Source organism: Lemur catta, unplaced genomic scaffold, assembly GCF_020740605.2.
Source record: "Lemur catta isolate mLemCat1 unplaced genomic scaffold, mLemCat1.pri scaffold_63_ctg1, whole genome shotgun sequence".
Taxonomy (NCBI): Eukaryota; Metazoa; Chordata; class Mammalia; order Primates; family Lemuridae; genus Lemur; species Lemur catta.
The window spans coordinates 1,324,050-1,386,239 of NW_025423863.1; the positions used below are offsets into that span (position 1 = coordinate 1,324,050).

General features: G+C 41.1%; 1 protein-coding gene across 1 annotated transcript; it reads right to left on the bottom strand.

Moving 5' to 3' along the window:
- Nucleotides 1-6,745: 6,745 nt before the first annotated feature.
- On the bottom strand, nt 6,746-49,388 carry LOC123629923 (coiled-coil domain-containing protein 144A-like). The gene is made up of 8 exons (XM_045539286.1): nt 49,355-49,388; nt 45,930-46,023; nt 45,112-45,278; nt 42,238-43,194; nt 32,710-33,000; nt 21,978-22,192; nt 16,234-16,377; nt 6,746-7,020 (listed from the first exon to the last, which is right to left on the bottom strand). Exons 3-8 carry the CDS (start codon nt 45,166-45,168, stop codon nt 6,987-6,989), a joined length of 1,698 nt encoding a protein of 565 aa, XP_045395242.1. The 5' UTR covers nt 45,169-45,278; nt 45,930-46,023; nt 49,355-49,388; the 3' UTR covers nt 6,746-6,986.
- Between the last annotated feature and the right edge of the window lie 12,802 nt (nt 49,389-62,190).

Here is a 62,190-nt window from a genome sequence, read left to right on the forward strand (position 1 = left end):
TGGCCAGCTATACCTTTATTTCTGGGAAATTACTTAAAATTAATCAAATCAGTATAAAGGGACCCAGGACATTCATGCATTTTTCAAATATATAGAAGAAAACTCTATTTTTTTTTGTATTCAATATTCTTTTTAATTAATTTGTAGAAATTTTTAAAATATTCTCTAGCAAGTTCTTTTGTGGTTATATGTTGTAAATATATTCTCCCACTGTATAGCTTGCAGAAGAGAACTGTATTAATGGGAATAGCATCTGGCCCCTTCACACTCTCTCTCCCTCTCTCTCTCATACACACACACACACACACACACACACACACACACACACACGTGTGTATAAGTGTATGTGTATGTGTATATGTGTATATGTGTGGGGGGGATATGTGTATATCTTATGTACATAGGATATCTCTTTTTGTTAAAGTAGCATGTAATATAAGATCTCAAATATATAAATTATTTCTATTATTTATTCCTCTGTTGTTGAATCATGAGATTACTTCTTGCTTATCTCTCAGAATAGTCAAAGTCTTAAATCAAATCTCCAAATGTTTCCCAATGCAGAAACAGATGTTGAGTGCTTTGGTTTGTCAGCTCCTAATTCTTTGGGGAATGCAAAATGTCAAGAACAAAGAGGGCGCAAATTGTTTTTTCTTTATAGTAATTTCTAGAATTCAAACCTACGGCCCATACATAACCAATGCCCAATACCTGGTATTCAGGTGCACACATATTCCTTTTGTGACACATCCTGAAATATGAAAGCCAACAAATGTCAGTGGCAGCCCTGTCTTTTGGAAAACCATTGTTCCCCTGACCCTGCAGGCTTTATCTAGAGGAACAAGGACCATATTTCTGCAAATGACTCCTGCAACTCAGTGGGAGCTTCGAGGTAACTTAGAAAGACATGTATTATTTTTCTCCATCATTAAAAGAGAGCCTCAAAATTGGGAGTGGAGAGTACATTATTTGACTTAAATGAAAAAGTGGCCTGGTGATTCTCTCTGTTGCTTTTTTGAATATTATACGGTCCTTACATAATCCAAATGACTTTAGTGATCAGTCTTTGCAACACCCAAATCTGCAAATAATAAGAACCAACTTCATCTATGTAGAGCTTCACTGACATTCACTAGGTTGCAAACAAAATACTAAGCATTAAGGAGTGGCATGCGTTTCCGAGGGTGTTTGAAAACGTATAAGACTTGTGTCTTGGTTTGGATGTTAAGATACACAGAAGCTCTGAAGACACCACTTGCAAATACCAGTGTGTTATTCTATGCCATTGCTAATAGCATGATAGAAACGGCTTCATACTCAGCAGACTATTGCCAACTCCACGGCGTTCTGAGAGATTTATAATGTGTGGCGTGAGGGAAAGTAGGAAACACAAAAAGTGATGCTTTACCCGAAGAGTCAATCTTAAACGGCACCAACAGCAATTCAGATTAGTCATATTTGCTGGAATATGAATGATGCATTAACCTTTCTTGGGAAAGTTATTCTCCTAAGCCACCCCTTCCAGAAATTTGGCTCAGTTTTGGAGCCTGAAGTCTCCTCTTGATGAATAGAAATACCAAAAGTTAGACCCGTGGGCCACAGGATATCCATAATCCAAGACTGGACACCTTGAGAAAGTTGTCAGAGCTGTAAGACATTAAAGACGGGAAATGTGAGACATTTACTACAGGAATAAATACCCTCCCCCCTTGGAAAGTGGACAAAATAAACAAGTTCGTACTACAGTTGGTGCATCCCTAAGTTGACTATCTAAAATCTGAAATTCTCCGAAATCCTTAAGTCTTTGAGCATGGACACAACACCATAAGTAGAAAATTTCACACTTGACCTCATGTGATGGGTTGCAGTCAAAGCACAGTTGCACAAGGCACAGTTTGTTCACCATCCCCAAGGGATAAAAGACCCCTTCAGCTGCAATTTATCTTTTCCAAGCATGCTAAATTCCCCACTTAAGCATGCTCACAAAGGGGTAATGAAATGGTACGTGTTCAGACCAAACTCACCAACATGGCTTCCCCATGGATACCCAACTCAGAGCCAAGACCTATGCATTACTCACTCTGGTTTTGTTTTACCTATTCTCTGCTTTGTGGTGTAAAGATACTCTTGAAAATGTGAAAAAGAAAGGAAAAGAAAAAAAAAAGAACAAAAAGTAAATAGCAAGAAATAAAACAAGGAGGAGATATAAATAATCAGAATAAAAGAGACTCAAGATATATAAATGAACCAAGCACAAGGTACAGTTTTTATTTAGATCCTGATCCAAACAAACCAATCATGAAAAATATTTGACACAAATATAGGAATCTAAACATGGACTGGATATTTGTTAATATTAAGGGAACACTGTTAATTTTCTGGAATATGACAATGAAATTGCAGTCACTGTTGCTGTTGTCTGACAGCAGATACAGGTGTTCTGGTGATGCCACTGTGCTGTTCTGATAACCTGAACACCTTGTTTCTTCACTGTATTCATGGTATGCCTTTTTTTTTTTTTGCCGTTAAGTACTTATTTGTGAATAAGTGTAAGAAAATGATCGCTTACTGGCCGCAGATAAATTCAGAGTCAGGAATGACGATGATTCCAAACCACCACAGATTTTCCACAGAGGTGGCTGAGAGAGTGATATCTTTGCTTTCCAACAGTTTGATGTACACAGACTTAGTTTCATGTGCACAATTATTAAAAATGTTGTATAAAATCACCCTCAGGCTATGTGTATAAAGTGTATATGAAACGCAAATAAATTTCACGTTTAAAGCTGAGTCCATTCCCAAGATATCTCATTATGTGTATGCAAATATTCCAAATCTTAAAAAGTCCAAAATCCAAAACACTTCTGTTTCCCAGCCTTTCACATCCATCATCTACATGTTTATCAATCTCATATGTCCATTGTATCTACAGGCACACACACGCACATCTGAGTAGTACTGGGTGTTCAGAGATTGAGAATTTCCAGAGGAGAAGAAAGGAAGAAGCGTGCGAGCCTAGGTCCTTTTGTCTAGCAGTCTGTTTCGCCATATGTCCATGCACATCTCATAACAGAATGGCTTGGCAAAGCTCTACGAGACAGAGACGTTTGAGTGTTCGCGGCACAGTTAGTTCCTTTTGTTGGCAGAGAGGTAAAGGAAGAAGAGGATATGATGTGTACTTTGAACAGACATGCCACAGGGGCTGCCAAAGGTACTAATTTAGGTTACATCATTTTATCTGCACAGCCCCATTCAATGGAGCTATTCCCCAGCATTTATATTATTTTTTGTTGTCTTGTTCACTGTGCCATTTTCAAATGGGAATGATGCTTATAGAAGCAAATCCCTGTGATTTTCCTGAAAGTTTATGATATTCCTTTACCACTGAATTTATGTCTTTTTCAGCATAAGTCTCAGTTATATATTACAGGATAATTTTCAGTAATTTTACTCGTTTTCTGAAAGAAGCACGAGGAAATCTACCACATCCTTTGGTTACCCATCAATTATTTCAGGGTATAAAGATTTGTTTTTCTCTAAAGATAAAGTCAGTAATTCTGACACATGATGGATAAAAACTCAGATGAAACCTATTTTCATCAGCACAAAAGAACCAAAGCACGTAGCCTAAATAATTCATTTTCCTAAAGTAGTTTGATATTTCTGATCCATAAAAAAATTATGACCACCTCTTGATACTAGAATTGATGAAACCTGAATATACTCACTGTCAATTGTATAATGTATTGTTTAAAAAATCCCATACTTACAGAATTGTGCCTCAGTCATATTTCTTTCTAGTTTTTTAATCAATACTGAACACCTGTTTCACATACTTCCTGGCCGCTTCAGCGACTGCCTGTGTAAGAATCACTTTGCTCTCTGGCTTAATGGAGTTGACCATTTTCAACATCTGTCTGCTTCAAATCTCAAATCCAACATTTGTTTTATTTAATGTGTATTAAGAATCACAGAAACAAATACTTTTTAAAAGATTAAAAGATTTTCCTCTGCTTCTATTTTATTTTTGGAATTATTTATGCAATAGAAGAATTATGAATGAAATATCCTAAAAAATAAAAATAAGTAAACAAAATACGGTGGACTCATGGACACATTGGATTAGGTGATTGCTGATTGATTTATCTTTAGGAACAGCTCTGGTAAACTTGGAATCTACTGGGAATATCAATCACTTTCTAAATGCTCACTTGTTGTTTTTGAAAGAGCGTACCGGAAGTGGATGACACTTCAGAGATTTGGGTCCTGGTGTCCTGAACTCCTCTGGTTTCCTGACTCAAGCATGGGAAGTTAGGAATTGTAAACAGGCTTATGTAATAATCAGTCGTAGTTGAGCCCTGACCATCTGCAGTCTTGATAGTGATGGTTACTCAGGATTTGTGATTCCAACAGTGTTGATGGAAGAGGAGAATTGAAGATCAGCAAGTGGTTTTCAGTAAAAGTTTTGTTGGTGTCGGCTGTTGTTATTATAATGGAGTTAAAAAAAATATTACAATGTACTGATGTTAGTTAGGTAGGGATTAAATCTACAGGTGGCAGGTGTAGGTCAGGAGGGTGGTTCCTCGGGGCAGAGAAGCTGGGAACCAATCAGGGGAAGGCACAGCAGAGACACCTATTCATCATTTGGTAACATCCCATCCCTGCTTCACCCAGAACACAGCTGGAAAGTCCAGTGGACCACGGAGGTGGATGGTGGGGCCCTGCCAAAGGGAGCCTTTACCTATGTGCTAAACTCACGAGCATGATAAAGCTACTGAGAACCAGAACTCCGTGTCCACTGGTCATGGGCCTGCCTCTTCTGGGTTTCCTGAGTACAAATAATACCCATCTTTTTATTTAATTAACATCAGTAAACTTGTTTTGTTTTTTGTTTGCCATCTTGTTTTTGACTGGTGAAGACACTACTTTACTTTTTTTTTTTTTGAGACAGTCTGAGAATTAGTCAATTAGATCCTCCCAGAAGGAGCTGCTGGCTTTACATCTGGTGAAAGAGGGGCAGGCATTTTGCAAGTGTGCATGGGACACACGGGAGAGCCTCTGCTTCCCTCTCATGGCACACATGCCAGCTGCTTGTTCCCCATCCCTTCCTGCCTGAGGAGGTCCAACCGGGCAGCTGAGCTAGAGCAGGGGGAGGGGGAGGGAGGAATGGAGAGGTCCAGACTCCGTGTCATGCCTCCCACGGAGGCCTGGCCCCGAGTGGCTTGGGCTCTAGGGCATCTCCCCATTATCTTCTTAGGGAAGATTAGAGCAAGACAGAGGGACCTTGCCCTCTATGCAAGGTGACAAGAAGTAAGAACCCAGGAGGATCAGCCACTCACAGGAAGGAGGAGGAGGGTTGGAAGGGGCAGGACAATTGTTTGGTCTTGCTGGACTTCGGGGGGCCTTTGCTGTCCTCTGCTACCCCTCGCCCTGGACCTGCACTGTGCACCTCAGCCATACTAATCCTCCCCAGTCTGAACCTCACAGTCCACCTTGGGGATGGGGACGGGGATGTGAGAAGTGGCAGCACTACCGGAGAGCCTGTATCAGAGCCGAGAGGCTCAGGCCAGCTGTACCGCTCAGAGCTGGGAGGCCGTAAGCCAGGCACTGTCCTCCACAGCCCAGTTCTCATCAGAACCACGAAGGGACTGGGCAATGGTCGTTAAGGTCCTCTACTACTAACCCAATGAGGTTCCAAGAAAGTCACTTCCCAGTGTAAAAGTCCTTCAACTGGAGCAGTTTAGTGAGTACATTCTCCATGAAACTGGGGGCCACAGACTGGCATCAGAGGAAACAGGATCCTAAGACCTTCCCACCTCTGAGATCCTGAATCTGTGAACCTCATCTGTGCTGGGTTTTCCAGGTGTGTGTCTTTTTGTGTATTAATTCTGACCTAATTAAAAATTAATAGACTTTACTTTAGAGCAGTTTAAGGTTCACAGCAAACTTGAGTGGATGATACAGAGATTGCCCATACGCCCCCTGCCCCCACATGTGCACAACCTCCCCCTTGTCAACATCCCACATCAGAGTGGCCGGCACGTTTGTTAGAGTGGATGAAGCAACATGGATGCATCGTTATCTCCCAAAGTCCATAGTGTACACTGGGGTTCACTCTTGGTGTTGTGTGGTCGATGGGTTTGGACAAATGCACGATGACGTATCCACCATCCCAGTATCACACAGAGTAGTTTCATTGCCCTAAACAACTATCCATCCCTGCCTCCCCCAACCCCTGCCAACCGCTGATCTTTTTTCCGTCTCCCTAGAATATCATATCCTTGGGATCATACCTATGTGGCCTTTTCAGACTAGCCTCCCTCACTTAGCAACATGTATTTAAGGTCCCTTCATGTTATTTTGTGGCTAAATAGCTCATATCTTTTTGATTCCTGAGTAATATTTCATTGTCTGGACGTGCTACAGTTTGTTTATTCACTCACCTGTTGAAGGACACCTTGATTGTTTCCAATTTTAGGCAATTATAAATAAAGCTGCCATAAACATTCATGTGCAAGTTTTTATGTGGGTATAAGTTTTTGACTCCTTTGGGTAAACACCAAGGAGCAGGGCAGCTGCGGCATCATGCTGCTCTTTTATACACAGCCCATGCCCTCTCCCAACCCCCGCTGAGAACCATGGAAAGGCACAGAATGTGTCTTGCCCGCCTCTGTCTCCAAGACTTACACCTGAGGTCCTCAATAAATATCTATTGAAATGAAAAATTCAACTAGACAGTCACATCTCAAATTTTCCAGAACACTTTAAATTTCATTTTATTTTATTCTTTGCAACAAAGGTGATTTAATGTAAACACAACCAGATGAAGACTGCAAATGCTGTGTAAGGCTTTCCGTAGTTAAACATTTCACAAACTGGTTTGTTAAAGAAGCCCTTTGAGAGATGTTGATTCCTGCTTTGGGATTCCCAGGATGCAGTCGCTGGAGGGACGGTGAAAGGCACCTAGAGCTGGCAGCAGGCCTCGGTCAAGTCCTTTCCCACACGGGCCCTTGGTGTCCCCTGTGAAACAAACACAGGAGTTGGACTGGCTGACCTCCAAGTTCCTTTACATGAGGCTGTTCCAGGAAGGCCCCTTAGATGAGCCCCCGTCTACCGCGCTGGGAGAAGACAAGGGCTAAGAAGGCAGCTGTGTGGGGAGAAGGTCTCCACCAGGGACGGTGCCACTCGCAGGGTGGGGCCCCAGGCCCTGGCAACAGGACGGAAGAGGCTAGGAGCACCCTCGCCCCTTCCACTGCAGATGACCCCTTGTACCTTTTATTTTTGCAATCTGTTCATTTGAACATATTGACCGTAAGAATATTCACGGAGCACTTACCAGGAGCCCTAGGCTCAGTGCTCTTAACGGACTGATTTAATTCTTATACAGCACAGTGATGGAGGGATTATCATCGTCCACACTTCTAGATCCAGTGCACCCCACACATATTTAGTGAGTGCATACCATACGCCAAGGCTCTGGCTTAGGGCTTCAGTAGCGAATAAAAGGGGCAGAGTCCCTGGCCTCGCACAGTAAGCCATCGAGATAAGTGAGCAGAAGGTGAAAGTGTTACTGAAGAAACAGAAGGGGAGCAGGGAGGGCGTGGAGAGTGGTGGGGCAGAGTGGGGCTGACTTCCATGTGAGACACGGTAGCCAGGGTGGCCCTTGCTGAGAAGGTGAGGGCTCAGCAAAGGCTGGGAGGAGGAGGGAGAGAAAGTTAGCTGAGTGGGTTTCTGGGGAAAGAGTCTTCCAGGCAAAAGGATCAGCCACAGTGAAGGCCCAGAGGGGGCTGTGTCTGGCACAGAGGAGTGGCGGAATGGGGACCGATGATGGAGGGCCTGGTGGGCCGCTTAAGAACTTGGGCTTTTCTTAGCCACAAATGGGGGGCCAGGCAGGGTTTGAGCAGAGTGACACCATCGCCCTGACTTCTCTGTCCAGAGGGGACTATGCAGAGGGATGGAAGAGCAGACACGCAGAGGCCCTTTGCATGCAGGCTGCCAGAGTCAGCCAGCAGAGACGGGACCAGGATGGTGGCTGGGACCTGCCGGTAGCAGTGGAGGGGTGACAAGGGGTGGGATTCGGGGTCTGCTTGAATGGTAGAGCCACCATGATTCCCCAAGGAAACTGGCACTGACTGTAAAGGCCTAGGACAGAAGCCCTTCCCTAAGCCCTGTCCTTGGGCAGCTCTGTGGGTGGCCCTTGGGAAATGGGGGTTCCAGGTCAGCTGCGTTTCCAGGTAGGCTGGTGATGCTGGGCTGTCCAGAGGTGGAAAGCACCCCACTCAGCTCCCCGTCTCTGGACTGCATGGTCCTGAATCCCAGTTCCACTTAGCCTTACCATCAAAGGCACCAGGGTGGTAACTTCCTACTGCACTCCCGGGAAGGTGACTTCCCAGTCACCTGGCCCAGCATTCCAGTTAAAGAGGAAGCAGGCAGAACCGGAAGTGCATTCGTGCCCAAGCACCCCCATACCCAGCCAGGAACTGGGGCCTGTGTCGGGGTACAGGCACAGAGCAGAGAAGGGGGCTCCTCTTAGCGCCGCTGAAGTAACGTCAGCCTACCCACCGAGCTAGCTGGTGTCGGCCATGCAGTCGCAAGGCCAGCCTTTCCTGGACACAGCACTGGCGCTGCACTCCGAGATCTGGGTAACGGAGTCCTGCTCCGCAGTCCTGAGCTACCTGAGGATGAGCACATCAGGAACCCGGCCAGGCCTCTGCTGCATCATTTTTAAAATGGAGACAAAGGGGTCTATCCAAGAGAGCTGAAAGGGAGCACACATGTGAAAACCACTTTATAAACTAGAAAATGCCGCACAGAGGTCAGGCGAATGCTCACAGCCTACGCCCTGGGGTGAGGGCATCAGACACAGTAAGGATGCCATGCTGGCCAGGTGGGGAAGTGACTCATTCTAGCCAAGGGGGACAGATAGAGGCCTCAAAGACAAAAAGGGGTCTTGAAGAATGGGAGAGATTAGCTCAAATAGAGAAGAAAGGTATTCCAGGTAGAGGGAGTGTCATGGGTAAAGGCACAGTCTACAGCTGCAGGGAGGCCACCAGGAGCTATGGAAGAGTTTTGAGCAGGGGAGTGGCAGAATCTGATTTGTTTAGAGGTCACCCTGGCTACTGAGGAGAGTCAGAGTGGAACTGCTAGGGCCCAGCTGAGCAACACTGAGGCTTGGGCCAGCTGCACTCTCAGGGGAGAGGGGAGCCTGCCCAGGTCCCTGCAGTCAGGCTCTGTGTGGGGAAAGGCAGGGGGAAGTGAGAAGCTGGGGAGGGGGCAGCCCAGGCCAGGCTGCTGCTTGTCATGCGGCCTGGATTTCCAGCTATTGACACAGACTCTGACAAGGAAAGCAAAGGCCAAGAGAGGCAGAGACAAAGGGGCTGATTAAATCCTTCTTCCAGGGGGGTTGTTCAGCCCTGCCCTGGGAAGGCTGGCTGGAAAACCTGGACCACAGCCCTTTCCTCCAGAGGTGTAGGCCCAGTTAGAGGTGGGGCTTTGAAAATGGCTGAGGAGTTTCTGCACCCGCACCCCACCCCAGCTGACCCAGCTCCCACACCCATAATGTTTTACTCCTCCCTTTACAACCAGCGTCACTTATAGGACCACAATTTGAGACTCAGTTTTTCATTTTCTAGAAGGAGGGCAATGATAGTACCCACTTCATCAGGTTTGTTATAGGTCAGGTTCCCTAAAGAACACACTCTGAGAAGGAGCTGAGTCGCCAGATAAATATAGGACATCCAGTTAAATTTCGTGGGGGCTTGGTTCTTCCCGTGTGTCCTGCCTCATTCCCGAGTTAGAAGTTCCAAGCCTGCAGCTGATGAGGCTGGAGAGAGCCTTCTCATCACTGGCTGCAGGAGGACCCTCGCATGCCAGCTGTGCAGGGCAGCCTGGTCCGGGCTCCCAGCCTCTCTGCGTTTGGCCTCCACAGGGACAGAGGCTGCAGGCAGGTGGCCAACGGCCGCCCCCATGTTTGGCCCTTGCTGGCTCTGGATGAGCAAGACCCTCACCCTCTCACTGCTCTACACACACATCTGTGTCCCACTGAAATCTCACCCACCCTGCATGCTCCTTTTTCAAGGACTCCAAGGGCCCTCTGATTAACACTGACTTTTCTGGTAGCTGGGCCACAGAGCACAAACCATTTTCTGTGTTCTCTGGAATGTGCTGGCTGGGCACCTTTGTTCCTATCTGAAATTCTCTCTTCCTCTGGACTTAGCTATACCCAGGGCCACCCTCTACAGGCAGGTTCCCTGTCACCTCCACCCTTCTAGCCACTACTACTGCCTACACGACTCTATTTAGCTCTTAAGGCCCATGTACAGCTTGAAATTGGAGGGAGGGAGTCTGGCCTTTGCATGTCCCAAATGCAAGGGCTTCTCTTAGATTTCCGTACCTCCACAGGCATCCTGCATAGAGTATCCTTTCTGTAAACGCTCTCCAGGTATGCAGTCAGGTGCCATTTTATTCTCATTGTACCGATGTGGAAAGTGAAACCCCAAGATCCTGCAGATCCTCAGGCCTCCTGATGCCAGGCTACGCTGCCATGTAGCACCGATGAGTGGTCTCCTCTCTCCTCACCATAGTGGCATCCTTCGTAGGAGTCTGAAATGGGAGTGGGGTGAGGGCAGGGGTCTTAGAGAAGCAAGCTCCTAGCTTTCCTCCTCAGGGAGCAAAAGCACCTTGTCAGGTGGCAAAACAAAGAAATGACCCAAGGAAGACCTTGGTTCAGGCCGTGGAAGGAGGAATGGGTTTTGTTACAAGTATTTTGTCATCTTGGCCCACTGGAACTTCTGTCCACCCTTTGGACTGAGCTCAAGCTCTGCCCTTTCAGGAAGTCCTTCAAGGACAGCCCTCCTGACAGTTGTCTTCTCCTCTACTTCATGCTTATACACACTGACTTCTTGTGGCTTGTAGTCTCAGAAATGCTATGGACTCTGCTGTGGTTGCAGACAGGTCTCTCTCTGCCTCTACCCCCCCCTAGGGTTTAGCTTTGAATTGCCCCTTCCCAGTCCTTCCTTCCCCCAACACTTACCCCAGGGGTCCTTGGGCAGTAGGTATGTCCAAAGTTATCTGAGGATGAGATAAAGAATGGGAACTCCAGAGGGTGAAGGGACCACCCAATGACCTCAGGAGGACCTTCCTGAAAGCTCAGAGGACAGGAGTGGGGTGTCCCCACCTGGGCTTAGCCACAAATATATAGAATACAGTTTGGACTACTTCCTGATTTACTTCCCCTTAGGGCTGGGACATGAGACCTTTCTAGCCTTTACAGGTACTCAGAAAATGTTTGAGGAGTTGAATCACCCAGATGGTTCTACATTATCATCATGGCCACCATAGCTAACAGTTATTGGTCACTTACTATATACTCGGGATGAAGACAGCCAGGTTACTGTCAGGAGAGATACAAATACAGTTGACCCTTGAACAACACGGTTTGGACTGTATGGGTTCACTTTTATGCAGGTACTTCCCGATAAATATAATGCAATATTTTTGGAGGTTCACTATAACTGGAAAAATCTTGCAGATGAACCACATAGCATAGAGATAATCAACAAAATTAAAAAAAAGGTATGTCATGAATGCACAAAATATATGTATTATAGGTATTAGTCTATTTTATCATTTACTATCATAAAATATACACAATCTATTATAAAAAGTATACATTTCTCCAAATTGGGGCACACAGGCTACATGGTGCCATTTGCAGTGGACAGAAATGCAAAGAAATGTAAAGATGCAATATTAAATCATAACTGCATAAAACTAACTACCACATATATTCTACTACTGTAATAATTTTGAAGCCACCTCCTGTTGCTATTGCAGGAAGCTGAAATGTTTCAAATATCCACTTAAAATGCCACGTGACACTAATCATCTCCAGCTGAGCACTCTGTCTTTCCAGAAAAAGTCATCTCTCATGGTTCTCACGCATTTTTCACCATTGTTATTGCAATACCACAAACTTTGACTAACACCATGGGACCTATATGAAATTCCATTATGATGCTGTAAGTGCTCCCAAGAAGCAGAAAAAAAGTCATGACACTACAAGAAAGAGTTGAGTTGCTTGATAAGTATCACAGATTGTGGTGTGGAGCTGTGGCTGTCCCCCATTTCAGACAGACATTCACCTTGTAAACAGAAGATGTACACTGATATCAACAAATACAGTACATTAGTATATGTATATTTCCTCTTCCTTATGATTTTTGTAATATTTTCTCTCTCACTTACTTTAGTATAAAAATATAGTCTATGGTATGCAGAACATACAAAACATATGTTAATTGACTGTTTATGTTATCGGTAAGACTTCTAGTCATTACATCTTTGGGGAGTCCAAAGTTATATGCAGAGTTTCAACTGCACAGGGGTTCAGTGTCCCTAGCCCCCACGTTGTTCAAGGCTGAACTGTACTGAAAGGGAAAAGTAGAATGAACGCTTCAGAACTGGAATTGGAAATGTCAGTAAGAACTCAGAGTTTTCAATACATTTTGATACAGAAATACAGACTAATGTAAGCATGCACGTGTATTTGTGCATACACATGTGCTCCCTGCTTTGCTCACGGAGGAAGCTTGTGAGCAAGGATGACCCCAATAGCCCAAAGCACACCGGCCACAACACGTGTCCAGATCATGGTTTCCAAATATCATTCTCCCTTAAAAGGAATCAGGGCTTCTAAAAACATGGCTGATTCCAGGGATAGGGCAGAGAAAATACAACATAAGCTTGGAACATTGTTTTCTGCCAGAAGGTACGGAAGTACTCGAAGAGTAATGGGGAGAGACCAAAAAGACATGAAGTCAGCTTGAAATGGCTACACTGACCAAATCTGGGGGCATTTGCCTACCAAAATTGTAAGATTTCCCTTCACCCCTCTTTGTCGATTTTATTTATTAATGCATAATATGAGGAATGAAAGAATGAGAAAATAATCATTTGGCAACAATCACCATAATAATTTACTCAGGCAGGAATCAGCAATGAATGAAATGTTCAATCTAGGGCATGAAATTCTGAGCAGCAGCCAGATATTTACAGAGCCTCCAAGTACCTTCACGCAAGAGCTTTCTGAAATGCAAAGGGCAAATAGCAACTTTGCCACAGACAACCCCAGCACATCCTTCTTCACTAAATAATCAGAGTCAACATTGGCCAGTCATGACACCAAGTGACAAAATCTTCTTCCAGATATGCTGCATTGAGAGGAACTCGGCATCACTTCTGTGACATTCCTGCCTGAATGCAGCATAACCTGAATCAAATCATGAGGAACCTTCATAGGAACCCAAACTGAGAGAAAACCTACACAATAACTGACCTGTGCTCTGCAAAAATGTAAATGCCATGAAAATCAAAGACAGACCCAGGTACTGTCCCAGATTAAAAAACTCAAAAGACCTGACAAATGGACGCAACACATCATGGATTGTGACAATCCCTAATCTTGAATTTTCTTTGGCTATAAAGGATATTGAGATAATTGGAAAAATCTGAATAAGGTCTTATTAACTAAAAAAATATACAATGAGGTTTATATACTTAGAAAAAGGAGAGCTTTATATCTCATGAAGTATTTTCAACCTGCAGCGGTCATTCTGACAGGCTGGGAAACACGGCTGTCGCCTCAAGCCAAGAACACATGTTTCAAGGGATGGACAAAAGAAACACGATTTGTACTGAGCTGGATGGCTAAATATACATATTTAACAAGCTATTAGAAGAGTCATGAATAGTAATGAGAAGACCTGTGCATGTAATTGTGCTTTACACCTGCCATCCCATGATGGCTGGGGACTCAGTTTTAAGGTTTTTCTGGAGTCCCCTTGGCGAGAGGCATCTGTTCAGTTAGCAGGAGCCTTAGGATTTTATTTTTAGTTCCCAGTCTGTAGATGAGATGTTAATATTGAACCAATTTTAATTTCTAGATTTCAACAATTATGATAAAGCTCTATAAGATCATATAAGAAGATAATTCCTTATTACAGGAGATACACAGTGACATAGTCACAAAAAAAGACAAATCAGGTCTGCAACTTACAAAGAGTTCAGAAAAAAGTGTATATTATATATTTCTATAGGTAGAAAGAAAAGAGAAGGCAGAGAAAGGATAAAGCCAATGTAGTCAAACGTTAACATTTGAGGGACGGTATCCAACCAAGAATTCTTTGTACTATTGCTATAATTTTTCTGTATGTCTGAATTTTACAAAACAGAATACTTATACAATGAAAAATACATTTTAAATATCAACAAATTGTAAGCCATGGAATAAAATCAACCATGAATCCATTTTGAAAAAAGTAAATGAATCAATTGAAGGTTTCATGAGGAACAGAGATATTTACATATCTCAAATTACCAAGCCCACAAAATCCTAATTAATTACAAGGTGAAAAAGTAACTTTACAGATGAGAGACTGGCAGATACCACTGTTACTGATCAATGCTAACACCGCCAGTAATAGGACAAGCCAGATTGTAGGTCACATGACAGGATGCAACGAGAACCTCACAGGATCACTTCTGTGATACTCTTGTCCAAAATGATATGGTCTAAACCTAATCATAATGAAAGCTCAGAAAACCCAATGGAGGGACACTCTACATTACTGGACTTTACTCTTCAAAAGATTAGAGGTAGTGAAGGTCAAGAAAAGACTGAGGAGCTGCTCCAGACTGAAAGAATCTAAGAGACAGGACAACTAAATGCAATCCATGGATCTGAATGGGATTCTATGGTTACCAAGGACATTATAGACAATTAATAAAACTTGGAAAGAATCAGACCATTTAATAATTGCATGTATTCATGTTAACTTTCTGATTACCAAGACTGTATTGCAGCTACGTGGAAGGTCCTCACTTGTAGGAATACCCACTAAAGTAATCAGGGGTGATGGCACAATGCCACCAATTAATGCTCAAATAGTTCAAAAACAAAAAGCTCTCTGTACTAAAACTTGGAACTTTTCTATAATTTTAAGAATATTTGAAGAAGTTAATAAAAAATAAACAAATAAACAGATAAAGTAAGAAACCTTAGGCAAATTTTATTTTTCCATGAGGAATAAGTCATATAAATCAGTGCTTAAAATTAAAATTCTGCCAGTTCAGTGGTACTGTAACAACTGTTATAAATGCAAACATCGACAGTGACCACAGTCCCAGTATGTCGATATGATGTCTGTCTAAGCATACAGTGATGTCTGTCACTATATATAGTGATAAAAACTGGAAAACAGAAATTAGCCATCAATGTATGCCACTAATGTATTCTTGAAAACTTGCTTGTTTGGCTGATTAAGCAGCAGACACTTGGGCAGCCTGCATATGCTCAATGATACTGGTTTTCATTTGTGAGGTCTCCTCGAAAGTCTCCCAGTACAATATAATTTCTCCTTAACATCAGTACACATCTTCAGGATGCTTTTCAAATTAGATCTTCATGCAGATCTGACTCATCAGAAGATCCTAGAGCAGCAGCTCTATAGGATCTAGATTCCAATTCAGCAGCATGTGGAAAGAAAAAGAAAGAATTACATTCTTTCCCTAAAGATTTAATACTAAGTGTAAGTCACTAAAAATAAGTTGAGAACTTTATCAGGGTTAATAAGAATGAAAAATATGTATGTATGACTACAAGACAAAATGACTATTAAATATTATTTGCCCACAGTAGCACACTGAATTAACTGTGATTGTGGTTAAGTGTCAGAGCTCTGGTTTTCCCATTCTTCATTCACTTATTCCACAACCATGCTGAGAAACAGGCAGTTTCCACACAGAGTCACAGATACCACGACACGTATAAAACTGGACACTATTGGAACACACACAAGGGCCATCTGTCCAAGTTTTGTGTCAATACTGTAGACTTTATGTGGAGATGAATGTAGGTTGAAACCTGAAGGACAAGGACAAAGTGTGCCAGACAGAAGGAAGTGGCAAACGCAACCAGCTGGAGCTGAGGAAGGACTTACTTCTAAGTCCTTCTTAGGACTTCTAAGTCCTTGTGCACTTACTTCTAAGTAGTCTAGTTTGGTGAGATGCTAGAGCAAAGGGGGAGAGGAGGGCAAGTGGCAAGAGAAAAGGCTGAATACCTTGACAGGGAGCAAACTGATTGGGGAGTTTTTATCCCGTGCCAAGGAATATGCAACTTTTTCTGAGGGCAAAAGTAAACCAATAACATAGGAAATGACTGATTTAAAATGTCACCTGTCAAGTGATTGCTTATGAACTGAAACGGCTGTCCCATTTTGGCCATAAACCTGAGAAGTTGAGGAGGGTTTGGTTATTCTGTGAACAGTTTCAGCCTGCCTCTGGACACTTCCACAGGGATGCAGGAATGAAGTGTGGAGTCTGAAAAAAAGCCATACAGAGATGTCATGAGATGTTCTTAAGGCTATGGAACATGACGAATTCATGAGGCATAAGTATGCTCTTCAGTACAAATGTTTATGTTTTCACATCTTTTACTAGATGTGTCTAAGAAAAAATACTAAATGTAGTATCTATTAATCAAACAATGGAAAGGGATATCATTTGCTATATAGAGTTATATTTTCTTCTAACTCCTGCTGCATCTGAAATAAGTCTAATATTATTTAGAATGTTTAAGTAAACAAGAGACATTATCATGGGAATCATATCTCACTTACAAACTTTGGCTTTTAATACATGTCCAGACTAGACTTAACTTGAGGCTTGCTTCAACACAAAAATAATCCCATAAATGAAATACAATTCCTACTTATTTTACATTTACGTAATAGAAAATATATACGTATAATGCTATTTAATCTCATAAACATGCAATTATTATGGCTCTATTCTTGGATATCCATCATTCCAAAAGGGTGATGTTTTCTCTTAATTGTACAAACGTTGGACGATTCAAGTCATATTCTAAAATGAATATCTAATTCTTAGCAAAACCCTGCCTTTTATAAAAGGTTAAACCATTTTTCAGTGTAATGGATTTTTCCTTAAAATCGACTTTCCATTTTCCACTATTATAAATTTAAAATTTTAAGAAATGTTCTACGCTATTAACTTTTCACCGCAGAATCTTAAATACATCCATGAAGAAGGTGCTACTGTCACATTATGTGAAAATTCCATCGGCCAAGAGGAAGTAAAATTATTAAGCTATCTGTATTAGGACTAACATTTCTTTATTCATATGGCCACAAAGACTGCAGAAAATTTGCTTGAAAAATAGATAAGTATAGGTTAGAGCCAGTTTTCAAACTTAGTTTCTTTGATTCATGGCTCTCTAGAATTAGAAACAGGGAAAATAATATACAGCTCTTCCAACCGTAGCTGCGATTTCTTTCCAGAATTGGTACCAACTAATTGAAACATCTAATTATAGCTGTATTTATCTACTTAATTATGAAATGGGTGGGAATATCTCAAACTATATTGCAAGCATCCCCCTCTAGAGGGAGGGTTCTTACTGAAATCTTTTGTAGGAAAGGTATTTTCTCCCTGAATGCCCAGAACCGGGTCTGAAATAGTATACTGAATATAATAAATACTTTCTGATGATAATGATAATATGATATCCAGTGCCTGTTCAAATTTTTGAAAACAGGTTTCCCAATATTTTGAGAGACCGTTTTCCATAACATTTCTGTGACAATAACATTACAGACAGCACTTATAAACTGAATAATGTGACCAGACTATTACTAGCCAGGTCTTGTAAAATAACTCAAAACCAGATAAAAGGAGAGGGACTTAACGAAAGAATCTTACATAAGCATTAATAAACACAATGTCAACTGCAGGTTTTTACATGAATGACTTTAATTAAGGAAATACTACTGTAACTATCTCTTCTGGGGTTAGAGACGGAAGCTCAGAGAACAAACGGACAGATCCCAAATGCTGGCAGGAGCCACTCTGGAGGGGCCCCCAGAGGCTGAAAAAGAGGGTCTGGAGTGTTGATGGCTCCACTTTTCTCCTGGCTGGTGGCAGGCCGGGGGAGGGGGGAGTGTTATCTACATACACAAGTGAACATTGGCCAACATTAAAGGACATTTTAAAAGTTCTTTGCATTTTATCCTTCCTTTTCCCTGAAATCACAGATTTTCTTCTTAGTTCCCTTAAAAGAAGTTCAGACTTATTGTCCTCAATGGAATGACAATACAGTGTCTGGCACAGATTATGGAAAACAAAAGGACAGAAAAATGTCTTGGGGACATTAATCCCTGTCCTATTCAGTTAGACAAGGGTTCCATCCGTGGCTTTTGAGGTGTGTAAAGCAATAGCTTAGGAGAAACTGAACACTGCCAGGTGAAATAAAAAAAAAAATTCAGTTAAGCTTATGCATAATACTAATTCAAAAACCATGCTAGCTTCTTCTGGAGTAAAACACATATTTTTAATAAAAGTGCTTCTGCTTTCCCTGTGGCCTCTCTCTGTTTGTCCAGGTGGGGATTATGTCTCAGGTGGTAGAGGTGGGTTCAAGCCCAACATTAACAAGGCAGCACATCTACACCTTCATTTGTATCATTCCATTCTTAAAAGTATAAGGTGAGAAAATTACACGCACGTGAACAATATGCCGGCATTTTTTTGCTAATTGGAAGGATTCCCTCCTAACTGGTGATTTTCAAACTATGTCCCACAGAAATCTGAGGTCCTACAGAGGACACTGCAGGGTGAAGGGATACGGAAGTCACAACTTCAGAGCCCCCAGCCCTCCTTTAACTAGACAGCTCTACTTCTATCTGCCCTATGTGAAACGGTTTCATGCAATTTCTCTAAAAAAATGACAAGTTATATTTCTTACATAATCTTTTAAAAATGTCTGAAATGCTGTGATTTAGTCAAAGTCCTTAATATTACATAAAAGGCAACAGGGGCTCAGAGAGATTGCAGCCTGCCTGAGCTTTGCTCTGCTCTGATTTCTTATGACATGAATTCAGGTAAAGAAAGAAGGTTGAGGCCTCATTTAACACAGGTCTATGTTACTTTTCTCCACATTAAGGAGATAACAAACACAGCATCAAAACTAAATGGCAGGGTACATGGACTGAAATGAATATTTTAATAACAATGATACACAATGAAAACTAGCTGTTATTTTTGATGGATTTTGGTTCAAACAACTGTTTGAACAAAATTTTTTTTGAAACAATTTTTTTTGAGAGAGGTCCTCGCTGTGTTGCCCAGTGGAGTGCTGCAGCTATTCTTAGGCACAATCATGCTGCCCTATGGCTTTGAACTCCTGGGTTCAAGTGATCCTCCTGCCTAGGCCACATGAGTAGCTGGGAGTACAGGCATGTACCGCTCTGATTGGCTTTTAAAATTTTCTTCCTAATCAAAAATGGTCAAACATTAGACGAATATCTTCAACTTGGTTAAGTATAGTTCAACTGTTTTTTTCCTTAGCGTTCTGCAATTGATACAGCTTTTCATTGTTGAATTCATCTTGAGATCCTCAGAAGTGGATTCTTAACATGAGTGAAATCACAGGGTTGGAGTGGAAGGTCCTTGTTACATCTTCATGAGAGCTGGGGACCATGTTGGCATTATACAGTATTCTGAGGAGGAAGAGTATAAGGAAATCTGTTTGGTTGTAGTCACTGTTTAAAGACTCTTGATGTCATTGCCAGCTTAGTCATCAATCATTCGAGTGAATGCCATTTTCAAAATTTAAACAGTTCCTTGATTTATCTATTTTAAAACTGCTGCATGATTGCCCTGCAGTAGGTACAGTTTATAATAATTGGGATAAAAATGCTGTAAGATAGCAATTAAGGATATATTCTTATGTAGCAAAATGACAAACTTTTAAAAACAGAAATTTATCTTTTTTAATATTTGGGAGTGTTTATTTCATAAAACTTATTTATCTGAGCTTCCTTTAAATAATAAACATGCATATGTGGTTAAGTATCTGGATGCCAATCATTCACTTATGATTAATGTTGGAAAACTTGAGATGGTGCAGGAAATCTTTCAAAGCATTATCAACCACAGCCAAGCTAAAGTCAGATAGAAAGGAAGCAAAAGCACCTGTAAACATACTTTAAGTTATTAGTCCATAATATTCAATTTCTAAAATCTAACTTAAACACAGCTTCTAAGGAAATTTAAAATGTGCCAGTTTAGTTTTGTTTATTGAATAACATTAACAAATGGGTATCTGTTGAAAATAAGAGCTGTAAGGACTTCCATAAAACTATAAAATTTATCTTTCCTCTCTTTATGAACACAGATAATTATGACCCTTTACTTAACAAGCATAAATCAATTAAACAACTCAGTATTTCACCAAATTCAAAAGAAGTATTCTATCAGAAATCTGAAACCCAAAGGAAAAAGGTGACATAACTAACTGTGATCAAGTTGTTCTTCATGTCATTATTTGAAGTTCATGGGCAGGAGGCAGGGACCATTAAGTTTTCATTTGGAATCAATTCTCTGTCAAGACCTAAACCGTTATTAAGAATGCCACCACGAGCTGGCGGTATGACTGGCCTCAAGGCCTGAGTGGTAAAAGCAGATCTGGCTGCTATTAGTCTACAAGGAGTTTGTTACTGAGCTCTGCTGGTCTCTCACTCATTCTGGGAGATTACAAAACACAAACGCTCACTATTTCATTTTTTCCTAAATGATTGTACTTTTTAAAAAGTTATCTTCAGAAAATGGAATTTCCCATTAAACAGTGTTGTAATTCTGAATATGTGTCAGAGAGCAAGTCTAGTGGATGTAGTTATAGTTTTAAAATTGCTCTGAACAAGTACACATATCCCTACGGGAATTTTGAAGACAACAAGTAACTCAAACAAAGTAAGGAGGGGAGGGAAATGGCTATCGATGATGTATGGCTTAACAGGTAATACTTGCTGCCTTCTGGAATAGCTCTACTTGCAAGATTCTTGAAGATGCCGTTAGAAATACTTGTATTTAAAGGGGAAGTGAGATGATGCATACATTTGTTTGACTATAACAGCCATTTCAATATGTATAAAGATATCAACACATCATGTTGTATTCCTTAAGTATAGATAATAAAAGACTAAAAACTAAAAAAAAAAAAAAACTAGAAATATTTGTATTCAGTAAACCAATTTAGAGATTTAAGAAAAACATCCCTCAAAGACATTTTCAACATTTGCTTTCACCACCCTTGTGCATTTCACTCATCATGTGGGGAAAATCAAGCATTTGGCACTGAGGAATAATTCAGAGCACCAAGTCCAAGGGGAGCATGAGATAGTGGAGCTGGTGATCAAAAAGAACTAAGGCAGCTCCAAAGGCAGTGAGCTCCTCACACCATTACCGAGGCCTCAGAGGGGGGGCTGCCCTTTGTCATCCGTACACCGGACCCTCAGACTGACCAAAGGATTATTTTTAACCACCTTGTGAATTATACTTTCTTTCTTCCCTACGTTAGCCATTCCCCATTTCACACACATGGCTTTATCTAGAGTGGAAAAACTATAAAATATTGCTGGTCTCAAGGCACCCTCTACTGATAATTCCAAAGATCACCATCAAGGAAGGTTAATGTACCGAGTGCCTGAAGCTGCCAAGAGCAGCAGGAGGAGAAGGAGGACTTAACCCTTTCAGTTTATGTGGTCATCTCCCAAAAACATAGTTAAACTTATTAACATTTCTAATGAAAGGAATGGTGAAAAGCAATTATAGAACAGTTATCACTGTCTCAATTATAAAGCTTCAAAAATACTTAGCTGAAAGGCTAACAGACTAGGTTAACTACATGAGAATAATAAGGGGTTTTAAAATCAGAAGAAAGTGAGAGCCAAAGAGTCCTGGATGAACATTTTAAAGGTAAGTTCATTTAACTGTATCATTTTCCAGAATTATAGTGTCTAGTTAGCTGTCACATCCCGCCAATCTCATGAACTTGTCCCACTAAAAATTATGCTTTCAAGTCAAATTAATGAGCTTACTTTCTATGATTTCATATTTTGACTTACGTTTCTGGTCCACATGCCAAGGATTTTTTAGCTTCTCCTTTTAACTTCATAGAGTAGCTTATCTTTTGCAATTCAACATTATCAAATTCTTGATACATTTTCATTTTGTGGAGTTTAGATTCGAGAAATTTAACTTTCAGTTCCATCTCACGCTTTACTGCAGCCACTTGTTTCTCTCTTAATTCTTGTCTCTTATCTCGTTGTGCTGCATAGGCCTGAAACAAATTTAAATGATGCAATATTGATCATTATAACCTGGACAATTATTATATATTTCTTTCCTTTGCTTCAGAGTCAGTGCTTCAGAGAGTATTTTATTCATTTTATTTTATTTTGTCTCCCTTTTAGAAACATGGTCTCCCTTTGTCACCTAGGCTGGAAGAGACAGCTCATGGCAGCCTCCAGCTCCTGGGCTCAGGTTGAGTACCTGGCACTACAGGCACATACCAGGTAGTTTTATTATTTTTTGTAGAGACAGGGATCTCACTATGTTGCCCAGGCTGGTCTCAAACTCCTGGCCTCCAGTGACCCTCCTGCCTCAGCCTCCCTAAGTGCTGGGATTACAGACATGATTCACCACATCTGGCCTCAGAGAGCCAAAGAAGCTGAAGTTTAAAATATTTATCATCAATATCAACTAAATGGATTATTCTATATGGATTATTAAAAAATTCAGGGGGAGAGGGAAGTCGGCTGACTAGAGACTTCAGCTGCCAGAGCATCCCACAGGGAAAAAACTGTTTCAGATAAAGGAGAAGAAGGAAAAAACACAACTCAGATGTATTTCACAAGGAAAAGTGCCAGAGTCTGTCAGAGATTTCACAGGAAGTAGTTGCAGAAAAGAATAGAAAGGAAAACGATATCCACAGAGATCAACCCAGGGAAGCTCAGAACCCAGTGGAGAGTGCAGGTAGGGGGTTTCATTTCTCCTTCCCTCACACCTATGGTGGTCAGCGGTCCTCCAAGCCCCTGGAGAGCTTTTCTACCCTCACGAGCCCAAGGGCTGTTGCCACCACTGGACTGGGAACATCCACAAAATAAAGCATCAGGCTTCTAACCTCTTCTGGATCACTCCCCATAGCCACAAGCTGGAGCTGAGATGGTGGGTGCCACCCTGCTTCTCCACACATAGTGTTCCTTTGTCCACCCCAGGGAGCTCCAGCCATCCAGTTTTCATGTCAGCTGTTCCTACACAGACAGCTCCCAACTCCTGCCCAGACTGCAGTGAGCCCTGGAGAATTTGTGTGATCCTAGAGCCTGGAAATTCCCTGTGGGCTTCCTTCCAGGGAGCCAGACATGGTGGGCTGGAGTACTGGCTCTCATCCATTCAGACTCTTTTCCTCCCCCTTCTCTCACTGATTGCAGCCCAAAGGGGTGACTGAACTGAAACTCTCAAAAGCAGCTGTCTCCCCTCTGTTGGTGCACCCGTGACACTGAGGTGTCCACAGACAGTGGGGCCCACACCTTTCCCCTTGAGGACCTTCAGTGGACCCTTCAGGGGTGCCTACTCTGGGGGTTCCCTGCCCACTTGCACTTCCTGGAGCTGCTCACCAGCACTTGTTGGAGCCGCCCACTGGCACTCAGCAGTGAAGGGTGGACCCTGAGGCAGAGGGGTACCTAGCCTGCTTCAGCACTTCATGGATAACTCGGGACCAGCACGATTCTCTCTGGCACGGTCAGAGAATGAACTTGGAGCTCTAGGGGAAAGGCACGCAGGCCAGATCTCATGCCCTGAGGACTAGATCTCATGCCCCGAGGACTAGGACTGTCTGGGGGCACTGAGGGGAGATCTGACAACTAACTTCTGGACGCAAGTGAGCCCACGTGGGCAGAACTGACAACAGAGTGCAGTGTGGGTCAGAACTGCAGTGAACTGGCGGAGCACCCCTGACCCCACAGGAAAGCCACACTTTCAGACTGAGGCAGGACCTCAGGCAGTGAAGTTCCCAACCCACGGCACCACTGCTCGTGAGCTGAGCAAGTTCGGCCTCCCGTTTGCAACCATATGCTGTAAGGAGATGACCAGGACAGAGAAGGAGGGAGAAGAGTGAAACCCACTCCCACAGCCAGTCTGTGATTCCCAGATGGCCCCTCTCCTACGAGCAGCCTTTCTAGTTTGATAACTTGCTTCAGCCCCTTCCTAGTGGCTTTATCCAGCATCCTGGGAACTGACCTTTGACACCTGCCTCTGCTGAGCCTGAGGCAGGCTCTCTGACTCAGCCCTGTCCAGCCTGGCTCCTCCACCCACTGCTACTGTCATGGAGAAGAAGGAGTCCCCTCCCACGGCCTGGCGCATTTGAGAACTTCTCTGAGGGACTTGAGCCAGCCACAGGCCCCAGAGAACAACTCTGCAGCTGGCTCTTTCCTAGAAGCACCACCTACTGGCAGGGAGAATAATTTGCACAGCCCATGACAGCATCTACTGATTCAATCAAACGAGGCTTGGTAGACTCTTATTCACAAGCAGCACCTACTGTCTCAGAAATTAACCTGGGTGTCCCAATATAATGTACACTGCTGGGAACAGGGAAAGAGGGAGAATAGAAGCAGCCTGTGTGGGTGTTGCTTTTAAGCAGCAGATAAAAGTTGCAGGTGGCTTGACCCGGGAGGGGACTCCCTCCACTACTGCAGACCTGTAGACTGATGGGGAGCTGCAGCAGAGTCTGTGCAGAGACACTGCCCTGGAGAACAGGCACAGCAAAGATGTGGTGGCTGCTGATCCTGGGTTTCTATAGCTTACACCACTCTGAATGCTCAGGTGCACGGAGCCAGGTCTGTTCAGGACTCAGCTTTCCAGCAGGAGTCTTCCCATCACTCCTGCTGGGCCAGGGAGGGAGCATACAGAACCGACGCTTCCCTGTGCCGTGCCTGTGTCAGTGAGCCGAGTGCCCCACTCCCCAGTGTGAGTTCTGAGCATAGGAGGAGCCTCAGATGCTACAGGAACCAACTGGGAAGACTTGGACAACTGCCTTGGTGGGATCTAGGTAGAGGGGGAGAACCTCTGTGGTCCTTCAGCTGGGACAAACCCCTACCTAAGTGGCTCAGCATCAGCAGTCTCCATGCCAATCGGACAGTCCCCCCATCTGTGCACCTCTGCTCCTGCGATCCCCAGACCCAGCTCAAAGGCTCTTGCTGTACCTAGGCCTGAAGCTCTGCCCAAGTGGCTCTAGGGCCCTGGCCAGGCCTGCAACACAACCTCTGAGATTACAGAGTTGTGCCTGGGCCCCAAGAACAAACCCCTGAGTCTTCACCACTGCCAGTGAGCTGGCAGAACCTCCCCAAGGTCCAACACTTCATGAGGGATCCCACAGCCTTGAGCACCCATCACTCCTGGACTGGGATCAAGCAAATGTCCAGAGCCCGTTCACCCAGGACACTGCCTAGAGAGCCTCTCCAAGCTGCCACTGTCACCTCTGCTGGGTGAACCTCAGTAGAGCAATCCCCTACAGCATCAGTCTCTGTGGAGAGGGTTGCATACAGCCCCCAACTCAAACTTCCATCAATAAGCTGGGGAATAACTCACCACCCCATAGGAAGATCATACAGTACCACCCTGAGCTGAGGCCATCGCAGGGGAATGGGTCAAAACAGAACAGCTGTTCTACAGGCTCTCAGTGCACCCACCCCTCTCTGATGGGTCAACATTCAAGACTAGGACACAAAAGCATCACCTAGGGTCCACCCCTTCTCCTAAGTAAACAGCAGAGTTCTCAGCAAAGGAGAACAGGTACCCTGTGAACCTATTAGCCCAGAGCCGAGTGAAGAGGAGTCAAATGAGAAGAAATCACCAACAGAACCCTGGCAACAGAAAAAAATGAAATCGTTCGACACTGCCAGGCAATCACAATGGAGCTACAATACTGGACTCCAACCAGAATGTAATTTGCCAAAATGACAGAAATGGATTTACGAATGTGGATGGCAAATAAGATGGATGGAATTGAAGAGAAAGTTGACAACCAACAAAAATCAGCCAAGAAATATTTCAGGAAATCAATGAAAAAGTCGCTTAGGAGACAACACAAGAAAGAATGTAACAGAACATAAAGAAGTGAAAGAGTTATTTAGGGAATTTTAAAAAATAGTAGAAAGCTTCAAAAACAGAAAGAAAGAAGGAGAAGAAAGAATCTCAGAGCTTGAGACAAGGCTCTGGAGCTAATCCAGTCATTCAAAAAGGCAGAGAAAAGAACAAAAAAGACTGAGCAATCAGTGAGATAGATATGAGACGATGTGAAGCAAACTGACATATGAATTATAGGTATTCCTGAGGGAGAAGAAGAAAGAACAAAAAACATGAAAGTCTATTTAAGGACCTTATGGAGGAACTTATTGGTATTGCCAGAGATTCAGACATCCAGATATAAGACAGTCATCAAACACCATGAAAATTCACAGCAAACAGGGCATCTCCAAGAAGTGTAGTAATCAACCCGCCCAAAATCAAAATGAAGGAGAAAATTCTGCAAGCAAGAAGACAAAAGCCAACAACTAACCTACAAAGGGGAACTCATCAGGCTAACTGCAGACTTCTCAGTCGAGATTTTACAAGTCAGAAGGGAATAGGGCCCCATCTTCAATCTTCTTAAACAGAACAACTGCCAGACTAGGATTTTGAATCTTACAAACCTAAGTTTCACAATGGATGGAGAAATTAAGTCTTTTCCAGACAAGCAAACACTGAAGGAATTTGCCCTGGCCAGACCTGTCCTGCAGGAAATACTCAGAATTGCATTGTATATGAATCAGCATAATAGATACCCACCAGTGTAAGATCACCCAAGAAAACCTAAAACTCACAGTTCTTATAAAATAACAGCACAAGAGGGAAAACTAAACCATAAGGTACTACCCAAAATGGCAAAAACCCATCAGCAACCCAGATATCAATTCTATCACTCAACATTAAGAGTCTGCATGCTGTACTCAAAAGACATAGTCTGGTGAAATGACTGACAAAACACCACCCAAATGTCTGCTGTCTCCAGGAAACATATCTAAACCACAGGGACACATACAGACTCAACGTGAAAGGATGGAAAAAAAATATTCCACATGAACAGAAACAAGAAGAGAGCAGGTGTAGACATTTCATACTAGATAAAGTGGACTTTAAATCAACAAAGCTATAGAATGACACAGAGGATCTTTATATAATGGTAGAGGGAGTAATTTAACAAAAAGACATAACAATCCTAAATATAAGTGCCCCAATACAGGAGCTCCCAGATACACAAAGCCGATTCCACTAGAGCTAAGCAAAGAAATAAACAGCAGCATTGTACTTGCCATGGTCTTCAACACCCCACAGTCAGAGCTGGACAAATCATCAAAGCAGAAAATAAATAAATCAACACTGGACTTAAACAGGACTCTAAAATACACGGGCCTAAGAGACCTCTACGTAATACTCTACCCCAAAACTACTGAATATACATCCTTCTCATCAGCACATAGGACATTCTCCAAGACTGATCATATCTTAGGCCACAACACATGTCTTAAGAAATTCATAAAAATTAAAATCATACCATGTACTTTCTTAGACCATAGTGGAATAAAACAAGAAATCAATCACAAGCGGAACACTCAAATCTACACAAAGACAAGATAATTAAACAACCTGCTGTGCAATGATTATAGGATCAAGAATGAAATTAAGATGGAAATAAAAGGTCCCTTGCACTGAATGACAAAGGGGACAGAAGCTATCACAAGATATAGGATTTTCCAAAAGCATCCCTCAGGGGTAAACTCATAGCTTTCAATGCCTACATCAAAAAGACAGAAATATCACAAACTAATAAGCTAACAGCACATGTCAAGGAACTAGAAGAAAAAGAGGAAACCAAACTCAAAGCCAGTGGAAGAAAAGAAAGAACAAATGTCAGAACAGAAGTAAAAGAAATAGAAAATAAAAAAATATATATATAAAGAGCTAGAAAAAATAATTCTGCACTTCATTTGGAACCATAAAGGAGCCCAAAGAGCCAAAGGAATCTTAAGCAAAAAGAATTAATCTGGAGGCATCACATTACCAGCCTTCAAACTATACTACCAGTCTATAGTAACTAAAAGAGCATGAGATTGGTACAAAAAAACAGAGACACAGACCAATGGAATGGAACAGAGAACCCAGATATAAAACCATCTACCTACAGCCAATTCATCTTTGAAAAAGCAGACAATATACACTGGGGAAAAGCAGCTCTATTCAATAAACAGTGCTGAACAAACTGGATAGCCACATACAGAAGAATGAAACAGGACCCTTTGCTCTCACCACTCACAATAATTAACTCAAGATGGATAAAAGGATTAAATGTAAGGCATAAAACCATACAAAATCTAAAAGAAAATGTAGAAAAAACACTTCTAGGTATCGGCCTGGGCAAACAATTTATGACTAAGACCCCAAAGGCAATTACAGCAACAACACAATAAATAAATGGGATTTGATTAAATTAAAAAGCTTCTACATGCCAAAGCAAATAAGAGAGAAAACCAACAACCTACAGATTGGGAGAAAATATTGGCACATCCTACATATGATAAAAGGCTAACATACAGAATCTACAAAGAACTAAAACAAATCAGCAAGAGGCAAAGAAATAACCCCAAACAAATAACTCTAAAGGGGTTTCACACCGGAATTTTACCACACCTACAAAGAAGAACTGATGCCTATCCTGCAGAAATTATTCCGCAACATCAAGAAGGATGGAATCCTCCTCAACACATTTTATGAAGCCAACATAACCCTGATACCAAAACCAGGAAAGGATACAACAAAAAAAGAAAACTGCAGACCAACACCCCTTATGAATATAGATGCAAAAATTCTCATCAAAACCCTAGCCAACCGAATTCAGGTGCTTCTCACAAAAATAATCCATCACAACCAAGTGGGCTTCATCCCAGAGATGCAGGGATGGTTCAACATACACAAATCTATAAATATAACTCACCACATAAATAGTAGCAAAAACAAAGACCATATGTTCCTCTCAATAGACGCAGAGAAAGCATCTGACAAAATTCAACACTCTTTTATGAAAAGAATGCTTAACAAAATAAGCATAGGCGGGGCTTACCTAAAAATGATACAAACCATATATGACAAACCCACAACCAACATCATCCTGAATGGGGAAAAATGGAAAGCATTAACACTTAGAACTGGAATCAGAAAAGGATGCCCACTGTTCAACATAGTGCTGGACATCCTTGCTAGAGCAATTAGACAAGAGAGGAGAAATTAAGGGCATCCAAATGGGGACAGAAGAGATCAAACTCTCACTCTTTGCTGATGATATGATATTATATATAGAACACCCAAAGGATTCAACCAACAGACTCTTGGAATTGATAAATGAATTCAGTAAAGTCTCAGGATACAAAATCAATACACACAAATCAGAGGCATTCATATATGCCAATAACAGTCAACCTCAGAACCAAATCAAAGACTCAATACTCTTCAGAGTAGCAACAATGAAAATAAAGTACCTAGAAATATATTTAACTAAGAAGGTACAGGACCTCTACAAGGAGAACTATGAAACACTGAGGAAGGAAATAGCAGAGGATGTAAAATGGTGGAAAACCATACCATGCTCGTGCATTCGCAGAATCAATGTTGTTAGAATGTCTACACTACGCAAAGTGATCTACAGATACAATGCAATCCCTATTAAAATATCAACATCATTTCTCACAGATCTAGAAAAAATAATTTAACACTTCGTATGGAACCAGAGAAGACCCCATATAACAAAAGCAATCCTATGCAAAAAGAACAAAACAGGAGGCATCAATGTACCAGACTTCAAACTATATTACAAGGCTATAGTAACTAAAACAGCATGGTACTGGCACAAGAACAGGTACAGAGACCAGTGGAACAGAATTAAGAACACAGATATAAAACCATCCTCATTTAGCCATTTAATCTTTGACAAAGCAGACAAAAACATACACTGGGGAAAAGAATCCTTATTCAATAAACTGTGCTCAGAAAACTGGATAGCCACATATAGAAGACTGAAATAGGATCCACACCTTTCACCTCTCACAAAAATCAACTCACGGTGGATAACAGACTTAAACCTAATGCATGAAACTATAAGAATTCTAGAGGAAAATGTTGGAAAAACTCTTATAAGACATTGCCCTAGGCAAAGAATTTATGAAGAGGATCCCAAAGGCAATCACAGCAACAACAAAAATAAATAAATGGGACCTGATCAAATTAAAAAGCTTCTGCACAGCCAAAGAAACTATCACAAGAGCAAACAGACAACCTACAGAATGGGAAAAAATATTTGCATGTTACACATCTGATAAAGGGCTGATAACTAGAATCTATTTAGAACTCAGGAAAATCAGCAAAAAAAGATCAAACAACCCTATCAAAAAGTGGGCAAAGGACATGAACAGAAACTTTTCAAAAGAAGACAGAAGGATGGCCAATAAACACATGAAAAAATGCTCAACATCTCTAATCATCAGGGAAATGCAAATCAAAACCACAATGAAATATCACTTATCTCCAGTGAGAATGGCCTTTATCAAAAAGTCCCCAAACAATAAATGTTGGCGTGGATGCAGAGAGATAAGAACACTCATACAATGCTGGTGGGACTGTAAACTAGTGCAACCTTTGTGGAAAGCAATATGGAGATACCTTAAACAGATACAAGTAGATCTACCATTTGATCCAGCAATCCCATTACTGGGAATCTACCCCAAAGACCAAAAGACATTCTGTAAAAAAGACATCTGCACTCGAATGTTTATAGCAGCACACTTCACAATTGCAAAGATGCGGAAACAACTCAAGTGCCCATCAATACATGAGTGGATTAATAAAATGTGGTATATGTATACCAGGGAGTACTATTCAGCTATAAGAAACAATGGTGATACAGCACCTCTTGTATTTTCCTAGATAGAGCTAGAACCCATTCTACTAAGTGAAGTATCCCAAGAATGGAAAAATAAGCACCACAGGTACTCACCATCAAATTGGTTTTAACTCATCCACACCTAAGTGCACATATAGAAATAACATTCATCAGGCATCGAGCCTGATGGGAGAGGGGAGGGGAGGGGTATATACATACATGATGAGTGTGATGCGCACTGTCTGGGGGATGGACGTGCTTGCAGCTCTGACTGGGGGGGGAGGGGGAAGCAAGGGCAATATATGTAACCTAAACATTTGTACCTCCTTAATATGCTGAAATAAAAAAAGTGGGCAGAAGACATGAACAGAAGTTTTTCAAAAGAAGAGAGACCAATGGTCAACAAATAAAAAAAAATGTTCAACATCACTAATCACCAGGAAAATGCAAATTAAAAACACAATGAGACATCACCTTACCCCTTTCAGAATGGCACTCATTAAAAAGTCAAAAAAAGCAATAGATGCTGGCTTGGAAGAACAGAGAGAGGAACACTTACACATTGTTAGCAGGACTGAAAATTAGTACAACCTGTATGGAAAATAGTATGGAGATTTCTCAAAGAACTAAATGTAGACCTACCATTCAATCCAGCAATCTCAGTACTAGGAATCTACCCAAAGGAAAGGAAGTCGTTTTTTTCAACAAGACACCTGCATTAAAATGTTTATTTCAGCACAATTCACAATTGCAAAGATCTGGAATCAACCTAAGTGCCCGTCAATTCCTGAGGGGATTAACAAATGTGGTATATATATATATATGTGTGTGTGTGTGTGTGTGTGTGTGTGTGTGTGTGTGTGTGTGTGTGTGTGTATAGATATATATATATATACACACATACATACCATGAAGTACTACTCGGCCATAAAAAAGGATGAATTAATGTCTTTTGCAGCAATGTGGATGGAGCTGGAGACCGTTATTCTAAGTGCAGTATCTCAAGAATGGAAAAACAAACATCACATGCATTCTCTAATAAATTGGAACTAAATGATGGGCACACATGTGCACAGAGGGAAGTAAAAGTCATTGGAAATCAAGCAGGGGAAACCGGGGATGAGGAGAGGAGTGAAAACCTACCTAACGGATGCAATGAACACTCTTTGGGTGATAGGAACACTAATAGCCCTGACTCAAGCATTACAAAAGCTATCCATGTAAGAAAAATATTTATATACCCCTAATATTTTGAAATAGAAAAAACTGGCAACTTTTTGGAATCAAATTAGATTACAATATCATGTAGAAAATAGATAAGTACATCTACCACCCACATTGTACTCAGTAAATCTGTGGATACTTGTAGACAAAAAACTACAATTATGATAAGTATAAAGACAATGTTTTTCAAAGAAAAAAATTGGATCATTCTTAAAAATAGTACGCATGTAATCTGATAATCCAAAGAATTATAGAATCAATTTAAAATTGTAAAACCTGAGCAATATAACTTAAAAACAGTTCAAGAGTATGGGATAATTTCTAAATCATAAGTTTTTTTTCTTTTCCTAATAATCTTGTTTTATGACAACTGGACTTAATAATCAAATGACTCTAAGGAGGAGAATCATTACTCTGAAAGACCGTATTAGTTCTAATGATGATGGAAACAAAAATTTAAAGGGAGAAACAGATGGCAATTTCCTTCTAGAAATCTACAAAGTAAATTACCGTAGGGGAAGTAGAGGAAACACATACAATGTATATATCTACGATATAATCTGCAATGAAATAAATGAAAGTGCATCACAGGTAAATGAACCAACCTGCAAAAACAGATTGATTTTTTTGAATTGTTCTGCAACAGTCTGTTCAGCTTTTGCTTTAATCTCCCGTTTATACTGGTCAGCTTGATGACGGTCTACCATATTCCTTTCCATGTAATTTTTGAGGTCTACTATTGCTTGCTTCAACCTCATATTCTTTGTCTGTAATTTCTCATATCTTTCTTGGATTATTTCCTTAGGTAACGATTCCGGCTGAACAACTTGATTCTTTGCATATTGACGTCCACATTTTGAACATGGAAATTCCAGTGCTTGTTTTTGTTGATCAATCTGCAAGAACAAAATAATATAGTTTGGTAACGACGCAGGCTGACAATAACCTCACAGAAAACTAATAACACATTTTGAAATAAAGTTAATTGCAAGAAAATTTTATCTATACTGTACTAGATTCCTGAAATACAGACACTTGAATTGCTCAGGAAATCAAGACCAAAGTTAAAACCACCACCAATCACAAAAACAGAGTCTTTAGTCTCATCCTCTTTGCCACACAACATTTGCACTTGATCTTAGATTTTTCTATGCTTGATTCAATTCTTTCATCCTTGAAATGGCTCGTAATAGAAAGTCTCATGCCCCTTCTTGCATGACTATTCCCCAAAATATCTAGAGAAGTCTCAGGGATATCTTATTGAGTTATTTAGGCCTGAGTCAATAAATGGCTCCCAGAAAAAGACTTTCAAAGTAAGACTCAGATTAATGAATCCTGGACATATGCATTCTAATGTCATAAGCCTTTTTCTGAACGGCAAATGTCTTAGGATCATTTGAATTACATTCCCAGGAGTGATGATCCTTGGGGTTAGGAAGCAATCATCTCCCACTATAAATGTGACAAAATCCATTCATTTGAACAAAAATGTCTTTATTCAATAGCACTATATTATAATCTTTTGATTCTTTAGACAAAATAAGGGAGCACATTAAACAACCACCACCACCAAAAATACTTTGTAGAATTTCAGCAGTACCGAGTTGGAATAAATGATTTTCCTTTAGCTGTAATGATTATCTGATTTTAAAAAAGTGAGTGAAGTGATAGTTTTAAAACATGTCTACAAACTGCTTGACATTTCTGCCGTGAAATTCCCTCTCCTGAAAATGAACTGACTTTAGCAACTGGTTTCTAGTGACTATAACATGGTGGAACTGCTGTGTGACTTGTAAGCTTAGGTTAGAACACATAATTTAGCTTCCACCTGACAGCTCTCTCTAGGGAAGCCTATCCATGGAACACGGTCACCATATTGTGAGGAAGCCCAAGCCGCATGGTGAATCCTCCTGTAGCTCCAGCTGAGCACCCCAGCTAGAGTACCAGCCACAAGGCAGCTTTGACTGCCAGATGTGTGAACAAACATGCCTTTAGGTAATTCTAGTCCCCAGTTTCACGTCACCCCAGCTGTTGCCAAGTAAGAGAAGGAATGAGCTGGCCTCTCTGAGCCCTGCTTAAAACTGCAGATTGTGAACAAAATCATGTTGTTTGGAGACACTGAATTTTGAGGTGGGTTGTTACACAGCAATAGAGAATTGGTACAGACATGGATACTAAATAGGGCGTGCTGACATTAGACAACTAAAACATGTAGGATCCCTTGGGACCAGGAGGAAGGAGGATGTTCCAAGGACCTAGACAAGAATAAGAATGAAAACCAAAAGGTCTTCCAGGAGACTGTTAGTGGAAGTCTGAAGGCCCTGGTACAGGATGACAGGGAGGGTGTCAAGGCCAGTGAAGAAATGATACTGAAACCTGGAAGAAAGCGCACTGCTGCTACACAGCAGCTAAAGTAAAATCAACATGAGAGATAAGCTAAAGAAAATTAAATAGCAAGGATCCAGGGCTTCTTGGGTTCAAATATTAGTTTCCCATTTTCAGCCTGTCCACGTTTCAATTTACGATATGTAGATGGTCCCTGAGTTAGGATGGTTAAAATTATAATTTTGTAACTTTACAATAGTGCAAAAATGATATACATTGAGTACATCCATCTGGAATGGCAGGTCTTGAGCTTCCAGCCTGTGTGTAAAGCCACAATCAATGACACTTCTGGGTGTAGTGAGTAGGAAGTGGTGTGTTTTTGAAGTGGGAGAAATGTAAAAAGCATGCAGCCAGGGGGTAGATTGTCCTGGCTTAAAAACGTTTCCATACCTTCTTTCATACTCATCCCGTAGATAGAGATGTCATCAAGATGGCTGATGGAGGCACCTAGCACTTGACTACTCCACAGAGAGGGACCACAGAACAAGTAGCTTAGATGCCTTGAAGAACTCCTCTAAGAGACAACACTGGAATTCAGCAGGGACCCTCCTAAACAAGGAATGAAAAGGAAGCAAAGCAGCCAGGCTGGCAGGATCAGCTCAGAGCCAGGACAGACTCCCCTATCCCCAGCGATGCACAATCCCCCAAGGGCACCTGCAATCCTAGCCACGGAGAGCCCTCAGCCCTTGCAGGTCCTGAATCTAACAAAGGGAGCTGCCTGGAGCCCACACAACTGGGCTGTGCCCAAGAGGCAATTCACGCTGAGTTGCACTCAACCCTGAGACCCAGCTGCTGCAGGATATTGCACTGTAAGCACCCAGGCCCCACCAGGCTAAGCTCCACCTACCCTGTGGTCCTGCAGCCCCTGCATGTGCACATGCCTGGAGCCCCGCTGACAGCTCCTTACATTCTCCTAGAGGGTTATAGCATCGTGCACCACCTGGACCAAGAGGCGTGGCTGGGTCCCCAAAACTCTAGCTCACATAGCACCCTCTATCTCTAGGAATAGGTGGTCTGGCCCACGAGAGAATCTGCCCAAGGACAAAGGGAACCTAGGTGCATGCTCCCCAGAGCCTGGGGGCCACCTGACTGTGGCCTATGACGATAACCCCACCCCCTCCATGGCAGGGCCACCATGCACCTGTGCACACCTTCAGGTGACGTGAGGACTGGCCTGCTCATATGTACCACACCAAATCCTGTGGACAAGCCTACCTGACATGCTGTGGCTGGTACCTGCATGCACCACATGAGAACCTGAAGACAAGGCCAGCCTGCCTGTTTTAGCTGCTGCCATCACCAGTGCCCACATGCACAACCCAGGTTCCTGAGGATCAGCCCGCCCTTCCCAGGCCGGTGCACCTTCAGGGGCCTGAGGACAGTGCTACTGCCCACCCCCACCCCGACAATCTGGGGTCTGGAAGATAGGCCTTCCCAACTGGGCAATGCTGACAGCTCTTTCGCCTGACCTTCCCCTGACCTGCCCACCACCATCAGTGCACACACAAATGTGCCACCCAGGGGCTCAGGACTGGCACACCATTGCTACTGTCACAAACGGTGCCACATGTGCCACCTGGGAGCGTGAGGACCAACCTGCCACTGTCATCACAGCTGCTGGGCCACACTACCTGGAGGCCCAGGCACCAACGCACCCAGCCACCCCACTGACACCACTGGCACCCATCTACACCTCTGGGGTACATGTGCTAAGAATAGGATCAGTGCCAGTGTTATACTAAAGAACCAGGTACCAGGTGGAAAGAGGGGCTACTGTGAACTGAAAGATGATGGATGAACTTAATTTCCAATGAGAAAAGCTGACAGCTCAGACCTAATCTTCTTTCTTAGATATAAAAATCTACAGATGATTCTCTGAATTATAATGAGTTGATAAAACACAATACAATAAATAGCAGACTCAGTCAGCACAGCCCATGACCAAGAACTTATGGAAATGGGAGTGAAGAGGGAGGCTCTGGGTGACAGATTAAAGGTTTGAGTGGAGAAAATTGAACGAACGGACTCTGTCTTTGTAAGCCTGATTTCCACTCAAGTTGTGGAGTCAGCAAGGCATAAGCTGGCCATAAGCTCCTTCGAAAAGCAAAAAATGAAGACATTCAATACATTGACTTTTTACTATTACATAAGACAACTGGTAATATGCAACAGATTGCAAAAAATTTCTCATGAAATTTGACTGGGTACTGACATAAGAACAGACACAGAGCAACAATCTGAATGGTTAGTTCAAAATTAAACCCTTGCCTTTATGACCAATTGATTTTCAAGAAGGTTAACAAACCACCCAAATGGGAAAAGAATCATCTTTGCAACAACTGGTGCAGGGAAAGCTCTACATCCACATGCAAAAGACTAAAGGCAGACTCCCTCCAATTTCCATGTCTAAAAATTAACTCCAAATAGGAGAGCTAAATGGAAGAGCTAAAACCATAAAACTCTTAAAACACAGAGGCATCAATCTTTGTGACTGTATTTGGTGGTGATTTCTAAGACAGAACACCAAAAGAAGAAATAGATTCACTCAACTGTATAAAAATTTAAAACTTCTGTGAAAGTGAAAAACCAAGCCACAGAGTGAGAGAAAATATGTGAAAATCATGTATTGATAAAGGCCTTGTATCCAGGATATACAAAGAACACTTATAATTCAGAAATAAAAAGACAAACCAATTTAAAAGTGGGAAAAGAGTAGACATTTCTCCTAAGAAGATATACACATGCCTAATAAGCACATCCAAAGATGCTTAAAGTCAGTACTCATTAGGGAAATGCTAATCAAAATCACAATGAGGTATCACTTCACACACTAGGATGGAAAGTTTTCGGGCAAAGAGATAGAAAATATGTGTTGGCAAGGAGGTGGAGAAAGTAGAGCCCTCATACAATGCTGATGGGAATGGAAAATGGTGCAGCCACTTTGGAAAACAGATTGGTAGCTCCTCAAAAGATTAAGCGGAGATCATTAATCTCTATGCTGGATCTAATTTCCTATGATCCAGCAATTCAACTCAGGAGTATACAACCAAGAGAATTGCAAAGATACGTAAACACAAACATTGAACATGAAAGTTCCTAGCAGCATTACTAATATCATAATAGCCAAAACATGGAAACAACCCAAAGGGCCATCAAGTGATGAATGGATACATAAAATGCCTGTGTGTCTAAACAACGGAATATGAATCAGCAGTTAAGACATTAAGAACTGATCCAATTGTTTTCAAGATGGCTGACCAGAAGCATTACCAGCACACGTTATCCACCTAGACGAACCAAAAGAGCGTGTAGGCAACCACATCCTGAGTATATTATCCAAGAGGCAACATGAGAGTTCAATAGAAAAGCAAAAAAAATACTCCAAATTCTGGGAAGGACAAGAAAGATAAGCAGCTCACAGGGCCAGGAGTGGCTGAACACGGGGAGTGGATCCACGATGCAGGTGAGGATGAGTTTCTTTCTGAGCTCCACATTCCCGCTGGGGAATCATACTGTCCACACCAGGAGAAAGCACCTTGACTCTCCCAAGCCCTGAATCTAAGCTAGGGAGTGGCCAGGGAACTCTGAGAAAAAGTAAAAGCAATGTAAAATTAAGAGCTAGATTGTTCTGCACAGACTAGACCACAAGTGCTGAAGTGTAAAGTCAGCAAGGGAAAGCTTCACAGAGAAGGGGAAATTGTGTGCCGGGTCTGAATAAATGAGGCTAGATGAACAGAAACTGAAAAGGCAGAAAGGATGGCATGAGTGAGGCAGAGAGATGGTGACTCCAGCCCAAAGAACTCTGAGGATAAAATCCTGTGGCAGGGAAATGACAACATATGTCCACATAGTAACTAGGAAATGAATCTTCATAGCTGCATTATTCAAAACAGCCCCAAAGCAGAAGCGACATAAATGTCCAGCAACCGATGAGTGGGTAACTGGTATACCATACAAGCAAATAGTACTCAACTAAAATAGAAAGGAAGTATTGATATGTGCTACAACACACACGACCCCTGAAACATGAGGCTATGGGAAAGAAGCCAGTCATGAAGTATGACACATTCTATGACTCTATGTTTATTAAATGTCCACAACAAACAAGTTGGCAGAGACAAAAATTAGAAGATGGTTGCCTAGGAAGCAGAAGGTGGAGGGACATGGGTGAGTGGCTAAGGGCTATGGAGTCTCTTTTTAGGGTGATGAAAATATTCTAAAATGGACTGTGGTCATGGTTACACAGCTCTGTGGGGATACTGAGAGACAGTGACTTTTATTCTTTAAATGAGTGAACTGTATGGTATGTGTATTATATCCCAATATTTCCTTAATTCTCTATTTTACATGTGCATACTATATATGATCTTAATATTTCTATGCTTTTTAACAATGTTTTTCTTTTTATATATTTAGGGCATACATGTGTAGTTCTGTGATATTGATATACTGTGTAGATATGAATGAAGTTTGGGCTTTTAATGTAATCATCACCTGAATGGTGTTTATTGTACCCATTAAATAACATTTCACCCCTGACTCCCCTCAATCCCTTCTGAATCTACAAATGTCTGTTATTCCACTTTCTATGTTTACGTGTACACATGATATAGTTCCCACTTACAGGTGAGAACATGTGGTATTTTTCTCTTATTTCATTGAAGAGAATAGCCTCCAGTTCTATCCATGTTGCTGGGAAAGACCTAATTTCATTCTTTTTTTCTTCTGTGCTTTTACAAACCATGTAAATGAAAGGAAGGTGAAGGAAATGTCTACGTTTTGAAACAGTTTGTAAATCAGCCTAAATATTTGCATTTTGGAGAACACTAAAGATAGCCTTTCCATACAAGTTATCCTGAAATAGGCCGGGTGCGGTGGCTCATGCCTCTAATCCTAGTAATCTGGGAGGCTGAGGTGGGAGGATTACTTGGGGTCAGGAGTTCTAGACCAGCCTGAGCAAGAGCAAGACCCCGTCTCTACTGAAAATAGAAAAACTGAGCTGGGCAATTAAAAATAGAAACAAAAAATTAGCCGCGGCCGGGCGCGGTGGCTCACGCCTGTAATCCTAGCACTCTGGGAGGCCGAGGCGGGCGGATTGTTTGAGCTCAGGAGTTCGAGACCAGCCTGAGCAAGAGCGAGACCCCGTCTCTACTGAAAATAGAGAGAAATTATATGGACAGCTAAAAATACATATAGAAAAAATTAGCCGGGCATAGTGGCACATGCCTGTAGTCCCAGCTACTCAGGAGGCTGAGACAGGAGGATTGCTTGAGTCCAGGAGTTTGAGGTTGCTGTGAGCTAGGATGATGCCACGGCACTCACTCTAGCCTGGGCAACAGAGTGAGTCTCTGTCTCAAAAAAAAAAAAAAAAAGGGAAGAAAAAAAAATAGCCGGGCATTGTGGCAAGTGCCTGTAGTCCCAGCTACACAGGAGGCTGAGGCAGGAGGATCGCTGGAGCCCAGGAGTTTGAGGTTGCTGTGAGCTATGCTGATGCACAGCACTCTACCCAGGGTGACTGAGTGAGACTCTGTCTCAAAACACAAGCAATACAAAAAAACCCAAGTTACCCCGAAATCCATGAAAGACATATACACAGATCCTGTGTCCATTCTCAAAACTGAAAATGGGAAATCAGAAAATATTATGGAACATTCCATGAAACATTATCCTCTTGGTTAATCAGGCTTCCCTCACCATAGCAATAGTGAAATCACTAAAGATCACAGTTGAACAACAACAACAAAAAAGACTCTCAACTTCTGTGAGGAATGATGTTTAATTCTGAATTTTCCTAAAGATGTTATAAGAAAAACCATATGCAATTCGAAGAAAAAATGGCTGAATGACAGAGTTTAGAAAATAAATGCATGTAAAGATATATAACTGTAATAAAATCAATTATAATAAAAATACAAATGAAAGCTACACACTGAAATCACTATCAGAAACACTTTATGTTACTTAACCAGCTATAGATGAACTGTTGACATGTTACATTTCATACATACTTGACTTTTGATTTGATCTATTTTCTTCTTTGAACCTGTCCCATCTTCTAAATTAACGTGACACGGTGAAACCTCTACAAAAGCCTCTGGCCTTGGTTGTTTTTTCAAGGTAGTAGCCAGTTCTTGTAGATGTCTCACAAGTACCTGATAAGATATTTTTCTTACCTCATTTTATAAATCACCTTATTATTAAATCACGTTAAGAATATCTAACTCTAACATACATACTTTGAAAAATATCACCACATATACTGATTCACCTTCTTTTCCTCATGTGTACACATTCCTGTTTATGACTGAATTCAGTTGAGATCACAGAAAGTGTCAGCTTCCTTCCAAATTGCTATCCTGTTACTTAATCAACAGATTCAGCCCACTAGTCACTTGTCCCCTGAGGAATTTGCAATGTTCCACGATCTAATGAAGTCTCAAAAAGAAATGGGTATGTGGGAGGGACCGATGGGGGTAGGAGATTCTACATTGTAAAATGCTTTCCTTCTTTTTTATCAGAAGCTTAAATCAACCTCAGAGTTCCTCACATATTCAATTGCCTGCTCAAATCCTTCCCATAGATTCCTTTGTCAGAGTAAAAGCAAAATTCCAACAGCCTTCAAGGTCCTAGCATACCTGGCCTCCACCCTACTCCCTGACTTCAGCTCCTATCTCTCTCCCCTACTCACTCCATCCCCACTAGATGTGAATCCTGCCACACCTCATTAGTCTGAAAATGGGGATCCAATGCCAAACTCACAAATCACAGATAGCTATAGTTATCTTTATACTAGACAAAGTTATTTCCAAATCATAGTGATTGAGCTTTGAAATGACAATTATGAGCAAATTATGTGTAAAAATATACAAAGCAAATAAAAAATAACACTGAGAAGAGTAAATCAACTATGGTTTTGCTAAAATTAAGTAGTACATTATGATTTTTTTTTAAATTTCAGAGTATTACGGGGGTACAAATGCTGTGGTTACAGGAATTACTTTTGTGCAATTTGAGTCGAAGTTATAAGTGTGCCCATCACCGAGACAGCGTGCACTGTACCCTTTAGTTGTGAATTTACGTGTCCCCTCCTCTCCCCACCCGCCTGATTGGTTTCTGCTGAGTGTTACTACCATCTTATGATTTAATAAAAGTAAACTGCTGTTGAAGAATTGATAGGTCATAAACAGTACATCATTTCAAATTGAAATATTTTCAGATATAAGTCAAACAGACATGAATTAAAATAAAATTATGCCAACTAAAACATATAAAAAGCTACTGAAGTCAAAGTATTACAAGATACAGCAGTACATTTCAGTTCATCTCTGGAATCTAAATTTAATGGTCAGAGTAACCCACTTCACTGAATCTTAATTTCATAATACTCATTTCAGGTATAAACATTTCCATGTATCTGCTTCATCATGGTGTTAAAATGGGGCAACATAAAGACATTGAAATTGCATTTTACACAGTGTAAGTCTGCACTATTAATGTTAGTCTATACTGAAAATTTGTAGCTTAACCTCTTAGAATTTCGAAGGTGACTTGATGTCTTTCCTCAAAGAACAGCATCTCTCCCATCTATTTGCTGGAAACAAGGTATGTTTCTACGCTGACAGAGCAAATACTTTTATCATTCTAGATATTTTTGAATCCAGCTGGATTCAACATTTACCCATAATGAAATATTATTTGCAATTTTCTTTCAGGAGATTTGAAAAACATTTACCATTCTGTGTACTTACTGTTCTTTCTGCAGACTCTTTTTCCAAATGACACATTGTTTCTTTTAAACGATCACATTCATTGGTGAGCTCCTGAAGTTTTCCTTCTAGAAGCAGACTTTGCTTGTCACTGCCAGCTTGACTTTGTTTCACAATATCCTGAAGCTGGTCCTGGATATTGGTTACTGTCTCGTCTTTCTGGGCAGCTTTGTTGTGAGCAGCATGTAGTTGCTGTCGAAGCAACATATTTTCTCTTTGTAGTTCACAGAATCTCTGCTCTAGAGATTCCTGCTTGCCCATGTGTGGATTCACTTTGCTTTGGTCACTGCCATACGTTTGTTCTATTTCCTTCGTTTGGCACTGTGTTTGCCTTAGGTCTCTTGGTACAACTTCTAAAAACAACGTTTTTTCTCGGAGGAGCTCTCTTGTGTGATGGAGCTCTGTTTCCAGGCTATCGATCTTACTTTCTGCTTTAGAAAGTTTTTCAGAAAGAATCTCATTGTTTTCTTTTAGATTCGACATGTAAAAATTCATTTTGTCTTGTAAGTGATCCCACTTGTGTCTTGCTGTGTACAAAGCAAGCTCTAGGTGTTTTCTTGATGTCTCACTTTCATCAAGATCACGTGTAGCGGCAGTCAGTCTGGAATGGCATGAGGCAAGTTCTTCTTCCAGTCTTTCCTTGTTTTGTGTTTCACTCTCCAGTTTACACTTTAGCATTGCATTCTCAGCTGTGAGAACACAAAGCTTCTCACCATACTGAGACACAGTTTTAGTTAATGTTTCCAAATTCAGCAGTAGAGTCATGTAAACGTCATCATACTTTTCTTTCATAATTTCCATGTCCTTTAGATATTTCTTTTCATTTTCTTCATTCTGACTTTTAATTTTGTCTCTCTCCATTCTCACCATGGCAAGTTCTTCCTGCAACATGCGATTCTTATGGGGTAGATCTTTTTCTCTTTCTTGGCTATGAGAAATCTATGGAAAACCAAGGAAGCTTTTAGCTATCTCTCAATACAAGGACCTATCTATCATGATTTCCTCTGAAATTAAAAGATAACCTGTCCATTTATACAATGAAAGGGTTGCAATAAGTGGATATACAACTGGAAAAGAAGTTGGAGCAAACCCTCCAACCTTATAGAGCATAAATTCCCACAGGATCAAAAATTTATTTGAAAACAATTAATCCATGAAAGTAAAAAAGAAACCACTACCGGATTTTTAAGGATCTCAGAACTGGAAAAACCTTTCCCTGAATTACAACAAACCCAAAGGCATAGAATGAAAGATTCATAAATTTGACTACATTTAAAAATTGGGTTTGCACTCTAATATCTAACCTTATACTACCCCCATGGTGAGAGCCTTAGGTCTGCCTATCTTTGGACAGATAAAATTTCCCAAAGTACTTTACGTTCCTTTTTCCTGGGAATATTCTATAGATACTCTACTTTTCTAACATTTGTATAGTCTTCTTTTGCTGTCACCTAGATTTTCCACTAAATAGCCAGATTTAGAGAATGTGACCTTGTGGGGCTTCATGACGACAAAGGAAGCTTTCCCCCTTCTGCACTCAGCTTATTCTTTTCCCTACTGCCTTTTATCATTCTACGCTTATCTGGATCCTGGGATCTCAAAACAAATGATGGTGTTCACTGAAATATATCAACCAAGTTTGCCACAACACAAGGGGCAGAGTGTAACTGCTGAGTTGCCAGTGCGGAATTCTGAAAAATGAGATGCTCCCCAAATTCCATATTCAATAGACATAAAAATTTATGGATGGAGAATGTACCGCATGAGTAATTACCTGCTTCACCTCCCTTATCTACTGATAATGGCAGTAAAACCAAGAAAGATGAAATGATTCCTCCAAAAGTGGTATTCCTAAAGTGGTATTACCTAGCATTTTATGGCACCAAAAGAGACGAAGCAATGCCATCATGCTGAGTCACATAAATTATCAGAGAAATTCACCAAATTTGTCAGATAAATTAAAGGTGTGACTTTGTCAAAGTAATATAATGCCTTGGACGTAGAGGGGCGGGGTGGGAGGCCTCTCCTACTTTTACTTTTAAAGAAGAAATGTCTCCAGATTTTTGTCTACCACTGAAACTCAATGTCGAGAACTCAGCTTTCTACCCTGGAGTCAAATACTAAATTTTTGGCTGAGCATTTATGCTACTTATAAAATCATATATGAAAAATCTAACCATACTTCATTAAACAACATAATATAAAGTTCCTATTCAACAGAAACATTTGAGAGTGGTGATTTTGAAATAAATATGTGGAAGTTATGTGTATTTATTGTCCAAAATATTTAAAGTGGTCATGATGGAATTATAAGCTCCAAAAGTTTGACTTAACTGATCAACTTGCACACATAAAAGCACATTCAGAGATCCATTGGGCTGGCCACATTTGTTGCAACTCTCAAGGTTAGACACAGTTGTATCTCCTCTCAGTCACTGCGTCCTTCCCAATGTATTCCCATTGTGTTCTTTCCATGAATGCAATTCATCTTTCAGTCAATGGGGTGAGGGGGACCCTAGAGCTCATTATTAATAGATAGTTTTATCAATTTTCTTTATGCTTATCCTGGTGCAGGTGGTCACATGGTATACCGTCAAATTATTAGTAGTTTCCCAGTCCTTATGCCACCTGGGAGACTGATAGAGGGAGTTAGGTTGATGAAGAAATAATGATTATGAGAAACTTTTCCTGAAATCCAATCATGTACATAGCAGAAATAATCTATTTCTACACACAATTACATATATGGAAAACCCTATTTTACATATGAGCTTTTCATATCATAAGTAGAAAATCAAAATGGATCAAGAACTGATCAAGAGAAAAAACAAAGAGTAGCAGTAAGTGAACCCCTACCTCTTTTTCAAGCAGACCTTTTTCTTTCTCCACAGACAGTAATTCTACTTGTAACATGTCTACCTCATTCTTAAACTTTTGCGTATCTTGCCGTAATTCTTCTTTTAGATATACTTTTGATGCTCTGTCACTGTGTGGTGAAGAACTCAAATTTTCATGATATGAACCTATGAAGTCACAACATTTTGCATGACATTAAATTACACCCATGGATAGCCGACCGTATCTGCTTGTATTGCTCTATGGTAGGGAAAAAGGAGCTCTGCAGGATCATGGGCCTCAACCATCAACGCCTTCACAACAGGAGGAGGACAGGTAGAATGGGAAAATTTTGCTCTACTTCTCTGTCAGGTTTTGGCACTGGACGCTCACTTTATATTCGTCCCACCTTTCTAATCCCCTGTTCTTCCATTTTCTGAAGAATTATTTTATTTGACCACTTTCTTTTACATCCTCCTTTTTCTCCTTCCTTCGCATACTCCCTGTACTCTTTGCCTTCCTCAGTCTTCATTCCCTCTTTGACTCCTTGCCTCCTCCTTATTTCCTGATTTCCCCCAGGTCTTAGACCATCTTGAAATGGAACTAACGATTCAGCTCCTTTCACTGACATTCTCAATTTCATCTGTTGCTAGCACCTGAGAAGATCTACAATGTGTCACCATTTCACTTCTCCTTTTCCTTACTAGGTATCTTAATAGGTGATTTTTTTTTTTTTTTTTTTTTTTTTTGGCCTGGTAGAATAGATCAGGGCTCGTGTTTTTAAACAAATGTTCTCCAAATGACTTTTTTTTTTTTTTTTTTACAAATATGGTTCTTACCTTCTATTTGTCCATTTACTGTATTTCTTCCTTTTTGATCTACAGCCCAAGATGAAGGACCAACATCCTTCTGTAGAGGACTCTTTGAGATACTCTGTCAAAATTTATATCAATAATGAGTTTCAATAAAAAAAAAAAGAAGTTTCATCAAGACTTCCATCATGTTCTAAAAAAAAAAATCTGAATCTCCTATTTTAAACCCAGTCAGATCTAAAAGGAGAAATATCTATTGAAAATTAAAACGTTTCAATAGAATACTTCATCTATGCTCTCTAGATAAAGTTTACCTCTCATCTTCATATGGGATATTGACTCTGTAATCCAAGCACAGAATGCCAAAGCAAACAGATTTCTGGACAAAATATTAACTCATGTGAATATTTTAACAAAGAACTAACTTCAAAATGCCTAACTCGACTTTGCATTCCCCACCAAAAAAGTCAACTAAAAAAAAAAAAACCATATGTATATACATATATATATATATATATATATATATATATATATATATATATATATAACACATTTGCTATAATACACTCTGCATTAAGCATTTAAAATATTTCTAATTCTAGAAACATTTTAGTGTTAAAACAGAACACTTGGCATGATATGAACTTTGGAATATGTCAATAAAAATGATGATGATGATGGTTACCCTCTTCCTGCTTCCTGGTCATTCCAGGATCCTACAGGTAAAATGATGAAATGTGATCCACTGATTTCTGTACACAATGTTGTCCTCCTAGACTTTCACATGGCTGGTTCCTTCTTCAACCATGTGAAAGTTGGCCATTTAAATGTCACCTTCAGAGAAATCTTCTCTGACTACAGAATTACACTCTCACTCCCAGCTCCACCCTAACTACGAACCTCTTTAATATTGTCTAACCTAACCTTCTCTGTTTTCTTTATATGGAGCACTTAATAAGGACTATCAAATGTTTTTTGCTTACTACCTTTTCTATTCCTACCACTGCAGTAACAGAGTTCATCTTGTACATTCAGCATCTAACCACTAAGCACATAATCTGTACTCAATAACAGGAATTTATTCAAGGTCAACACATGTAAAATCCTATCTGGAGGGTTATCAAGTGCCAAATCACTATATTCCTATAGCACATCTCCAGTAATAGTCTGCTGAAACTTAACATACCCCAGACTAACAAGCCACATGCCCATTCTAACTTCCCCATTCTTTTCTGGATGCTACTGCTTTCAGATTTACAAAAAACACCCTTGATATTTATTAACTCACTGAACACCAGTGTGATCATTTGATCTTACGTTTGTATACACACTTTCAGTTAAAAACTGTTTTCACATTTCTTATCACAGTTATTCATCACCCATACATACAAGGTAGATATTAATATGACTTTTAAGAATGAGGTCACTAAAGGTCCAAGAGGATGAATCATTTTTTCCACTATTCCAGGGACAGTATGTGATACAACCAAGACACTAACCTATCTTCTGACTCCCACTCAGTGCTGGTACCACTGTGCAACAACTGCTTCTAAGAGGTCAGGCCATTTCCACCTCTTTCCACACTTGTGCCCTTACTATACATTGTCATTATTTCAAGCATGGGTGCCACAAATATATTCAATGCATTCTATTCTTGAAAATGAATTCTAATTACCTGAACATCACTAAACCAAAATGTTACTATGATACTCCTATATTTACTATTACCCATACATTTCCTTCTCCTGAAATGGTCCTTACAGACCGAAACTAGAATATCCAAATGCATTAAAACCTTCATGTATCAAGTATTATCATTTGAAGTTTCATGTTGCAAAAAATTCTCATCCAAACTGTTTCTCTCTGAGGGTCATTAGGCCCCTAACACATCCAGAAGAACCAAACAATCTTACATCGGGCCATGGGGTGACCTGGAATTTTTCGAAAGGTTACAGATAAACATACTTCACAGACGAAATTGATTCCCTGTCACTTCTAAGCCTTACTTGTTGCACTATACTGCCTGCACAAAGGAATGCTATAAACTGGCAGAATTGCATCATGCAGCCCTAACATACTTACAACACAATTACTTTCTTAATAATGAGGTGAAAATGTAAGAAAATAATTCCTTCTATATATATATACAGAGGTGAGAGTGAAAAGTCAGATCATCGCTTTTTAAGATTTAACAACACTCGACGCTGCCCTCAGGGAACTGGGAGCTTCCTGAGCACAGAGCACAAGGCCGCTGGCACCCTGGAGGTCCTTCTCCCTCCCCACAGACCACAGCCCACGGGGTGGGCACCATACTGCTTTCGCACCCATTGTGTGCCTCTGTGCTGCCCAGGGAGCTTCAGCCCTTCAGTTTCTCATTTCACTGGAACCGACACAAATGTGCTACACAACCCACTCAGACTGCAGCAGCCAGAGGGCACCAGTGAATCTCGGGGACCTGAGCGATCTCACAGCTGGCACATTCTGGGCAGGCTGCCTACATGTGAGAGGACAGCACCGAATCCCAGAAGGGCTCCTTGAGACACAGGTGTCAAGAATGACAGGTCTCATTCTTGTAGACCCTTCTCATCTTGCTCCTCCCTCCCTCTTCTGTCCACCGCTGCTGGCACAGCCCTGGCAGTTCCCTCAGATTTCATGCCTAGTGTAATCAGTGACATAACCAGGATGCTAACGTGTCACCTGACTTCTCCTCCGTCCAGGTACCACTGTGCAGCAGCTGCTTCTATCTAAGAGGTCAAGCTCTTTCCACAGCTGTCCCCTTACTATATACGGCGTCACTAGTTCCTACCTACCCTTGTAAAAGCACAGCAGCCACAAATCTATTTAGCGCATTTTGTTTTTGAAAACAAATTCTACTCATCAAAATATCACTAAATAGAATTGCTGTTATTAAATTCTCACGCATTTACTATTCCTCACACTTTTCCATCTCCTCTTTCCTCAACATCTTGACTTGACTACCCAAAATTTTAAAATCTTCAGGTTTCAGGCACTATCTTTGTTAATTCCAGCTTCCAAAACATGCTACTCCAAACTCTTTCTCTTTGAATGTCATTGGACCTTTCACACGTTCACATGTACCATGCAATTTAACGTTTGGCCGCGGCTTGACCCGGAAGAATTCTTTAGCTTGTAGGTCAGCATACTTCAAAGCCCAAATTGATTCTTTCCCACTTCTAAGCCTTAGTTTTTACCCTACAGTATGATGGCCTCTTAAAACTATGCAGCAAACGAGCAGAATTATACTGCACAGCTGTCATGTCCTCAGCACACCCTTATTTTCTGACCTATAAGCTGAAAATGGTAAGACGATCAGCCCTTTTATGCAAATGCAGAGGTCAGACTGTGACATCACACTACCCCTTCTTGGATTTTAACTTCACTCAATGCTTAGATTTTAACAGCATAACAACAACAACAACAAAACACAGTACCTCCGAATCCCAATCCCAAGGTGACGACGCTTCCTGTTCCTTCGGTCCAGACGTTAACAAGGACATCTTAGCTGTAAAATGTCATTCACAGAGTCATTTATGAGAACATGTGTGACTGGATGTTTCAAATACCTACACAAGTCTACTGCCATTCACTTTTATTTAGATGCAATAAAATTAATAGCAAAAAATTATTTCAGAATTGATGCAGATTAAAAGAACAAAAGCTAGGCCGTATGAAGGAATACAAGAAAAGAAAACTAATTACAGGAAATGGTGGTTACATTTGAAACCACATACATTAACTGGTGCCTTTATAACAGTATTTACGCACGGAAAAATCTCAGAGATATTCACTGATTTACCGCTTCTGCTATTTTCACGCGTTACAGTATAACTGACATTACTTTTTGCTCTCGTGGAGCATTTTCAATAATACTCATACCATTTTCCTCTCTGAAACCTGCTGGCTTTGTTGTCTCCTCCTGTAAAAAAAAAAAAGAAACGCACTTCAGAACACATTGTATTTATTCTCTCACTCACCCACTCACTCAGTCAGATAACACACAGTCACTGTGTCTGCCAAATCATGGGCAACATTCTGGGACAAAGCGGAACATATGAACAGAAGGCAGATTCTGCCTGATATTCAAGCGGGACTTGAGATGTACGGAAGCAAATAAGAAGACAAATGGGTAAGTCACTAAGTCACCAGTTCGACAAACGGACTGAACAAAGTCTAGTGAGGGCACAAAGGAGCGAACAGTCCGTTCTAACTGGGAAACTCCAGAAACGCTACAAAGAGAGGAATGGATTTTGAAAGGCACACAAAATACAGACCGAAGGTGTGAAGAATTTCTTGACATGTGGGATCAGCCCAAGGACAAGGAAGCAACCAGGCAAATAGGGAAAGCAAAATAATGTGGTAAAACTGCAAAACAGCTATAGGAAGCGGGATGGAGAGGGAAAACGGGAGAATCAGTCATGGAATGAGCATCCCCTCAATGAGGAGATGACTTACATCTTCACAAATATATTTTGAAAGGTCACCCAGGCAGCCATGGAAAGCTAAATGAACCTAGCAAGCGGGGGTGGGGGGCGGGAATCCAGAAAACAGTCTTCCAACATCATAAGTCAGAGAGTGAGTAAGCGTAATAAGATAGGAAAAATGGTGAGCAGGTAGAAGATACAGAACTTGGTGAATGACAGATTTGGCGACTGGGGGGAGGACTGGAGAGCTGGACTGTTCCTGCTTGAGTCTTTCACTGCTATTTATTCGGGGTTGTTTACTGGGGTGAAGAAGCCAGATGTCGGAGTATATTAGGGACAGTCAGGAAGACTCAGACAAGGGTCAAGGACAGCTTCACCTGGCAATGCGTCAAAGCTGAGGCACCCAGCGGACGTGATGCACAACACAGAGCTGGGTAAACACACTGGGCGTAGGAATCGGTAAGCTTACTCGGGAAAATTATCTGGAGTTATGAAGGTAAATATTTGAAAACCATACAAAAGTGGCAGAATTCAATAAGGCAAACATAGAAAGAACTCACTAATTCTAGAAGGATAAGGAGAGGAGGGAAATAAGAGACGGGATGCAATTTTTCAATTACATAACTCAGTGTTTGATTCAAGGATATGAAATATACTTTTATTTATATACGCAAATATTTACTTCCAGAAAATTGCCGGGATATGCATGTTTAAATGAAATGAAACGAAATGGCTGAATTCTACAACACTGTTTCAAAATGCCAGTTCAAGAGGATTCCTTTGTAAAAATTTATCTGATGAGTGTTAAACTGTAGAAGACCTCCTTCTCCATTTGTGTGATTACAGAATTAGGAGGCATCTTTAAGTGCTACTATAATGTAAAAAGGAAACATAATACTCTATGTTGAATTTCACGTGCTTTTCCTTCTGCCCCGGTAGAGGACATACTAATAGCTCTAATTTCCGCTTTATGCCAGATAGGGTAGTAGTTAAGAGTGGGAGAGAGCATCTAGTATGAAGAAAAGTAAAGCCAGGACTATCCACGTTGAAGATTAAAAACCTTCAGGTACACCTACGACTGTCAAGGGGGACCCAATGTGCCTAGGAAGACAGAAGAATTTGACTGAAATGTCAAATGTACAGGGTTCCTCAGTTTCAGAGATGAATGACTGTACAGGCCAGGTGGAACAACTGTGAATACGAAAGTTCACAAAGCTTCCCGGGAACACTATAAATCATGCCCTTAGCGCGAGATATTTTTAAAATTAAAAAATCATCGCCCAGATATGATTTTGTATACTCCTTTGGAAACCATGCCTTCAGCATGTTTCTGTGATAAAAGGTAGTTTATGTGAGCAAGCAATCGACAATTCTGTTTACGTTCACGTGGCATGTGTACATACAGGTGGCCGTTAGGTACCGATATTGTTGCCACAAGACAGATCAGAGTAACTCCAGAAAGAAATAATCGCTGCACTGATTTCTCTAAGAGGGTTGTGGCTCAAAATTGCTTTTCTGATTTCATCGAAACAGACTGAGAACCTCCTGTATATAACCTCACATTTCAATTTTCGTTAACAAAGATATCCAATCAAAGGCTTATTTATTTCTCTCTCCTTATTCTCCAAAAGATCTAAAACAGCCACCAAGATTATATCAAACAATAAGATAAATTACTTAGGTAACTGATGGAATGACTGAACACTAAGTTGGACACGTTTACCAAGAAACAAAAGAGTCAAAACTACTTTGCATCACGTAGGACAGAGATTTTACTAGATTCAATACAAGACATCACTTTACTAAATTGAAAAGAAGTGAGGATTAACTTTTCCTTACTTCCCACATGGATTCTAATTGATGCTCACTAGGTGTACACATATGAGGACTAACATGTGATAATTTGAAACATTCATTTGAGTAGAACCTTAAATGATTCTCTTCTCTATATGCTAGCAACATTCAAATTATCCTCTTCTAGCAATTTTAAAATGCCCAGCTGATTAATGTTCATGACAATCATCTCAAACTCTCTTTCAGTCCTTCATTAACATCAGGGATATGTCGTTCTGAAGAATCTTTTGCACTGACTGTCTCTCGTTTCTTAATTTGCATTTATTTTTATTTTTATTGATTTATTTTTTATTTCGGTTCATCACGGGGGTACATAAGTTCAGGTTATATACATTGTCCATGTCCCGCCCATCCCCCTGAGTCAGAGCCCCAAGCGTGTCCATTCTCCAGACAGTGTGCCTGGCACTCACCATGCAGTCATACCTCCATCCCCTCCCACCCCACCTCCCCGAGTCTTAATTTGCATTTAAAAGCATTTCCATCTAGCACTCTGGGAGGCCCAGGCTGGTGGATCCTCTGAGCTCAGGAGTTCCAGACCAGCCTCAGCAAGAGCAAGACCCCCTCTCTACTAAAAATAGAGAGAAATTAGCAGGACAACTAAAAATATACAGGAAAAAACTAGCCAGGCATATTGGCGCATGCCTGTACTCCCGGCCACTTGACAGGCTGAGGCAGGAGGATTGCTTGAGTCCAGGACTTTGAGGTTGCTGTGAGCTAGGCCGATGCCACGGCACTCTAGCCCGCTGTCTCAAAAAAAAAATAATAAACATAAAAATAAGAAATACAAGCATTTTCATCATATTTTTTAATGTGGAGAGATCCTGCTCTCATTTAACTCCACTATTTCTGAGGTGTTTTTATACTAATCTGTCATATTGCCGCTCTTATTCAATCATTACGTTTATCTTGCCCTTCGCACATGAATTCTTCCCCTTCATTCATTCCTCCATCCACATCTTTGTGGAGCAGCACTTTTGGGTTGCTTTCTAATTCTTTGCTCACACAGTGGCAGCCCTAAGAATTGTTTTCTCCCACCAAAGTTTATAAATCTCAATCCTGTACATCTCTCTCTCTTGTGATTACACTGGTTTCTATGATGACCTTGAGGCCATCCACTTCTTTCTAGGATGCTTGTCAGCATGATGAGGGTCAGGGGGTGGTATGTGAACAAAGCGTGGGGAAAAGAAGGGGTTTTTGTTGTTGTGGTTCCTTAAACTAACTTACCTCTGTGTGACCTTCCTCAGTTGAAGACATCAAGACAGGTTGCAGACCAGGACCATGTGTGTCAACGAAACGAGCATGAAAGCCCTGGACTTTGACTGACGTCGGAAGGCTTTCAACCACATCTCGGTGATGAGAAATACCGTCCTGTAACATGGTTTCCTTTTCTGTTCCCACACCATTATATTTGCCTTTTAGTACTGCAAAAATAAAGAGTATATGAAAATATGTGTAATTAGTTAACAAGGAAGAACACAATATAGGCAGTCTTGAAATAGCTTACCACTTTTCGTGAGTTGCTGAGAAGTGGCCTTTGGCTTCGTCAATCCTGGTTGTGCAACATTCTAGAACGAAAAACAGAAGCCTTAATAAAAATGAGTATCAACACGGGTAACTCAAGTGTAATGTTCGCCATTACCAGACGAATCAACACAACGTGCACAGCTTGTGGAATCACTTCAATGTAGACCCAACACTCAATTCTGTCATTATTTAACACATATCGTCGTGTGGGGAGAGCGTTATGGGAGCTAATACAGATGTCCTCAAAATATTATCCCCCTCATGCCTACTTCATTACTATACAAACACTATGATTCATTTAGAGTATTTTCTTAACCAGAATAACCGAGGACAAAAATTTTCCGACATAGTTGAGAGCATTTCTGAAACAACTAACATTAAGGAACTTACAGTCATCATGTGTTATATTTTTACATCCATCCACGTGATTTATATTTGTATGAATTATCTCTTGCCCATGAGTATGTGGGAGTTTAGTTTTTACTAGTACCTTACCCAAAAGGATGGAGATTAAAAGTAGTATAAGACACTTCTATCTTGTTTGACAAAAAGCTACAGAGAAATGATTGTGCCCACTCAGGTCTTTGCAAGAAAGAGAGAAATAAACATTAATAAAGCTCATAGGGCACTGATGGAAGAAAGAAAGGCACACATAGCTACTACAAAGAAACCTGTAACTAAATACGGAGGCAGAGAGGGAATGAAGAGACAGACACTGAAGAAACGTCTCCTGCAAGGAAAATTTAGGTGGGTGTGAAACCATTTCAAAAGCTGCGGGCACATGGATGAACACACAAACAAAAACAAGAAACATTTCCACTCAATTATGAACGTAAATCAAGAAAGAAAAGAAAAGACATTCAGCACAATAGGATCTATAACAGAGACTTCTGTTCATAGCACATCCACAATAATACTGACTAACATTTACGTGACAGTTACTTTTTGTCTCCACTTTTGTAGACTTTAATTTATTGCTATAAAATGAGCCATTCAAGTAGTGAAACATGGTCACATACCACTATCTGAAAGCTGTAAACTTATAAATACAAAAAGAGAAAAATAGAAACAGAAGCATTCCATCAGTTTCTCCTAGGAGAAAAAAGAAAAAAAAAAAAATGGGTAATGAGAATTCCAAACAGTAATGTGCGGCTTGTAATGATATCCTGTCTTAAAGATATCTTCAGAAACCCTCACTAGAAAGAGCACAGAGGGGAATACGGGCAGAATGGCTGACTACAGATATCGGGCACCGGATCCTACGAGGAAGAACAGAAAGTCTCAGATGGTAAGGCACACCCCAGGTGTAATTCTAAGGACACAGTGCCAGAACCCACCACAGATCCCACGGGAAGAAGTCGCAGGGCAGAACAGGAAGGAGCAACGTTCTGGCAGAGAGAGACCCCGGAGGACCTGGGAGCCCCACGGAAAGGGTAGGTGGGGAGGTTTGTTTTTCCTCCCCTCACACCTCTGGCAGTCTGCAGGCCCCCAAACTGTCAGACAGCCCCTCTGTCCTCAGGAGCCCAAGCGCTGCTGCCCTCAGGGAACTGGGAGCTTCCTGAGCACAGAGCACAAGGCCGCTGGCACCCTGGAGGTCCTTCTCCCTCCCCACAGACCACAGCCCACGGGGTGGGCACCATACTGCTTTCGCACCCATTGTGTGCCTCTGTGCTGCCCAGGGAGCTTCAGCCCTTCAGTTTCTCATTTCACTGGAACCGACACAAATGTGCTACACAACCCACTCAGACTGCAGCAGCCAGAGGGCACCAGTGAATCTCGGGGACCTGAGCGATCTCACAGCTGGCACATTCTGGGCAGGCTGCCTACATGTGAGAGGACAGCACCGAATCCCAGAAGGGCTCCTTGAGACACAGGTGTCAAGAATGACAGGTCTCATTCTTGTAGACCCTTCTCATCTTGCTCCTCCCTCCCTCTTCTGTCCACCGCTGCTGGCACAGCCCTGGCAGTTCCCTCAGATTTCATGCCTAGTGTAATCAGTGACATAACCAGGATGCTAACGTGTCACCTGACTTCTCCTCCGTCCAGGTACCACTGTGCAGCAGCTGCTTCTATCTAAGAGGTCAAGCTCTTTCCACAGCTGTCCCCTTACTATATACGGCGTCACTAGTTCCTACCTACCCTTGTAAAAGCACAGCAGCCACAAATCTATTTAGCGCATTTTGTTTTTGAAAACAAATTCTACTCATCAAAATATCACTAAATAGAATTGCTGTTATTAAACTCTCACGCATTTACTATTCCTCACACTTTTCCATCTCCTCTTTCCTCAACATCTTGACTTGACTACCCAACATTTTAAAATCTTCAGGTTTCAGGCACTATCTTTGTTAATTCCAGCTTCCAAAACATGCTACTCCAAACTCTTTCTCTTTGAATGTCATTGGACCTTTCACACGTTCACATGTACCATGCAATTTAACGTTTGGCCACGGCTTGACCCGGAAGAATTCTTTAGCTTGTAGGTCAGCATACTTCAAAGCCCAAATTGATTCTTTCCCACTTCTAAGCCTTAGTTTTTACCCTACAGTATGATGGCCTCTTAAAACTATGCAGCAAACGAGCAGAATTATACTGCACAGCTGTCATGTCCTCAGCACACCCTTATTTTCTGACCTATAAGCTGAAAATGGTAAGACGATCAGCCCTTTTATGCAAATGCAGAGGTCAGACTGTGACATCACACTACCCCTTCTTGGATTTTAACTTCACTCAATGCTTAGATTTTAACAGCATAACAACAACAACAACAAAACACAGTACCTCCGAATCCCAATCCCAAGGTGACGACGCTTCCTGTTCCTTCGGTCCAGACGTTAACAAGGACATCTTAGCTGTAAAATGTCATTCACAGAGTCATTTATGAGAACATGTGTGACTGGATGTTTCAAATACCTACACAAGTCTACTGCCATTCACTTTTATTTAGATGCAATAAAATTAATAGCAAAAAATTATTTCAGAATTGATGCAGATTAAAAGAACAAAAGCTAGGCCGTATGAAGGAATACAAGAAAAGAAAACTAATTACAGGAAATGGTGGTTACATTTGAAACCACATACATTAACTGGTGCCTTTATAACAGTATTTACGCACGGAAAAATCTCAGAGATATTCACTGATTTACCGCTTCTGCTATTTTCACGCGTTACAGTATAACTGACATTACTTTTTTGCTCTCGTGGAGCATTTTCAATAATACTCATACCATTTTCCTCTCTGAAACCTGCTGGCTTTGTTGTCTCCTCCTGTAAAAAAAAAAAAGAAACGCACTTCAGAACACATTGTATTTATTCTCTCACTCACCCACTCACTCAGTCAGATAACACACAGTCACTGTGTCTGCCAAATCATGGGCAACATTCTGGGACAAAGCGGAACATATGAACAGAAGGCAGATTCTGCCTGATATTCAAGCGGGACTTGAGATGTACGGAAGCAAATAAGAAGACAAATGGGTAAGTCACTAAGTCACCAGTTCGACAAACGGACTGAACAAAGTCTAGTGAGGGCACAAAGGAGCGAACAGTCCGTTCTAACTGGGAAACTCCAGAAACGCTACAAAGAGAGGAATGGATTTTGAAAGGCACACAAAATACAGACCGAAGGTGTGAAGAATTTCTTGACATGTGGGATCAGCCCAAGGACAAGGAAGCAACCAGGCAAATAGGGGAAGCAAAATAATGTGGTAAAACTGCAAAACAGCTATAGGAAGCGGGATGGAGAGGGAAAACGGGAGAATCAGTCATGGAATGAGCATCCCCTCAATGAGGAGATGACTTACATCTTCACAAATATATTTTGAAAGGTCACCCAGGCAGCCATGGAAAGCTAAATGAACCTAGCAAGCGGGGGTGGGGGGCGGGAATCCAGAAAACAGTCTTCCAACATCATAAGTCAGAGAGTGAGTAAGCGTAATAAGATAGGAAAAATGGTGAGCAGGTAGAAGATACAGAACTTGGTGAATGACAGATTTGGCGACTGGGGGGAGGACTGGAGAGCTGGACTGTTCCTGCTTGAGTCTTTCACTGCTATTTATTCGGGGTTGTTTACTGGGGTGAAGAAGCCAGATGTCGGAGTATATTAGGGACAGTCAGGAAGACTCAGACAAGGGTCAAGGACAGCTTCACCTGGCAATGCGTCAAAGCTGAGGCACCCAGCGGACGTGATGCACAACACAGAGCTGGGTAAACACACTGGGCGTAGGAATCGGTAAGCTTACTCGGGAAAATTATCTGGAGTTATGAAGGTAAATATTTGAAAACCATACAAAAGTGGCAGAATTCAATAAGGCAAACATAGAAAGAACTCGCTAATTCTAGAAGGATAAGGAGAGGAGGGAAATAAGAGACGGGATGCAATTTTTCAATTACATAACTCAGTGTTTGATTCAAGGATATGAAATATACTTTTATTTATATACGCAAATATTTACTTCCAGAAAATTGCCGGGATATGCATGTTTAAATGAAATGAAACGAAATGGCTGAATTCTACAACACTGTTTCAAAATGCCAGTTCAAGAGGATTCCTTTGTAAAAATTTATCTGATGAGTGTTAAACTGTAGAAGACCTCCTTCTCCATTTGTGTGATTACAGAATTAGGAGGCATCTTTAAGTGCTACTATAATGTAAAAAGGAAACATAATACTCTATGTTGAATTTCACGTGCTTTTCCTTCTGCCCCGGTAGAGGACATACTAATAGCTCTAATTTCCGCTTTATGCCAGATAGGGTAGTAGTTAAGAGTGGGAGAGAGCATCTAGTATGAAGAAAAGTAAAGCCAGGACTATCCACGTTGAAGATTAAAAACCTTCAGGTACACCTACGACTGTCAAGGGGGACCCAATGTGCCTAGGAAGACAGAAGAATTTGACTGAAATGTCAAATGTACAGGGTTCCTCAGTTTCAGAGATGAATGACTGTACAGGCCAGGTGGAACAACTGTGAATACGAAAGTTCACAAAGCTTCCCGGGAACACTATAAATCATGCCCTTAGCGCGAGATATTTTTAAAATTAAAAAATCATCGCCCAGATATGATTTTGTATACTCCTTTGGAAACCATGCCTTCAGCATGTTTCTGTGATAAAAGGTAGTTTATGTGAGCAAGCAATCGACAATTCTGTTTACGTTCACGTGGCATGTGTACATACAGGTGGCCGTTAGGTACCGATATTGTTGCCACAAGACAGATCAGAGTAACTCCAGAAAGAAATAATCGCTGCACTGATTTCTCTAAGAGGGTTGTGGCTCAAAATTGCTTTTCTGATTTCATCGAAACAGACTGAGAACCTCCTGTATATAACCTCACATTTCAATTTTCGTTAACAAAGATATCCAATCAAAGGCTTATTTATTTCTCTCTCCTTATTCTCCAAAAGATCTAAAACAGCCACCAAGATTATATCAAACAATAAGATAAATTACTTAGGTAACTGATGGAATGACTGAACACTAAGTTGGACACGTTTACCAAGAAACAAAAGAGTCAAAACTACTTTGCATCACGTAGGACAGAGATTTTACTAGATTCAATACAAGACATCACTTTACTAAATTGAAAAGAAGTGAGGATTAACTTTTCCTTACTTCCCACATGGATTCTAATTGATGCTCACTAGGTGTACACATATGAGGACTAACATGTGATAATTTGAAACATTCATTTGAGTAGAACCTTAAATGATTCTCTTCTCTATATGCTAGCAACATTCAAATTATCCTCTTCTAGCAATTTTAAAATGCCCAGCTGATTAATGTTCATGACAATCATCTCAAACTCTCTTTCAGTCCTTCATTAACATCAGGGATATGTCGTTCTGAAGAATCTTTTGCACTGACTGTCTCTCGTTTCTTAATTTGCATTTATTTTTATTTTTATTGATTTATTTTTTATTTCGGTTCATCACGGGGGTACATAAGTTCAGGTTATTATATACATTGTCCATGTCCCGCCCATCCCCCTGAGTCAGAGCCCCAAGCGTGTCCATTCTCCAGACAGTGTGCCTGGCACTCACCATGCAGTCATACCTCCATCCCCTCCCGCCCCACCTCCCCGAGTCTTAATTTGCATTTAAAAGCATTTCCATCTAGCACTCTGGGAGGCCCAGGCTGGTGGATCCTCTGAGCTCAGGAGTTCCAGACCAGCCTCAGCAAGAGCAAGACCCCCTCTCTACTAAAAATAGAGAGAAATTAGCAGGACAACTAAAAATATACAGGAAAAAACTAGCCAGGCATATTGGCGCATGCCTGTACTCCCGGCCACTTGACAGGCTGAGGCAGGAGGATTGCTTGAGTCCAGGACTTTGAGGTTGCTGTGAGCTAGGCCGATGCCACGGCACTCTAGCCCGCTGTCTCAAAAAAAAAAATAATAAAAATAAAAATAAGAAATACAAGCATTTTCATCATATTTTTTAATGTGGAGAGATCCTGCTCTCATTTAACTCCACTATTTCTGAGGTGTTTTTATACTAATCTGTCATATTGCCGCTCTTATTCAATCATTACGTTTATCTTGCCCTTCGCACATGAATTCTTCCCCTTCATTCATTCCTCCATCCACATCTTTGTGGAGCAGCACTTTTGGGTTGCTTTCTAATTCTTTGCTCACACAGTGGCAGCCCTAAGAATTGTTTTCTCCCACCAAAGTTTATAAATCTCAATCCTGTACATCTCTCTCTCTTGTGATTACACTGGTTTCTATGATGACCTTGAGGCCATCCACTTCTTTCTAGGATGCTTGTCAGCATGATGAGGGTCAGGGGGTGGTATGTGAACAAAGCGTGGGGAAAAGAAGGGGTTTTTGTTGTTGTGGTTCCTTAAACTAACTTACCTCTGTGTGACCTTCCTCAGTTGAAGACATCAAGACAGGTTGCAGACCAGGACCATGTGTGTCAACGAAACGAGCATGAAAGCCCTGGACTTTGACTGACGTCGGAAGGCTTTCAACCACATCTCGGTGATGAGAAATACCGTCCTGTAACATGGTTTCCTTTTCTGTTCCCACACCATTATATTTGCCTTTTAGTACTGCAAAAATAAAGAGTATATGAAAATATGTGTAATTAGTTAACAAGGAAGAACACAATATAGGCAGTCTTGAAATAGCTTACCACTTTTCGTGAGTTGCTGAGAAGTGGCCTTTGGCTTCGTCAATCCTGGTTGTGCAACATTCTAGAACGAAAAACAGAAGCCTTAATAAAAATGAGTATCAACACGGGTAACTCAAGTGTAATGTTCGCCATTACCAGACGAATCAACACAACGTGCACAGCTTGTGGAATCACTTCAATGTAGACCCAACACTCAATTCTGTCATTATTTAACACATATCGTCGTGTGGGGAGAGCGTTATGGGAGCTAATACAGATGTCCTCAAAATATTATCCCCCTCATGCCTACTTCATTACTATACAAACACTATGATTCATTTAGAGTATTTTCTTAACCAGAATAACCGAGGACAAAAATTTTCCGACATAGTTGAGAGCATTTCTGAAACAACTAACATTAAGGAACTTACAGTCATCATGTGTTATATTTTTACATCCATCCACGTGATTTATATTTGTATGAATTATCTCTTGCCCATGAGTATGTGGGAGTTTAGTTTTTACTAGTACCTTACCCAAAAGGATGGAGATTAAAAGTAGTATAAGACACTTCTATCTTGTTTGACAAAAAGCTACAGAGAAATGATTGTGCCCACTCAGGTCTTTGCAAGAAAGAGAGAAATAAACATTAATAAAGCTCATAGGGCACTGATGGAAGAAAGAAAGGCACACATAGCTACTACAAAGAAACCTGTAACTAAATACGGAGGCAGAGAGGGAATGAAGAGACAGACACTGAAGAAACGTCTCCTGCAAGGAAAATTTAGGTGGGTGTGAAACCATTTCAAAAGCTGCGGGCACATGGATGAACACACAAACAAAAACAAGAAACATTTCCACTCAATTATGAACGTAAATCAAGAAAGAAAAGAAAAGACATTCAGCACAATAGGATCTATAACAGAGACTTCTGTTCATAGCACATCCACAATAATACTGACTAACATTTACGTGACAGTTACTTTTTGTCTCCACTTTTGTAGACTTTAATTTATTGCTATAAAATGAGCCATTCAAGTAGTGAAACATGGTCACATACCACTATCTGAAAGCTGTAAACTTATAAATACAAAAAGAGAAAAATAGAAACAGAAGCATTCCATCAGTTTCTCCTAGGAGAAAAAAGAAAAAAAAAAAAATGGGTAATGAGAATTCCAAACAGTAATGTGCGGCTTGTAATGATATCCTGTCTTAAAGATATCTTCAGAAACCCTCACTAGAAAGAGCACAGAGGGGAATACGGGCAGAATGGCTGACTACAGATATCGGGCACCGGATCCTACGAGGAAGAACAGAAAGTCTCAGATGGTAAGGCACACCCCAGGTGTAATTCT

Excerpts from the sequence above, each read along its gene's own strand:
- LOC123629923 (XM_045539286.1), bottom strand. The coding sequence starts at position 45,168 with ATGTTACAAGTAGAATTACTGTCTGTGGAGAAAGAAAAAGGTCTGCTT. Across the intron at positions 33,001-42,237 it reads AAGAGTCTGCAGAAAGAACA|ATTGATCAACAAAAACAAGC; the intron begins GTAAGTACACAG and ends TTGTTCTTGCAG. Across the intron at positions 7,021-16,233 it reads CATAAGCAATCACTTGACAG|GGGACACCAAGGGCCCGTGT; the intron begins GTGACATTTTAA and ends TTTGTTTCACAG.